Raw genomic sequence first — 70,654 nt, 5'->3', positions numbered from 1 at the left:
TTGGCATGGCGCATGCCCCTGTGGTCTCAGGTACAAGGAAGGTGAGCGGAGTCACCAGAGTACCTGAGTTCAGTGCTGCCCCAGACAACCCAGTGAGACACACAACAGAGCCATTCAAAAACCAGGCAAAATAAAAGGACAATTGTACTAAAAAGTGAAAGTTGGATCCGATTTAGTGATGCAGTTTAGATCCTGAGGGTTATATAGGAAAAGCCAAAATATTGTTCAGACCTCAAGTCAAGTACTGAGGAACCAGAGACAGCATGTGTCTCCCTCCCTCCGGACCGATGATCCTTCCTTTCCCTGTGGCTGACTGCTTGGGCTGCTGACAGTACTTACACTTTTGAACCCTGGCTCTGTCTTTTACTAACCGTATTGACTTTAGGTAACTATTTGAAATTTCTGTAGCTCTGCTTTCCCATTGGCAAAATAAGTTACTACTTTAGAAATTATACAGGGAGGGGGCATGGACACGTAGGAGAAAACGTGATCCTTTTCTTCCTCTCCCCACCCTACTCTCTGGTCCCCAGCCCCCAAACTCCCTTCTCCCTCATCGTGGTCCCTTCTACTCTCATGACCTGGGTAAGTGTATATGTAAGTTCAGACCGCACCTAGGAGAGAACACGTGCACCTGCACACAAATGGACACACACACACACACACACACACACACACACACACAAAACACACTTCAAAATACAAATGAGTCGTTTTAAGGAAATGACGTCACAAGGAGGACTCCTGTCATGCCAGAAAATCTCATAGGTGAAAGATCACTATCATAAACCAGAGTAAGACCACAAGAGTGTCCTTGTTTGTTTCTCAGAGTAATGACCTCCCTGAACACTGTTCATCAGCTTAAGGTTTTCATTGAGCGTTCATGGCACTAAACTACTCTTTTTTTTTTTTTTTTTTGTTTTTCGAGACAGGGTTTCTCTGTGTAGCTTTGTGTCTTTCCTGGAACTCACTTGGTAGCCCAGGCTGGCCTCGAACTCACAGAGATCCGCCTGCCTCTGCCTCCCAAGTGCTGGGATTAAAGGCGTGCGCCACCACCGCCTGGCTAAACTACTCTTAAAGACAGACAGGCATGATGCTGTAGCCCAGCCTGGCCTTGAACTCAAGTTCTGCCTGCTTCTATCTCCCAAATTCTTGGATTATAAACATGACCCAGTAGAACTGGTTTAAACTTCTGAGCTTTAGGGGCTGGAGAGATGATGCAGTGGGCATTGATTCTAATTCCCAGCACTCATATACAAAACAAAAACCCAGATGTAGTTATACATGCTGGGAACCTCATCCTAGGGAGGCAGAGACAGGGGATCATGGGAACTGGCTAGCCAGCTAGTATAGTCAAATAAGTGAGCTCCAGGTTCAGTAAAAGTCCCTGTCTCAAAAAATAAGACCTTTCATTTCCCCATGTGGCTGTGTGTGCATACACATAGACATACACACACACACACACACACACACACACACACACACACACACTAGACACATACACAGACATACACACAGAGACACACACACACACACACAAACACAAACTGCTCTTTCAGAGGACCAGAGTTTGATTCCCAGCATCCAAGCCAGGTGGTAACTACACTCAAATACACACACCCCACAATTAAAAATAATAAATCTTTAAGGAATAAAAACTGTAAAGGGTAATTAGAGAAAATTTTCATTTTCTTCTCCTAGTATGAATTGCTCTATTAGATATGGGAAGCAATTTATTCTCTCCCAAACATAGTGGATTTTACTGGTCATAGGATCAGAAATAATATACCCTGTACAAATCATATCTTATTTATTTATTTATTTTGAGACAGGGTCTCTCTCTGCATAGCCCTGGCTGTCCTGGAACTTGCTCTGTAGACCAGGCTGTTCTTGAACTCAGAGATCCTCCCGACTCTACCTTCCAAGTGCTGGGATCAAAGGCGTGAACCACCACCCAGCAATTTTTTTTTTTTTTTTTTTTTTTTGAGGCAGGGTTTCTCTGTGTAGCCCTGGCTGTCCTGGAGCTCACTTTGTAGACCAGGCTGGCCTTGAACTCAGAGATCCGCCTGCCTCTGCTTCCTGAGTGCTGAGATTAAAGGTGTATGCTACCATGACTGGCTACCTGGCAATTTTTTTAAAGTTAGTGTATTTATTAATTGTTTTCATTTTATATCTGCAACCCATGTCATTGGCAATTTAAAAAACTTCCTATCAAGTTAAGTTTCTGTTGTTTCCTTTATGAGATGGGAATCTCACTATGTAGTACTGGTGAGCCTAGAACTTTCTTTAAAAAAAAAATGTGTGTGTGTGTGTGTGTGTGTGTGTGTGTGTGTGTGTGTGTTTGCACACATGCCTTCATGAGTCAGGGTTTCTCTGTGTAGCCCTGGCTGTCCTGGAGCTCACTCTGTAGATCAGGCTGGCCTCAAACTCAGACATCCACCTGCCTTTGCCTCTCAAGTGCTGGGATAAAAGGCATCCACCGCTACCACCTGGCAAAAATATATTTTAAAAATTATATTTATGGGGACTGGAGAGATGGCTCAGGGGTTAAGAGCACTTGCTGTTCTAGCAGAGAACCCAGGTTCAGTTCCTAGAACCCACATTTTGTCTTGAACCATCTGTGATTCCAGTTCCAAAGAATCCATAACCCTTTCTGGCTTCCTTGGGCACCAGGCATATATGTGGTGCACATACGTACATTCAGGCAAAATACCTGTACACTTAAAAATTACATTTACTTTTTGATTTGGAGTGGGCGTGTGGTCAGTGGGTTTGGAAGCCAGAGAACAACTTATGGAAATCAGTTCTTTCTTCCAATTGTGGGTCCCAGGGATCAAACTCAGGTCAGTAAGCTTGGTAGTAGCATGCACCTTTACTCACTGAACCATCTCAGCAGCCTGGCCTGGAACTTTCTAGGTAGAGCAGGCTAGCCTCACACTTCCTGCAATCTTTGTGTCTCTGCATGGCCAGTGCTAAGATTACAGACATGAGCTCAGTGGGGCCCGGAAGTCCAAGCCACCGCTGAAATATGATTGTTGACATGGTAACGGGCCCTGATATTTGCAAAAGCAGGGCGCAACATATTCAGCGACAACAACAGAGTTATTTTTGACTAAAGCAATGTTGAGAGTGTCCAGATGACTTTCCTTCCCCTGGTGTCCAGTTGGCTTTTAGCAACCAAGAAATACAAACTAAGTGGGACCTTTGATCTCAGAAAACTAAAACATGATCTCAGTATAGGCACAGTGGCCTCACAACATCCGCAGGATAGGTTCTGGGGCACCCCTGGATACTCAAGCCCTTTAAATAAAGCTGATGCAATGTTAGCATACAAGCTATGCGAACACTCTCTACGTTTTAAGTAGGCTCTAGATTTCTTACATCGACGAATACAGGGTACAGCAGTTGTTATATTGAATTGTTTAGGAATGGCGGCAGGGGAAAACGTCTACGCATCCAGTAAAGACCAAACTTTTCCCAAATATTTTTTTTAGCAGAGGTTGGTTGAATTCAGAGATCCAGAATCTGTGTCCACTAAAGGCTGTCTGTCTGTACTGAATCTACACGGACTGAGCTTTGGGCCTTTTGGACTGATGGCAATATATCGCAGTGGCATACTGTGCTTCCTGAGTCATACGCCACTTTCTCCATTTGGAGTGCGGACCTCAAATAACTGTGGTGTGGCCTTTTATCCGACGTAAAGGTGCTGCTTCCCAAGCTCGGTCTACCGACACAACTGGTACAAATCCTGGAGAGGTCAACAGGAAAGAAAAGGAGCCGGCACGCGGGCGAGGCTGCTGACCTGGCTGACGCTCTGCCTCCTTTCGTACTGAACTGGGATGATGTAGCCTAGGATAGAGAGCTGGTCGATGATGTCCTCCATAACCGCGGAGACCCTCAGCACGTCCAGCAGGGACAGTAAATCTATGACTTCTGCGGGGGTCTCTTCTCCTCTTCATTTTCTGATTCTTCTTCTATAGCACCAGGGGGCTCTCCTGTCACTACTACGGTCATCTCAGGATGCAAAGCTTCTGAAGGGAAGTCCAAGGCTTCCAACTGGTCCCTAAGGCCACGAGAAGAGACAGATGAAGTCAGTGGTCAATGAGGAAATATGACTGACCCTCAAAAACACAGGCGGCATGTACACTGACCCTAAGTTCACTCTGTCAGAGAACATAACCTCTATAAAAAACAAAGGCAGCTGTTTGCAGGAGATTTTTCCAGAGACCCTTCAGTAGGACCAACCAAAGACAACGTATTGGCTGGCAAAGTCATACAGTCTATGCTGTTTTGCTAATGCAATTTGATTTGAATTTGAGCCACAATTAACTTTATTTGAAAGCACCATATATAGATGCTAATCAAAAGTGCCTTATGATTACTGAAAGACAGGATATGGTAGCCAGCCTCTAAGGTGGCCCAGATAACTCTTCCTGGTCCTTATGCCTGGGTGGGTGGTTTTCTGCACTGAGTAGGGGAAGCCGGGAGGGTCTGCAGAAAGAAAGAGTGTGATTTCCAGACAATTGGTAAATACCATGGCAGCTTGGCCCTCACTCCAAAGGTCACTCCCAGGGAAGCGGCGTGCCTTGTCTCTCACGGGGACACTTACGCTACCCCTGGTCAACTTCAACCTTCTGGTTAATACTGTCAACTTCACTGGATCTAGACTCACCAGATAAACCTCTGGACATGGCTGTGGAGGACTTTCTAGACTGGGATTCTTGAGATGGGAAGACTCACCTTAAACGGACTGAATCAAGAGGAGAATGGAGCTGGGCCTCAGCCTTCACGTCTCTCTCTGCCTCCCGACTGTGGGTGCCACATGACCAGTCCCTCTGCTCCTGATGCCAAGCCTTCCCTCCATAACAGACTCTCCCCCAAAGTGTGAGCCGTTCCCTTAAACGGCTTCTTCTCCGGTATTTTGTCCAGAAATGAGAGGGTTAACTAGCACAGACCCCAAACCAGAGCCTTTAGCCACGCTGGTCCCAAACTCCCGACCCACCGGAACTCTGAGATGGTAGATCTTTATATTTTAGGTCATTACGTTTGGGGGCAGTTTGTACCAGGCTTTTTCTTTGGGGCCACCAACCAGCTCCCAAATCATGACGTGGAAACTTATTATTAGTTATAAATGCTCGTCCTAGCTTAGGCTTGTTTCTGGCTAGCTCTCTTAACTTAAATTAAGTTGTTTCTCTTTACCTTTTGCCTCGGGGGCTTTTTGCTTTTCTTTCTGTTTCTGGTGTCTGGCTGGCTGGTGACTGCCTGGCTTCTGGTCCCTGGCATGTCCCTCTCCTTCTCCCTCATTCTCTGTTCTTCTCTCCTACTTAGTCTCTCCGCCTTCCATTCCCCACCTATCCTTTCTCTGCCTAGCTATTGGTCCTTCAGGTCTTTATTAGACCAATCAGGTGCCTTAGGCAGGCAAGGTGAAACAAATGCAACACATCTTTACATAATTAAACACACACCCTTACATCGTTAAACAAATGCAGCATGTAACACATCTTTGCCTAGTTAAAGTAATATTCCACAACAATAGTTTGTTACATAGCCACAGCTAATCCACAGAATTTAATTATTAGATACCATGTAATAATTACAGACAAACTGGGATTTTGAACATACCCTTCCATTCTTCCTGCGACAGTTCTCTTGCCCTCTGGGGTAGATCTATAATTTCACAAGAATGCAGTAACCTAAAATGGGGAAAAAAATGTTATTAGTTCAAAAGAATGCTGAATCCTGTTTTCTTTATTCCCATGTTCTTCCACTAGGAGAAAAAAAAATCACAGAATTAACAAGAGCTGTGGTTCTCCTCCTTCTCCTTGGTAGAGCAGGCACACGGGTCTGCAGGCTTATTCGGCGGTTGGTTTCATTATTGGTCCTCCAAGACAGAATGCAGCCTTTTGCCTCTTCTTAAGGTAATTTAAGGACAATTTTAGTATGTATCATTGTGTTCTGATTTTGAATTGGTAATCACTATAGAACAGATTTATTTTGTTATTACTTAATTTTTTCTATTATTCTCTCCTCTATATTGAAATAAATGAGTCTACCCTGTTCTGTCAGACAACAGAATTTACTGTACTGTGACTTAGAACAATTGAGATTACATTTGAAAAAACTGTTTTGTTTTAAAATAATTTTTATGTGCATTGGTGTTTTGCCTGCATGAATGTGTGAGAGTGCTGGATCCCCTGGAACCAGAGTTACAGACAAGTGTGAGCCGCCATGTAGATGCTGGGAATTGAACCTGGGTCCAGTGGGCCCAGAAGGGCAGCCAGTGCTCTAAATGGCTGAGCCATCTTTCCAGCCCCAGAAAAACTATGAATCCTGGAAATCAGTTTAATAAGTTATTATCCTTCAGAGCTGGGCACTGTGGCCAAAGTCTGTAATCCCAGTACTTGGAAAGTGGTGGTGTTGGGGTGCAGAATCAAGAGTTCAAGGCTTTCTTTGGCTTAATGTAGGGAGTTTGGGGCCAGACTAAGCTACATGAGACACTGTCTTTATTGTTATTATTATTTTTTACATATGTTTGTGTGCCTGTTTGTCCCTATATGCACCATGTACATACAAAAGACCAGAAGATTCCCTAGACCTGAAATTACAGGTAGTTGTGAGTTGTGTGATGTAGATGCTGAGAATCAAACCCTAGACCTCTTCAAAAGCAATATGTGCTCTTAACCATTGAGTCATATCTCCAGCCCAGTCCCTCTTTGGGGAAAAAAAAAAAAAAGCCTGCATGTGAATCCAGCTCCAGTGGATCTGAGGCTCTCTTCTGACCCCTGAAAGCACCCACATGCACGGGACATACACATGTATGCATAAACAAGTTTTTGGTTTTGTTTTTTCAAGACAGGGTTTCTCTGTGTAGCCCTGGTTGTCCTGGAACTGGCTCTATAGACCAGGATGGCCTTCAATTCAGAGATCCTCCTGCTTCTGCCTCTTAAGTGTTGGGATTAAAAGGCGTGTGCCACCACCACCCATCTTCATAAACAGGTTTTTTTGTGGTCGTTGGTTTTTTTAAGGAAGTTATCACCTTCTAACATGCCACATGTTTTATCTGCTTGTCATCCTGGGTTTTTTTGTTGGGGGCAGTGAGATGGGGAGGATATTACTCTGTAGCCCAGGATATCCTTGTACACATTATGTACCTCTGACTGGCCTGAAACATAAACTGATCTTCATACTTCAGCCTTCCAAGTGCAGGGATTACAGACACAAGAGCCAACATGCCCAGCTTGCTCCTCCATGTAGGCTGCAAGAGGGAGGAATTTTTGTTGGTTTACTGCAGCGCCCTCCAAGCCCACACCATTCTCGGTAGTGGTAGTCACACAAAAAATTGCTTGTTGAATAAATGAATGAATCCATCAGTCAGACCCAACTAATGCACAATAGTTATGAACTGTGAATCTGAGTCGACTACGTTCATCCTCACCCGACAAGTCAAGCAAAGGATGGAAGAACGAATATATATCTATACATCTGTCTCTCACTTTCCTCTTTCTGAAAGGGATCTCATATGCCTCGAGCTGACTGGCACTCCCTCTGTAGCAGGCGATGCTTGAGCATCCAGAATACCGGGATTACAAGCAAGCACCGCGACCCGTGGTTTACCTTGGACCTTGCTATCTAACTCAGCCTGGCCTCGAATTCGTGTCCGATCCTCCTACCTCAGCCTCCGGAACGAGTGCTGAGATTAACGGGCAAGGATCACCATGCCCTGTTTGTTTCTTGAACGACAAAGGTTTAGATGGGAGAAAATAAGAGAGCAAAGAGAAGGGAGCGTTTCCCCTGCCTTTGTGCTCCAGGTTTTTCAGTCCTCTATGGCAGGATCCCAATCTCCACTCTAGGAAGAGGAAAGAAACACTATACTTTCCCTCACCTTTCTACCAGCCCGGCAGGAAGCGGGACCCAAACTAAGGCGTAGCTATGGCAACGCGCAGGCGTCCCTCCCCCCCCTCCCCGTAGGACCTTTGCCTTTTTCTTAGTAGACTACAACTTTGCCTTTTTGTTTGTTGGCTTGTCTGTTTCGAAGCGAGACGTGTTGCCGCTTGCAGAGATGAAAGGACGGGAGAAGAAAGTAAAAGATCCTGAGCGTGGCTCGGCTTGAGTCGCGCCGCTCCCCGGGGACCCCGGCTTTCCGGCGCAGCGCGAGCCGCCTAAGCGCGGCGAGGGGCGGGGCGTGCGTCCCACAAGGCCGCGCGGCGGGGCCCGGGCCGCCCTCTTTCCGCCATCTTGGCGCCGGTGGAGGTGAGCGAGGGCCCGCCGCGGGACTTTGCGGGCAGATTTCCCGGGGTGGGTTTGTCGGCGTCGCCCCCGAGCCCCCCGGCGCCTCGGAAACCCCGGCCGCCATGGGTTTCTGCGGGTCCCGGGGAGAGGGGGCGCGGGATGGAGGAGATGAGGGGCCGATGGTGCCGAGGCCCCCGGTCCCGGGGAGGAAGGTTGGCGGCTGGTCCTCGGGCTCCGGAGGGGAGAATGGGTACAGCCGGGCCCGTCTCGCTCGCCCCGGCAGCGGGGGGTCCCTAGAAGTCAGAGCCGGGGCTTGCGCGTGGTGCCTGTGCACCCTACGCGGTGCTGACGGCTGGAGAGAGCCTGGGGTTGGCCTCCGGGTGCCCCACTTGAGCGGCTCTGCCCCGCATCTGCCCCACGTTTCCCAGTCGTTGGCTGTCAGTCATTCTCAGAAGTCCGAGCGGTTTCCCCGGGCTCTGCTTCCGGGGATGGTGCGACGAGCGTGGAGTTGCCAATCCTTGAAATGTTAACCGAATTCATCCAGCTCGCGTGGGGGGACGGGGACGTGCTGCTGCGTGGCTTTTAATCCGCGATCTTGTTTGTTTTCAGGCCTGCTGGGAACGGGACTTCTAAAAGGCAATCATGTCTGGGAGGTATGTGACTCCGTACGGTTGCTTTTTACGGGATTTTTAATCTTAAGATGTGATTCCCACGTTGGAAATAAGGCGGGAGGGGAGCGAGATCTTTGCGGGAGATGGCTTCAGGAGGAGTTGCTGCAAAACAAGTCGTGGCGGTTTTGCTAAAAGTTCAATGAAAAGTGGTGATAGTTTACTCATTTAATGTGTATCTTGTGTGTCTTAGGCTTTGGTGCAAGGCCATTTTTGCTGGCTATAAGCGAGGTCTCCGGAACCAAAGAGAGCACACGGCTCTTCTTAAAATTGAAGGTGTTTATGCTCGAGATGAAACTGAATTCTACTTGGGCAAGAGATGTGCTTATGTGTATAAAGCAAAAAAGTAAGTGTGTTTTGGTGCCTTTTAATTGCTAGTTGATTTCTCCCTCATTTTTCTGAAAAAAGTAGAGCTGTTAGTGAAAATTTGATGCTGTTGATTCTGGTTAGATGCCATGAAGAACTTTATTGGGAATTACAGAAGAATCCTTTTGTCGGTGGGATTGAATATCGGTAACATTGGCTCTTAGAAAAATTACAGTTGTAGAAAGGCCCTGGGTTCAGTCTCTTAACACGGTTAAAAAGGATTACAGCTGTTAATACCCCCCCCTCCCTCAAAAGGCCTTAGAGAATACTTTTCAAACCATCTTGATTCATTTCAATCCCTTAGGCTATTTTTGTGTCTTTTTTAAGCGTGTGCACTTTAAGATGGATACTGCGGTGGTTCTCTTGTCCCTCTTCCTCCTGGGAATTGAACATAAGGCCTTAGACACTGATAAGTCATGAGGATGTTTAAAACCCCAGTGATGCATGCCTTTAATCCTAGCATTTGGGAGGTAGAGTAAGGGGGGTGTCTCTGAGTCCAGGCCAGCCAGGACTCAGTGGTTCATTACATTCAGTTATCCTCTGGTGACTTATGCGGCCAAGTCTCCATTTTTTTTTCTTTTAGCCCAAGTGGGCTTCATCCCAGTGTCTTTAAAACTTTGTGTTTTTTAGAACACAACAGGTCCTTTCTGTCCTTAGTCATAATCCTGTAAAAATTGTTTGGCATGTATGAACTGCTGAATGAATATTCTATATATGTTTTTTCAATTTCTCGAGGGATTCTGTGGGGAAAACGAGGTGAAGAGCCTGGTCCTAGGATTGTGAATTGTGTCAGGTTATGTTGGTGTTGGCTCTGACGCTTGTGTCCTTTAAAAACCAGTAACACAGTGACACCTGGAGGCAAACCAAACAAAACCAGAGTGATCTGGGGAAAAGTAACCCGGGCCCATGGAAACAGTGGCATGGTTCGTGCCAAATTCCGAAGCAACCTTCCTGCAAAGGCCATTGGACACAGAATCCGTGTGGTGAGTACCAATAGCAAAATAAATGGCTAGATAAGTTCAAGGGTGAACTTACTGCCTGCGTCTAAAGATTTTTGTGAGTGTAAAACTGCAATAAACTAGTGACCTGAGGGAAAGGTGGTACAGAAGCTCCGAGTGTTGGCCGGGTGAAGCCCCGTGAAGGCAGGTGCTCGGGTGAATTGCATGAGTGTCAGGTTTTGCTCAGCTGGCTGACAGGAGAAGTATCTTGGACAGGTTTATGGTTGTGACTTTGGGACTGTAGCTTTGGTTGACCTGGGACTTGTTATGTAGGCAAGACTATTTTAAAACAAGGTCCCCCTGAGTTGTCCACTCTGGTCTTGAAACTCACCCTAGCCCAGGCAGGCCTTGAACTTTTAAAGATCCCCCTGCCTCAGCCTCCCAAACAGGCCAGTGCTACCAGGCTCTTCTTATGTTACACATGTTTTGGGGAGTGGAGGGGGCGCTACAGTATGTTTTGCCATGTCTTATCATGTCAATACTCCCAGAATATGTGGAAGCATGCTCATTCTAGGTCTCAGGACTTGGACCCTAGTCTTAGGTTTAAGAAGATGAGATTTAGCTGGGCATGGTGGTGCACAGTCAGGCCAGCCTGGTCTACAGAGCAAGTTTCAGGACAACCAGGGCAGTTACACAGAGAAACCCTGTCTCCAAAAACCAAGAAAAAAAAAGAGATGATGTTTTTGCCAATTGTTTTTTCTTTAGTTAGGGTCCAGAGGTACGCTATAATGGTGGTAATGTTAGACTCAGTGCCACCATACCTGGCTTTAATACTTATATTTTAGGGCTGCTATTTTACATTTATGTGTATGGGCACGTGTGTCACAGCAGGATGTAAAGGTCAAAGGACAATTTTGGGGGAGTCAGCTCTTCCATTATGGCAGGCACTTCTGAGAAATCTAACTCCATGTGGTCATACGCGGGTCAAGTGTCTGTACCCACTGAGTCATTTCACCGTCCCTTGCAAATTCTTGTTACGGTTTTGAATGCTGTTTGGGGGGCTAGGGATGATAGCTCAGCTTGGGGGCCTGATTAGAGTTAGAATTAATTATGCCTTGTGCTTTGGGGGCTGGGAAGATGGCCCAGGTGGTAAAAGCTTTCTGCACAAGAATGAAGTCCTAAGTTCTTTACCCAGAAGCCACATAAAAAAATTCAGGTACAGCATTGTGTCTGAAATCCCAGCACTGGGGAGACAGGGGGATCCTTTTTTTAAGATTTATTTATTTATTATGTATAGTGTTCAGCCTGCATATATCCCTGCGGGCCAGAAGAGGGCACCAGATCTCATTACAGATGGTTGTGAGCCACCATTTGGTTGCTGGGTATTGAACTCAGGACATTTAGAAGAGCAGTCAGTGCTCTTAACCTCTGAGCCATCTCACCAGCCCGATCCTTGGTGTTTATGGGACAGTCTGTAAACTCTAGGTTCATTCAGTGAGAGACCTTCCTATCTCAAAATGAGGTGGAAACTCTTTGGAAAAAAATGAATGAGCCATAAGTAGATGAGCATGTGTATATATAAAGTCTTAGTACTTAAGCCTGTTTCCTAAAGGCCAAATGCTGTACAAACTAAACTTCCTTACTATCCGGATATAAATCATCAGGTATACTCATCATTTTGGCATGAGTAATCGGGTAATGGGATATTTATCCTAATTGTATTCAGTGATTTATAAGTTTACTAACATTGACCTAATGTTTTTATGCTTTTCTTTTCCCCCAGATGCTGTACCCTTCCCGGATTTAAACTAATGAAAGTAAATAAATAAAAGTGGATTTGTGCTCTTGTATTTTTGTTTTCACCAGAACTTCCCTAAAAGTTGCCCTATGTTTAAGGTGGTGGGAGTTGTCCAGCATTTTCAGTCAAGGAAATTCTATGTAATGGTCAGTATTGGGCAGAGACATGTTTAGAAGATATGTTGTCACCAGGTGGTGGCAGTGCACACCTTTAGCCCCATTTGAGGAGCTAAAGGGAGGCAGAGGCAGGTGGGTCTCTAACAAGGCCAGCCTGGTCTACAGAGTGAGTTTCAGGACAGTCAAGGCTACACAGAGGAACCCTGTCTCAAAAAATAAAATTAAAAAAGTTGCTGGGTGGGGTGGGGTGGCGTGCACCTTTAGTGCCAGGACTGGTGAGAGCCTGTCTCAAAGTTAGGAACCTTACTGCTGGGTAGTGGCTGGGTCAGTAAGCTTTGGCAAAGTGTCAACCTCAGTGAAAGAAGCATTGAATCATCTTAGGCCTGAGGTGAAACACTTGGAGAGCTGGGCCTGGGTACTGCGGGTGTGGGGTGAGGTGCCGGGATGGACAGTGCATCCATGCTCAGTATAGATCAGGGAAGTTGAGTGCAAGGAGTCGGGAAGAATCTGAACTGGCCTTTTGTTATTTGCCCCATCCGCATAAGCTGGGACTGGTTGGGTGGGTCAAGCTGATGTCACAAGTTTTTATACTAAAGTGCAGTGCAGGGTTGATAGTAGCATATTTACAAGGGTAAGTAGGGTTCCAAAACGTGTAGTTTTGGGGATGTGCTAGAAATAAGAAGGCGTCTTCAGCTTGGGTGCCTAGCAAGCCCTTTTATTAACCAGTCTTTAGATTGCATTGTAAATGTCTCTCACTACCTGAGCTATTGCCATTAACACTGTGAAAAGCCTTGTGAATTCTCTTCCCACACTAAATTTTTCTTTGACATTGGGGCAAAAGACTGGTTAGCTCAAGCTGCAGTTAACATTCTGCAGGTCCTCGTTGGGAGTGTGGTCTCCAAAGGAGTGTCAAAAGAGGAGCTTGGGAGGCAGTGGGTCAGCTGTGACCTCCATCTGATCAGACATAGGCTAGCTCGTAGATCCCTACGGGAGTTCACATTGTAAAAATCTGGGTGTCAAGGGTAGGAAGTGTCAGTTTTGGGCTTATTCCAATGAAAATTGTTTTTCCAAAAAGCCAGCAAAGCAGCTTGTGTTTGTGGCTCAGTTACAATGTGGTCAGCAACCTCAGGAATAGAGAAATGAAGGATGGTGTAATGTGAAAAGGACATGGAGAACTAGGTGTCTCAGGACAAGGTCTTAGGAAACAAGGTGTAATCAGATCTTTTGAATTGCTTATGACTTTGTTAAAGGCAAAGTCACAAGAGGTCTTTGGTACTGTGCTGAGGATTTTCTTCCATCCTTCCTGGAAATTAGGTGGGAAAAGGTTAATACTGGATTATCTTGGCAGCCCTCTATAAACTGAAGTCAGGTGGGATTTGCGATTTTAAAAGTTTTGAAAACTGAAGTAGAGTGGGTTCTACAATGACTTGATTCTTTAAACTTAAGTTTACATTTTAAAGGCAATTGGTTAGGAAGGTTTCAATGATAAGTTTGGCTTTGATGGCTGAATAGATAATGTTTACAAGGTTGGGGAGCCAGTCATTTTAAATGAACGAGGGTTGGTGTGGCGCGCTGTGGCCAATGAACAGTCTGGACAGGGTAGTATGGAGAAATTGGTAAGAATTAAGCATTTGAGCCGGGCGGTGGTGGCGCACGCTTTAATCCAGCACTCGGGAGCAGAGCAGCGATCTCTGTGAGTTCGAGGCCACCCTGGGCTACCAAGTGAGTTCAGGGAAGGAGCAAAGCTACACAGAGAAACCCTGTCTCGAAAAAAAAAAAAAAAAAAAAAAAAAAAGAAGCATTTGAGCTAAGTAGAGAAAGGTTGAACCTCCTTTATAAGAGGTGGTTTATGTATGCCGTGGCAAGTGAGGCTTCAAATACGAGGTAGCCTGCATCTACCCAACTTTTCCTGGGCTAACACTGGAAGCTGCCCCACGATTACCGTAACCCTAGCTGGTTGTATAGGCAGCTTTGGCAGTTCGGCGATGGGGCTGCCACGGACTGCAAAGGATCTGGTTCACAGGACTACGCTAAGCTGTCGGTCCGCGCGTCCTGGCAGCTGGCGGGTACGGTTCTAGCGACCGGAGTAGGACCAGCTGCTTCCGACGCCGCCGCCCCCCACGCCCATCCGCCGCGCCCTCATCCCCGCTGGCCCCGGGTTCCCACAGCTCGGTTCACGTGGGCCGCCCGGCGGCGTTCATTGGCCAGCTCGACGCTCGCGCGGACGCCGCTGCCCGGGTCCCTCCGCCGGACCCGGCGTGATGCCGGCCAATGGCGAGGCGGCGGAGGGCCCGCCACCTGTCCGCGGCGAGGGCGGGCGGCGGCGGGGAGGCGTCGCACTCCATGGTAACGACGCCGGCCCGAAGATGGCGGCCGCTGGGGCTGGAGGCGCGGGCGGCCCGGGAGCAGGGCCGCGGGGCCGCTGGGCCGGCTGCCTGTGGGTACGAGGCGTCCTGCTCGTGCTGGGCGGGCTCCCGGCCGGCGCCGCGGCTGCTCCGGTCTCCCTGAGCACTTCGCCTCCCTGTCGGCATCACGTCCCTTCGGACACCGAGGTAGGGCGACGCGGGGCGCCAGCGGGCCGGGCGAGCGAGGGCTGGAGTACCGCGGAGGGTGTGGCGTCCGGGGCGCCGGGCTGCAGGTGCCCTGCGAGGAGCAAGCCAGCGCCCGATCCGCCGTCAGCCCCTCCGGGCAGAGCGGCTGAGTTAGGCGCTTGTCCCCCTCCCTTTCCGCTAAGCCCGTAGCCCTGCAAACTTGGGCGAGCACCAGAATTACCAAAACACTTATTAAAACAGATTGCTTCCCCCACTCCCTCACTTTCTGACTCAGGAGGTCTGGCATGCATCCCCGCAATTCAGATTCCTAGATACGGGTGCTGCTCACCCAAGCACCGCACCGGGAACCACTAATCTGAAGACTTGGGAAGCAGCTTAGGGGAGAACCGGACGGAGCCGTTGGAGGGCTACTGAGAGGTCTCCCGAGACAAAAGTTCAGCATTTGTTCTCTAGTTACTTATCGCTTTATCCCATCCCCCTAGCCCGGCATAGTCTGTTCCTCCTTCCACCGGTTTCTCTCCCAGTCTAAATTCCTTTAGTCTTAGTTCAGATCTCAACCTCAGATCTGCCTAAACAAACCAACCTAGTAGAATGTTCTTTCCATTTCCACAGAACGCCTTATCTGCCCTGTATTCTGGCGCTTACCCAGGTTCTACTCTGGTACACTTAGCTCTCAGACCTGCCGCTCAGTGTAATTCAGTCCTGAGGTTCCTTGAGATAACATTTGCTTTGTCCTTCTCTCGGAGGCAGCCCTACAGTTACTCCTGTTCTGGGAGTAAGCAAGGGACAGTCCTTAGACGGGACTGCACGGTGCGATTGGCGTTTAACTTTTACCAAGAAAGCTTTACCTAGAAAAAAAAAATCATTTCAGCCTAGAAACCTCAGCCTACTCACTTTGTGGTAATTTCCAAGAATGAAGAATGTACGTATGCTGTTTAACTACATGAGCCAGAGTGTTAAGTGGTTGTCTTATGATTTTTTGCTTTGCATGTTTCTTCTTTTTTTTTTTTTTTTTTTTTTTTTTTTTTTTTTTTTTTTTTTCTTCTTTTTTCCCTTCCTTCCTTTTTTTTTTTTTTGAGACAGGGTCTCATACAGCCCAGGCTAGCCATGAGTTGGAGGATGCTGGTGATCTCCTGATATGCCTTGCCCCTATCTCTGAGACACCGGTGTATCTACATGCAAGACTTTAGCTTTTATCATCACACTGTATTTCAGCTCGATTAGTTTGCTTATTTTATTGAGACAGGGTCTCTTTCTACAGACTAGCCTGGAACTCTATGTAGCCCAAGCTGGTTTATAAGTCGCATTTGATAACATCTCTAAATGCTATCTGATGTTCTTGTTTTCTTCGGACTTCTTTAAGACTGTAGTCCAGACTGGCCTTGAACTTGCAGCGTAGCTCAGGCTGGTCTTGAACTCCCAGATCCCCGTGCCTCAGTTTCCTGAGTGCTGGGGTTGTAGATGCGCAGCATCACTTCTGGCTCTGGTCTTTTATCCTCTCCGGTGAGCTTTTCATTTTAGGTGGTGTTCTTCTCAGCCATGTTCCCCTCTGTTTGGTTCTTTCTATTGCAGCCTGCTGGCTCCCTCACATCTTATTCCATGCTTGTTCCCCTTTAAGCCTCTGAGCATAGGAGAGCTTCATTAACGTGCTTGTTGCAGTTCAGGTCCCCAGGGTTAGTTTCTACTCGCTGCTGTTTTTCCTCCGCACGGGTCACATTCTCCTCTTCTTGTGACTGTTGAGTTTTCGCTGGGTACTGGACGCTGTGGGCTTCCCCTCTGGCAGTCTTTCAGACTTCTCGATACTGTAAGATCTGAACACTTGGGCCCACCAAGCTTGTAAGGCTCCACATTCCTGTGCAAAACCAGAATGGGAAGTGTTCTCAGGGGGAAAAATAAGTAGTCTTATAAATCAGAGGTACAGTTTCTCTATATACACACACATATATGTGTATATATTTAAGCATTTATTTATTCTATGTGCATTAGTGTTTTGCCTGCATGTATGTCTGTGTGAGGGTGTTGGATCCCCTGGAACTGGAGTTACAGACAGTTGTGAACTGCCATGTGGATGCTGGGAATTGAACCCTGGTCCTCTGGAAGAGCAGCCAGTGCTCTTAACCACTGAGATGTCTCTCCAGCCCATAAGCCTTTGTAGTTTTTATTTCTCCTGGGGGGGGACGGGGGAGGAGTCATGTAAATGAGAGCTAGGGAAAAGATAAATGAAGCACTCTCTTGTATGAAGTTTTTGCTCTTTTAAAAAGTAACTTAAGGTTCTTTCGGGCTGGGGTAATAGCTCATTTGGTGAAGTTCTTACCTTTCAAGCATGAGGACCTGAGTTTGGCGTCCTCAAACCCAGGTTAAAAAGGAAAATGGACCGTGAAGATCCTCCTCACAATCCTAGCCTTGGGAAGCAGAGCTGTGGATGGCTGAGGCTTACTGGCCAAACAGCCTAGCCTGCTTGGCACCTTCCAAGCCTTTGAGAGACCCCGTCTCAAAGTACAAGGTGGAGGGCATTTGCCTCCACATTTATGTGCACAAATGTGTATATGCATCTGTGCATGCATATGCACGCTGCGTGCGTGTGTGTGTGTGTGTGTGTGTGTGTGTGTGTGTGCGCACATTTTTAGTCTCTTGTCATTTCTTTCATTTTTTGAAACAAAGTCTCACTGTTCTCTCTGTAGCTTTGGCTGGACTTGAACTCACAGAGATTGCCTGCTCCTGCCTCCCCCGGGGCTGGGAATAATGGTGTGAGCCAAGATGCTCTGCCTCTTTTGTCATTTTCTGAAGACTTGGGTCAGTAAACTTAGCATCTGTATGACAGACTACAAATAATTAACAAAATCCAAGCCTTTTTGGCAGCTGCAGTTACTATAGTGATTTACTCATGTCACTCAAGTTCAAAATGCTTATCTCTGAGATGATAACGTTGGCTTGGAAAACATTGGGGTTCAGGCTTCTAGCATCATAGACTATAAGGTAAGGGACTTTTGGGGGAGTATTACACTTTAAATTTGGCTCATTAATTGTGTTTAGGTCTCAAGTGTGTAGTTCAATGAACACACATTATATTTAAATTCTACATATATAAAGAAAAAGGTCATATCGATCTTTTCAAAAGAGTTTTCAAACTATTCATTCTTCTAGGTCATAAACAAGGTTCATCTTAAGACAAGTCATGTCGTAAAGAGAGAGGCTGACGGGCATCTGCGAATCAAGACTGTCTATGATCAGAGTATCGAAGAGTAAGTCTGTTAGCTTCTGCCGTTCATTCATTGTTTGAGACATCGTGCCGTGCTGCCCAGGCCGGCCTCGAACCCGCTCAACATCTTCCTGCCGCAGCCCTGTCTTCTCTTTCTTTATTTATTTTTTTTTTCTTTCTGGTTTTTTGAGACAGGGTTTCTCTGTGTTGTTTTGGTGCCTGACCTGGATCTCACTCTGTAGACCAGGCTGGCCTTGAACTCACAGAGATCCGCCTGGCTTTGCCTCCCAAGAGCTGGGACTAAAGGCGTGCGCCACCACCACCCGGCATTTGTCATCTTTTTCTATTGTCAGTCTAAGTATTAAATATATTTTCATGGTTATCTAGCATAATATCCATAGGTAGAACTAGGAAAGGGCTGGCGTAACTCTTAAAATGAAACTGAGTTGAAATTGCCTTTTATTCTGAATAGACAGAGGTCATGGTATGTAATTAAAATCTGTTTATCATGAATAATTTAAAGAGAACAAATTTGACCTTACTTGACTGTGGCCGTAGCAGACGTGGAAGACACTTGTCAGTAAGTATTCAAAGAAAAAAATAAGAGGAGTTACAAATAAAAACATCAATAAGGAAGTTAACAGAATCATTCAGTAGGTAGATTATGTTGTCCGATTGGTATGTCGTCCAAGAGCGATCCTGACAGCCGGTGGACTACGAGTCTGAAGTACTTTATGGAGTGCTCCATCCAGAACGAAAGAGATAATGTGTAATCATGCTTAGCTCCATGCTGGGGCACAGGGTAATGTCTCACAGACCCATCGAGGTAAGCTGAGACTTTGGAAGACAAGCTCCCAAATCTGCAGCTGTGCGCTTCTGTACGGACCGTCCTAGGGCCCTTGAGATGCAGTCTGGAGAGACAGGATGTGCTGTGACTCAGGGTGGCCGCTCTTTTCTCGTGTGGTCATAGAGACTGAACCCAGGGCCTTGTACCCACAGGAAAGTTCCACAGCACTGAGCTACGCCACCAACCGTTAGGGCGGCACTTCTTATGTTTTTCTCCTTATTTCAGGCTGCTTCCTGAGAAAAGATACCTTGTAAAGGTATGTAATGTAATAATAAATACTCATCAAGTGGATACTTCAAACAGGTACACTTTACTATGCGCTGATTCTCCCATGAAAAAGAAACTACATACATAGCTGGTTTATGAATGAATAAGAGATTTTGGTAGTAAATGTATTTTTCATTTTAATAAAGGCATTTTGTATATGCTTAGCAAAAGTTTGTCGGACTCTGATATAAATTAGTCATTTTATAATTTGATATTAAATCAGTATTCTCTTTTTTTCTCCGTCTGTCAAGTTTTGGGGGATCAAAGCATGCTGAGGATAGGGTGCTAAGGACAATTTTTGCAGTACATTGAGAACACCATTCTCTGCATGAGAGTGTTCTTTATCCTAAGGATTAGCTGACGTGACAGTGTGACATGGCAGAGGCATTATTCTTATCATTATTACTGTGTATGTGTGTGATGTCTGAGTATGGGTGCACGTGCAGAGGTCAGAGGCTAACTTCAGAAGTGGTTCTCATTCCTTCATAGGTTCCCAAGATTGAACTGAGTTCATCAGGGGTCAAGCTTTATTGGCACATGCCCTTATGACTGAGCCATCTCGGGGTTGGGGATTTAGCTCAGTGGTAGAGCGCTTGCCTAGCAAGTGCAAGGTTTTGGTCCTCAGCTCAGGAAAAAAAACAAAACAAAACAAAAAATCTGAGCCATCTCACCAGCCTCTGAGGTTTTTTTAAATAGAGTTCATCTCGTCAAGGGGTGTGTGTGTGTGTGTGTACACACAAGTGTGTATATACACACAGGCACAGGTAGAGGTCAGAGGACGGCTCTCAAGGTTTGATCTGCCCTCCCACTCTGGGCTCCTGGGATGGAACTGGGGTCGTCAGTGTTACACACCAAATGCCTTGACCTGCCGAGCTGTGTCGCCAGCCCTCATCAGATTTTTAACCGTCCGTGGAGTCCCACAGTCCATATGAAGCCAGCTCTCTGTGGCCCACAGAACTCAATGAGCTCTTACATAAGAAGCCACCTTAATACTAGAATCTAAGTCGACCTCACATTTGAAACAATCACTAATAGTTGGAGTATACATCTTCATTAATGGTCTCAGTCATCAGTAGTTGAGATGATGTTTTCGGAGTGGGTAAGGTGGAGCTGGGATCTGCTTAGTGCCCTGCTTCCAGACTCCACTAGAAAAAACGAGCATCTCTCCCTCCTGGATTCGCTCTCTCTGCTGCCACACGACCTTGGTCCGGTGTCTGCATTCCCGAATCCTAGGAGTTTTCTTCCTCGGTCTTAGAACCGTTAATATTCCGTGCTTGTTTCCTTAAACACACTGTCTCCCACGACTGTGATTCTAACTCGATTTTTCTGTTTTATTTAGAACAAACTTTTCCCGCAAGCTATTTCTTACTTAGAGAAAACATTTCAGGTTCGTCGACCTGCCGGCAGGATCTTACTGAGCAGGTATGTGACGTCAGGCGGTGACCATTTCCTCTGTGAACTCCCCGTTCTGCCATATGGCAGTGTGTGAACTTTATAGTGGAATTTTGTTACATGTGTTTTTAGAAGCAAAACTACAAGATGCTTAAAAGGGTTGAAAAAGCACCTGCTGAATGACCCCCTTTCCCTGCCTTCCCATTAGAAGCTGTTCAGGTCTCCACCCCTCCTCCATGTGGTGGTGGTGTTTGCTTTGTGAGGTATTTGATAACCCAAGTCAAGAGGACTCCCTGTAAACCCGAAGTCTCTTGGGGAACTGTCTGCCTAGTTAAATAATAACCATTCTTAATGAAGTCATAGAGGGGTGTATTCGCTGCTTTTCTGTTGCTGTGATAAAACACCGTGACCAAGGCAGGGCTCATTTGGGGCCTGTGGTTCAGAGAGTTAGGGTCCGTGATGGGGGAGAAGTACTAGGTGGCTGCCAGCGTATGGCTGTGTGTTAACTGCTGTGAACTGTTCTCTTCCTTTGATGTATGAATAACCCAAAGGCAATGTGCGACAAACCAGTACCTGCGGAAGGAAAATGATCCACACAGATACTGTACTGGGGAGTGTGCGGTGCATACCAAGTGCGGCCCCGTTATAGTGCCCGAGGAGCATCTCCAGGTCAGTCACTCAGCAGGGCTTTCCATTCTGGAGTGTAAACGGGAGCTTCCCAGTCTCTCTGAGCAGGGAGTTTTCAGACAACAGTAAGAAGGTGCAGTAACTGTTTGTTCGTTTGTTTATGCTGCTCTGGAGTGAACTGGTGCCTCTGCATGCTAGGCCAGTACTCTCCCACCCCGAGACTCCGTTTTCTCCCAGCAGCTAGTCTGTTATGATTCTGGCTGTATTCCTTCCCTGCCTTGCAATCTCATTGGAGCTTTGCTTTGGTCCATCCTCATATGTGCCTGGGTTTGCTGCAGCAGCTTAGCTGAGAACTTGATCTTTGTTGTTGTTGTTTTGTTTTGTTTTTCAGGAACATTTCTTTTAGCATTTTAAAAGGGCACTTTAATGTCTCCTAAAATGTAAACTCTTAGCTTCAACCCAAGTTCAAACTTCAGTCCATAAATAATGCTAGCAGCTGCCCAGGTCCAGTGACATAAACCTCCAGATATACTGAAGTAAAAGGATCACTTGGGCTTATGAAGTCAAGACCGGCTGGAACAACATTGCAGGATTCTGTTTCAAAAAAGACATAATAGTAATTGTATAATATGTGTTCAGGAGTGTTCTTTATGAAACTATAAATAGCCCTATTTAGGTTATTAAATTATAGTGCAGCTATAAAATGGAACTGCTAAAAATGAAGTCAATTTCTGTACTGACTTGAAGAATATTTAAGCTCTTAACTGAAAGAAGAAAGATTGGACTCAGTAGGTCTAGTTAGCTTGTTTATCTGAAAAGTACCGGTGTACATTTGCAAAAACAAAACAAAAACCCTATACAGTGATCCAGGTGTGGTAATAATGTCTATAATCTCAGCACTTGGAGGGCAGAGGCAGGAGACTCCACTGTTGGGTTTCAGCCTGGGCTACATAGCAAGACTTATTTCAGAAAGCAAAAGAAATCAGAAAAAGGAGTATCTGGAGGAATATACACACTAAACAGTCGAGATAGAGTTCAAAATGCTAATTTTTTTCTTTTATTTATCTTTCTCATTTTGTGTGTATGGCTGATTTGCCTGCATGATTATCTGTGCACTGTGTGTGTGCAGTGCCTGGGGAGGCCAGAAGAGGGCATCAGATCCCCTGTAACTGAAGTTACAGACAGTTGTGAGCTGCTGTGTGGGTGCCAAGAATCAAGCCCAGGTCCTCTGGAAGAACAGCCAGTGTTCTTAACCTTTGAGCCATCTCTTCAGCCCTGGTTTTCTTTCTTTTTTAAAAACTTCTATTTTTAATTCATAATAAACATATATTTATGAGCCATGAGCATAGGTGCCCATGGAGGTCAGAGAAGTCAGATCCCCTGAACCTGGACTTTCAGGCAGATGGAAGCAGTCTAACAGGAGTGCTAAGAACTGGACTTGGGTCCTCTGCAAGAGCTGTCCATGATGCTCCTAACTGAGTCATCTCTCCTGCCTCTGATGGTTTCCATTACGAGTTGCATGGGATGGGGTTGGGGGAGGGGCTGGGGAGACGGCTCAGTGGTTAAGAACACTTTGCTGCCAGGTGGTGGTAGTGCACCCCTTTAATCCCAGCATTCGGGAGGCAGAGGCAGGCAGTTTGAGCCCAAATTTTCTTTATAATGGGAAATACTTTCCATTAGGTTGAAAGTTTTTATTAATTAGATTTGAAATAATCATATCCAAAAGAAGTTGCGAAAATTTTGTATATGACATAAGTCGGTGGTAGAGCGCTGCCTACCATGTGTTCCATTCCCAGTACAGCAAAATGCGGGTGTGGGTGTGTGTAGGAAAGCCCCTTCACTGAGTGTCGCTGTGACAAATACCTGACCAAAGTGACTCTGGGGAGAAAAAGGGTTCTTTCAGCCTACAGTTCCAGTTATAGGCCATCGTTAAGGGACGTCAAGGCAGGCACTTTAAAGACAGATTGGCTGGTGTTCTAGGAACCTCAGCAGGAACCGAGGATGCTGCTTGCTAGCTCTACTCAGCTTACTTATAGTTCAGGACCACCTGCTTAGGGATGACACCACCCGCAGTGGGCTGGGCCGCCACATCAGTTGACAATCAAGACAACCTCCTGCATACATGCCCATGGGCCAGCATGATCTAGGCTGCCTCTAATATGAAGCTCCCTTCTCATGTGATTCTAGGGTGTGGCAAGTTGACATTTAGAAGTAACCAGCACACTAGTTTCAGGGTTGTTTTTTGTTGGTTTGTTTGGTTTGGGTTTTTTGTTTGTTTTGTTTATTTGTTTTCAGAGATAAGGTCTCACTATGTAGCCATGGCTGTCCTGGAACTCCCTATGTAGAACAGGTTGTCCTCGAACTCACAGAGCTCTGCCTGCCTCTGCCTCCCAAGTGCTGTGACTAAAGGATTGCATCACTACGCCCAGCTTGGTTTCAGAATTTAAAAACCATTTCTGTTTCTTTTTTTTGTTTGTTTTTTTTGTTTGTTTGTTTGTTTTTGTTTTTCAGACAGGGTTTCTCTGTATAGCTTTGCACCTTTCCTGGATCTCACTCTGTAGACCAGGCTGGCCTCGAACTCACAGAGATCCACCTGGCTCTGCCTCCCGAGTGCTGGGATTAAAGGTGTGTGCTACTACTGCCTGGCTTTTTAAATTTTTTTTCCTTTTTTTTTTTTTTCCATTTCTGTTTCTTTTTCTCCGTATCCTAGTTTGCTGACCTTTATAAATGGCCGTCATTTGCTTTCTTTGAGTATACATTTATGATCAATTGAATCAAGTAAAAATTTTAGTGAAATAAATTCAGAAGAGGTAAGAATAGAACAGAGAAAAAGAGGTGGGATTTGCGGTCCTTATTTTGTTTTGTTTATGAGCTAAGAATCTTGCCTCGTTGTTTGGTATGGGTTCAAGGGCTCCTCCTGCCTCAGCCTCCCGAGTACAGGGACTGTAGGTCTGCAATGCATGCCTGCCCAGTTCCGGATTTGGGTGAGAGTTTGGGGGAATAAGTGAGAGTCAAGTAATGTGTATCTCCAGTCTGCAGTGGCCTGATGGTGTCGCTCGGCTGACTCAGTGTCTGCCTTCTGTCCACCTGTGCTCAGCAATGCAGGGTGTGCCGAGAGGGCCAGTGGCCCTGCGGAGCCGTGGGTGCTCTGGACCACGAGGGCGTGCAGGATGCAGACTTCGTCCTCTATGTCGGCGCGCTGGCCACTGAGAGATGCAGCCATGAAAACATCATCTCCTATGCAGCCTATTGTCAGCAGGAGGCGAAAATGGACAGGTAAGCTTCCCTCTGAGGCTGCTTCCCAGAATGCTTTAGTGCATCTGCTCAGTCGCTTCTAGGATTAAGAAATAAATTGTGAACCGGGGGGTGGTGGCGCATGCCTTTAATCCCAGACTTGGAGCAGAGCAGGTGGATCTTGTGAGTCAAGGCAGACTGGCTACAGAGCGAGATCCAGAAAGGCAAAGCTACACAGAGAAACTGTTCAAAAAAAAAAAAAAAAAAAAAAAAAAAAAGAAATAAGTTGTTAGAGGAAATAAAGTAAAACACTTCCTTTGACCTTTTCCTCTTTTCTTAAAAAAAAAATTATTATTCTTTGTTGGTATGTATGTGTACCTTAAGAGGTTTTGTGTGTGTGTGTATGTGTGTGTGTGTGTGTGTGTGTGGTGTGTGTGTGTGTGTGGCTTGAGGAAGATTCCTGAAATTGGAGTCACAGGCAGTTGTGAGTGCTGGGAATCAATCTTGGGTTCTCTGGAAGAGCAGTTATTGCTCTTAACTGCTGAACCATCTCTCAGACTCTCTTTGCCTTAAAAAAAAAAAAAAATGTTCCCCCAAAAACTCCAAGAAAAAAAAAATCTACTATCAAGAGAGAATTTCTCAGCTGGGCGGTGGTGGCGCACGCCTTTAATCCCAGCACTCGGGAGGCAGAGGCAGGCGGATCTCTGTGAGTTCGAGGCCAACCTGGGCTACCAAGTAAGTTCCAGGAAAGGCGCAAAGCCACACAGAGAAACCCTGTCTCGAAAAACTTAAAAAAAGAGAGAAAGAGAATTTTTCATTAAAAACACACACACACACACACACACACACACACAAAATGAGACTTTTATTTTCATTTAATTCCTCTCAAGGAAACAATTGGACTTTAAATTTTACCTTTAACATCTTATGCTGTAAGAATATAAGAATATTCGGGCTGGGGAGATGGCTCAGAGGTTAAGAGCACTGACTGCTCCTCCAAAGGTCCTGAGTTCAATTCCCAGCAACCATATAGTGGCTCATAACCACCTGTAATGAGATCTGGTGCCCTCTTCTGGACTGCAGTCATGCATTCTGGATACATAATAAATAAATAAATCTTAAAAAAAAAAAAAAAGAATATAAGAATATTCTAGTATTTTATTTGTATATTTGTGCAAAAGATTGCCTGTCACACACCAGAAAACTAGTTACAGGAAGTAGTAACTCTCACCGGACTTAGAGCAGTGATTCTCAGCCTGTGGGTCTCAACCCCTCTCGTAAACCTCCAGCTCCAAAAATATTTACAATTCATAACAGCAAAATTATAGTTATGAAGTAGCAATGAAAATAATTTTCTGGTTGGGGGCCACAGCAACATGAGGAACTGTATTAAAGGGTCACAGTGTTAGGGAGGTTGAGAGCCACAGACTTAAGAGTGTTACAGTGTGACATTCAGAAGTTACCGTGTTTGATTCATGTGCTATCCATGTACCTGTCAAGACTCAGTGACTTAAGAGGGTTGTTTATCTTTTCTTTCTTTCTTACATTTATGTATTCATTTATTTTTGAGCTGGGGTATTGCTAAGTAGCATGGGGTATTGCCTTAGCTTCCGGAGTGCTGGGATTACAGACGTGTGCTTCCAGGTTCCTGAGGGGCCTGAAGAAAGTGAGCATGTGTTGTGCAAAGCAGTGGGTCACTATGGTGTGACTGTTTCTTCTCACTGCTGTTACCGAGAACCCAGCAAACATAAGTTAAGGGGGCTGGAGATATGACTGGGTGGCGAGAGCATACGCTGCTTCCCCAAAGGGCTCCAGTTCCGTCTCCAGCACCAGCACCAGGCCAACTCACAGCAGCTGCCTGTGTGTGACCCTCTGGTTCCAAAGGGACCTGATGCCCTCTTCTGTCTGCCGGGAGTACTGCACTCAGGTGCACAAACCCACACTCAGACACATCTACATCTAATTAGAAAATATAGGGTCTGGAGCGATGCCTTGGTGATCAAGAGCTCTTGCTCTTGCAGAGGACACAGGTTCAGTTCCTAGCACCCACATGGTGGTTCACAACCATCCCTAACTCCAGTTCTACAAGATCAGATAACTTTAGACCTCCACAGACACCAGGCACACATGTGCACATATATACATGCAGGCAGAACACTCACACATAAAATAAAAAACAAAGAACTCTAAAAATAATAAAGGTAAATTTAGCCAGATGTTGGTGGTGCATGCCTATAATTCCTGGAACTTCAACTCCTGGATCTCACTCTGTAGCCCAGGCTGGCCTTCAACTCCCAGAGATCTACCTGCTTCTACCTCCCAAGTGCTATTATCAAAGGCATGTGCCACCACCTCCTGGCAGTGGACTATTTTTGAGAAATACACTTTGACTTGTTAGTGCTACAAAATCATAGTTCTTTCCCTCAATTTGAACTAAACTGTATCGATTGCATACACACAAAATCACACTTTTTATATAAAGCGTTGAAAGAACATTGCAAAAACAGTACCTATGTGTATTTGGATGTTCTAAGAAAAAAACTCAGAAAGACAGAATTTCCAGTCATCCCAGTTTGTTTAGGGTTGTCCTGGCTATAGCACTGAATGTCCCACGTTAGAGGAGACAGAGAAAACTGTTAAGTTTTGGGCAAACTAAGATGGCTTGAAAATAGAATACACCGGCAGGGCAGTGGTGGCTCACGCCTTTAGTCCCAGCACTCGGGAGGCAGAACCAGGCGGATCTCTGTGAGTTCGAGGCCAGCCTGGGCTACAGAGTGAGAGCCAGGACAGGCTCCAAAGCTACACAGAAAAACCCTGTCTCAGAAAAAAAAAAAAAAAAAAAAAAAAAAAAAAAAAAAAAAAAAGAAAAAAGAAAATAGCATACACAGTATTGTTGACAGTAGTAGTTGCCTCTGATGTTGGACATAAGAAGAGGCGGCCGGGCGGTGGTGGCGCACGCCTTTAATCCCAGCACTAAGGAGGCAGAGCCAGGCGGATCTCTGTGAGTTCGAGGCCAGCCTGGGCTACCAAGTGAGCTCCAGGAAAGGCACAAAACTACTCAGAGAAACCCTGTCTCGAAAAACCAAAAAAAAAAAAAAAGAAGAGGCGGGATGGGGGGTGGGGGAGGGGGTAACGAGGACATTTTCACTATCTTCTCTATGTATTTCTTTTCAGGAAAAGGTTTGTTTTTATTTTATGTATATGGTGTTTTGTTTGCATATATGTCTCGGCACCACTTTTTTGCTGTGTGGATGCAGAGTTAAGACAAGTTATGAGCCGCCATGTGGGTGTTGGGAATTGAACCAGGTTCCCTTGAAGAACAGCTCATGCTCTCAAGTGCTGAGCCATCTCTCCAGCCCTGTATAGACTTCTACATCCTTTGAGCATATTCTTTTTATACTGTGAGCTTTTAAAAACGTTTATAAAAGCTGTGTTAAACTTTGTAAGATCAAGGTGGCTTGCCTGGATGAGTGAGGGGAAGGATATAGAAATCCCAGGTTGACCGAATCTACATTGCTTATCTCGTTTTGTGTCTCATGATGCTGAAAGCATCTACTGGATCTGCTTGTCTTCTGCTGAGAGGATCAGGTGTAGGAGTCAGACAGATGAGTCCTGTAACTGAGAGGGGCCTTTCATTTTGTTACACTGCTCTTTATTTGTTGTGGCATTTTAATATTTGGTTCACATTTGGTATGGATGAATAGGCAAAAGAATAAATGGTCTTTGTACCAGTGACTGTGGAACTGATCACACCAGGGGAGGGTGTGGTTTCTTTTGAGAATGTTGATGTGGAACAAAGGGCAGCACCCTATCTGTAGTTCTGCCCCCACCCCAGGAGATACGGTCTCCTGTAGTCCAGCCTGGCCTGGAACTCATTCACTGTAGGGCTTGACCGAGGAAGACCTTGAATTTCTTATCCTCCTGCCCCTCACTCCCAAGTGCGGAGATTACAAAGGCATGTTCGCCACAGCCAAGCAGTTATTCCGAGTCTAGAGAACTCCGTATTGTGTGACTGCGTGCCCATGACTCTCTGATTATACTGCCAGCAAAGAAGGTAAACAAAACAGACCTGTGTGTTCGCCTCCTGCCGTTTACAGATTGTATAAGGAGACAAATAATGGCTAACTAGACCTACAAGGAAGCATGCTGTTTGAAAATGTGGTACATACTTCATTCAGGATCCTGTAGCATAGAAGAAAGGGAAAGAATTACAAGGAATATCATTTCACTTGATTTGGGAAGGAAGATCTACCTCTTTTGAAGAGGTAAAATTTTAGCTGCAGCCTGAGCAGTGATAGGCTTTAACTGAATAAGGAGGTAGGGGACCCTCTGCGGTGGAGAGAGGTGCATGCTTGCACTCTTGGCTGCTTGGAAGGCTGGTTCAGGCAAATTCAAAGTTTAAGGCTAGTTTGTTGTTGTTGTTGTTTGTTTGTTTTTGAAAGCATCTTGCTGTGTAGTCCTGGCTGCCATGAAACTCACCATGTAGATTCCAGGCTGGCCTTGAACTCAAAGTGATCCTCCTGCTTCTGCTTCCCAAGTGCTAGAAGTACAGGCATATACCACCATGCCTGGGTTAGCATAGGCAATTTCAGCAAGATCCTGTATCAAAATGGAAGAAAATAAATGGTGGGGATGTAGATTAGTGGCAGGGTGCTGGCTTAGCATGTGTGAGGCCTCCGTTCAGCCAGAAAACAAGGAAGAGAGAGAAGTGGAGGGGTTGGAAGTTCATGTTCGAGAAAAGCCCTGTGGATATGTTCCCGCCAGAGGCTCCTTTAAACAAGGCCTGCGGTTCCAGCTATTTATTTCAATAGGACACGTGTTTATTATAAACAGGCAGCTAGAACTTAGTGGATTTATGGTATTTCCACAGGAAACTGTTGAAGCGAGGGTAGAGGGAACAGTTTGGATTCCGTCACATTGTCTGTTTGCCACAGCTTGGAACGACAGCGGGGTTCATGGTGGTAATTACTCGGGGTGCTGAGCCCTGTGAAGCCCCCAGACCCTCCAAGAACAGCTGTTGCTTTTCCATGCCATTGGAAAGCAAAGGGTGTGTGTGGGTCCTGACAGTGGAAAGAGTTAGACTTAGCTATAAAATTGTACTTGATAGTACACAAATAATGTTCCTGGGCTGTCTTTCATAGAGAAGAGTAGGTTAGCAAATATTGTAAATACTACTCTGGAATACAGTGAGAAATGTCATGTTTGTTTTAACAGGCCAATAGCAGGATATGCTAACCTGTGTCCAAATATGATCTCCACCCAACCGCAAGAGTTCATTGGGATGCTGTCCACAGTGAAACATGAGATCATTCATGCCCTGGTAAATGCCATCAGCTTCTGTCCTTCGCTTCAGACCCTTGACTTGTTGGTTATTCTGTTGTCTTAATACATGTTTTAAATGATATGTGAATCCTTAGGTCCATGTTGGCAAAACCTGGTTAACTATGTTTCTGTCAATAAGAATGTGTAATGGTCAGGATGGTAGATTGAGTTTTGCTATCTGGTATAATTATAATTAAACAAACATTTCCACTGGGTAAGTAGGACTTTTGAAGAGATGTTTGACTTCTGAAGAGAAGCATCTTAGGGCCAGAGGTGGTGGCTGAGAACTGTAATTTCAACATTTGAGATACGAAGGCAGGAGGATTGCTGTAAGGTTGAGGCCATGATTACAAGCGTGTGCTACCGTACCCGGTGTATGCAGTGCCAGGACTTAAGTCCAGGGCTTCACGCACACTAGCCAGCCATTCCACCAACCGGCTACATGCCTAGCTGACTCACTCTCTCTCTCTCTCTCTCTCTCTCTCTCTCTCTCTCTCTCTACACACACACACACACACACACACAGATAAGTGGAGATAGTGCCAATTTGAGGCTTAGACGTTAATCTTTTATAGATGCTATTAGGAATATACTTAATCCCCAGCTCCTACACCATTCAGTATTGTTGATCGTTTTCAGTATAGTAGCTGCCATTTTGGCACTTAGTAGATTGGGGTGAAGAAGGTAGCCCAAAGATGTCCTTGTTATTATTGTCCATGGTGCCTTAGGTTGTGTTTAGTATAAAGTGGATAACAACTTTTTCTTATGTTTTCCTCTCTTTGATATTTATAAACAAAGGCCACTGATGTGGTAGGGGGTTGGTCCTGCAATTCACTGTGCCAGTTTTGGATTTTCAGCTTTTGTTCCACATTTGGAAATGAGACATGATAGGGTCTCCAACAAGGAAAAATACTAAAATATCCGTAAAACCACACAGATGAATTAAAAAGGATAATTCCCCGTGCTCTGTAGTATGTGCCTGGAGGTATCATGATAACATAGCATTTGTATGTATAGCCTGAATGCAAGTTTAAAATACGTAATGTACTTTAGAAAATCTTGTATGAAAGCATTTTCATCGGTGGGCTGGAGAGCTGACCCTAAGAATACATACTGCTCTTTCAGAAGAGCCAACTTCAGTTCCTAACACCCATGTGGGGCAGATTGCAACCACCCCTAACTCCAGCTCCACGGCATCTAGTGCCCTCTTCTGGCCCTGAGAGCACCCACACAGACATGGATATGTTCACAAAGACAGATGCACATGAGTGAAAATAAAAATAATCTTTATGATGTTTACAGCAAGTAGTTCAGTGTTTTAAACCGTAAATGCAGCTAGCTCTCTTACTCGCTGTTGAGTTGGGGTCTGCCGAGCCGCGTGGCACCCTTGTGGTTGATGTCATCACCTCCTTGATGGCGGATGCCACTGTCTGTGCTCGGACTTCACATTCTACTGTAGGACGCTTTGAATTCTTCTTCCAGGGCTTCTCTGCTGGGCTTTTTGCATTCTACCACGACCAAGATGGGACTCCCCTGACATCACGGTCTGCAGACGGCCTCCCGCCTTTCAACTATAGGTACTTGCTATTTTTATTCTTGTTCTTAGAGGATGCTAAGACTAGAACCTGGGAGTCACAGTGCTGTCCATGCCGTGAATGACAGTGACTTCGTGGCCAACCTAAAGGAAATGTAGATACTAAGACAAGGTGGGCTTTAAGAGATGGCTTGTCCAGAGGACCAGGACACCCCTCCCGCTCAGGGCTCTTCCCACCGTCCTATAACGCGTTTTACTTTACAGTAGAGTTAGGCTGTGGGGAAGCATGGAGTGGCTGTGTTTGGAGTTTTATTTATTTAGCTACTAAATTAGCAATGTTTTAAGAGGTTCAGGGCCTACAATAAGCAATGCTAAGAAATGCTGAAAACAGTTTATTAGTAGAAAATACCAGTCACAGAACAATAACCATCAATATATATGTATATAAAAATAAATACCTAAAATAAAGGCACATATCCATAATAACACATGAAAATATTCACGACAGTTTTATTATTAACAGCCACATAATATAAACCACCTCAAACTCTATCAATATTAGGTTAAATAAGTAGATTATAATATGTTCATAAAACTGAAAACTACATAATACTACAAAAAGAGCGCACTATTGGCTGGGGTGTAGGTCAGTAGTAGAACATGTGCACATGAGGTAATGGGTTCAGTCCCGTCACCAGCAAAAACCAAATTACGCCTTTCTGTATGCAGAAACGTGGATGAACCACTCAGGCATGAAGCCGAAGAGCTCCAGTAGTCCATTTGTATGGGAATCACATCCTGGCCATAGGAGAAGACAGTGCTTTACTTTAGGGAGTGGTCTGCTAGCTGTTGTCAAGGAGCTCCCGATTGGGCAGTGTCACAGGGACACCTTCCCGGGTGCTGACTGTTCCCACACCTTTCTCAGGGTCCTGACATGGGGTCCTCTGGGGCTGGCAGGATGGCTCAGCGGGAAGTGCTGGTGGTACAAGCCTAGCAAACACATCTGTAACACATAATACAAACACACATGCATACATATGGTGTATATACAGATACATTAATAATAATAATACACTTTAAATTTAAAAAATTAACACTTGGGGCTGGAGAGACGGCTCAGCAGTTAAGAACACTTACTGCTCTTCCAGAGGACCTGGGTTTTATTGAGCCCATACCATAACTGCTTGTAACTTGAGGTTCAGAGGATCTGACCCCTCTTCTGGTCTCTCTGGGTACCTGCACTAAGTAGCATACACGCATATAGACACACACAAGCACATAAATAAAAAACATAAAAAATGTAATTAATCCTTATATTATTTACTGTGTGTATATTTTGCTTTAATTACAAAGTTCTCCAGTAAAATAGTTCATACTATTTATTTAGTATGTATTTGTTTGTTTATTTCTAATTGTTTTTTTTTGTTCTTGTTGTTGTTTTTTTTTTTTTGTTGTTTTTTTTTTGAGACAGGATTTCTCTATGTAGCCCTGGCTGTCCTGAAACTCACTCTGTAGACCAGGCTGGCCTCAAGCTCATAGATCCACCTGCCTCTGCCTTCCAAGTGCTGATATTAAAGGCATAGGTTAATAAATAGGTTTATTTCTAATATTCTTATTTCTAGTATAAAATTCTAGGCAGTGGTAGTGGCCCATACCTGTAAACTAAGCACTTGGATGGTGGAGGCAAGAGGATCAGAAGTTCAAGGCTAGCCTCTGCAACATAATCAATTCTGGGTTACATGAGACCTCATTTCAAAGAACTAAAGAAACAAAATGTTAATGTATAAATGGATGTTTTTCCTAGACTGTGCTTTTTGTTTGGAAGTGTGGAAGAAGTCTGATCTTTGAAAAGAACGCTGGTCCTGATAGAAAATGTAAATGATGAGATTTGCATAATCTATGGAGTGGCAGAGTGATGTATGTCAGGACTCAAGGGAAGCTGATGCCTTGTAAAATCTTCCAGTATAAATGGAGATACTAGAGCAATAAATTCAGTTGTTAGGCATGAAGAACTGGGTTCGGCTCTAGCCTGTTTGGAGAAACCATTCCTGTGCTGGGGTTGGTGGTTTACACCTATGATCCCAGAATTTGGGTGGCTGGGGCAGTTGGATAAGAAGCTCAAAGCCAGCCTCTGCTACATAGCAAGTTCAAGGCCAGCCTCTGCTATATGAGACCCTGATTAAAAAAGCAGGCAAACAAACAAATAGGCAAAATCAAAGCCAAATGAAAGGGAATAAGGTTTGAGAGAAACTGTTATTCTAGAAGGGTGAATGGACAACAGAATGTTGGTTGATTAATGAACTAAAAACTGTTTATTTTCTTGTTGGCTTCGTTCACTGTGTTTAAACTGTGTTTAAACATTGTGTTCCAAAGATAAATAAAAATAAAGTGAATTAATGCAGCATGCCCCCACCCCCATAGGAATAAGGGTCCTGAACAGCGAGGTATTGAGTGGGAGGACCAGGGTTGAGAAATAAAGAGGAGGAAACATTAGCTGGGACCAGGAGGTCTCGCATAAACCGATGACTTATGCAAGGCAAGTTTATTAAGAACAATAGCATCATTTAGACAATTGTGGGAGGAAATGGCCAAGGTCAGCAGAGAGCTAAGACAGCGTTGACAGAGAACACAGGGTACCTCAGCAACAGCTGCCTCGGGACTGACGACCACTGCCTGTGAGGAGAGGCAGGTTCCCAGAAACGGCATCCTTGACTTCTGGGAGGCACTGGCTTTAGCCCTAGACTGGCCTTGCCTTGTCCACTCCTGAGCAAGGACACAGAACTAATATTCCCTTTGTCCTTTCATCGGGGCCTCTGATATAGCCTCGCGTTGGTCTTGCTCCCCACAGGGCAAATGCAAGGTGCCCAGCTGCCTCACACTCCTGTTACCATGACTTTCTCACCCAATGGACTGTATCCATTTTTATTTATTTATTTATTTATTTATTTATTTATTTATTTATTTATTTTCTAATTTATTATCTATACAGAAGAGGGTGCCAGATCTCATTACAGATGGTTGTGAGCCACCATGTGGTGCTGGAATTAACTCAGACCTCTGGAAGAGCAGTCAGTGCTCTTAACCTCTGAGCCATCTCTCCAGCCCCTCCATTTTTAAATCATAGTCCAAAATATAGTGTCTCTTCCAAAAAAAAAAAAAATCTTGAAATTGGAAGTAGATAAACAGGTATGTTTTGCAATAAATATAAAAGGAACTGGATTTTCCCCCCTGAGATGGGCCTAATCTGCCTGGCTAGCCTCCAACTTAGATGTAGCTAAAGATAAGCTTGAATTCCATGTTACAGGTGTGGGCCACCACAGCCGGTTTACCTGACACTGGGGACCAAACCCGGCTCAAGCTGAGTACCAGTCAAGCTGCATCCAGCTGCATCTGTAGCCTGGCATTTTGTCGTGATGGCTGTGTTTTCGGTTCCTTTAAAAGCCTCTCTATCGTTGTTGGATAGTCTTGTCTCCAACAGTGACTGTATTTCACATCTCTTTCCTCTGCTGTGACTGTAACCACTACAGTCCTCTTCAGAGTCAGTTCCATAGTGCATCCTTTAAATTGCTTCCATCTACTTGTGTCCTCGGAGCTAAACAGCATTTCTTGGGCTCGAGAAGTGAATCGTGCATTTTTAAAGTTCCGCTTTGCTACCACCGCCACGGTTATTGGTGTTCACAGTGGCCTTGAAATGGTAGACGGGGATGGGAACCCAGAGCTGGCAGTTCTTCACGAAGCTCATCCATCTTTCATGAATGAAGGCTTCTCAAATCGATGCAGCTCTTTGCTTATTGCCAGGACTCTGGGAAAGTTGACTTGGCCAAGTTCTTAGGGATTTCATGCCAGAGTTTCCAGAGACATTTACTCTGCCATTTTCCTGAGGACTTTCTACAATTTAATTTTGTAGAGACGTGAAATAATTTTTTTTCTTGGTGGATAAGCAGTTTCAGTGCACAATAATTAAGTCTTTTTTTCTCACTAATATGGCAACATTTTTTGTTGTTTCCTTATATTCTTGGGTCTGTCTCTGCTTTGGTTTCTTTATTTTCCTCTTCCTCCTCCTCTTCCCTCTCCTCCTCCCCTCCTCCTTGTCCTTCCCCTCCCCCTCCCTCCCTCCTGCTCCTCCTCCCTCCTCTTTCCCCTCTTCCTGCTCCTCTCCTTTTTTCCTTTCCTTTAAATGCAGTAGACTTGTCAGAAGAAGCCCCTGAGGCTGGGGTCTAGTCATGGCCGAGTGCTTGCCTAGCATCTTCACCATCCTGGGCTGGATCTCTAGCAAGTCAAAGGGGCAAACGATGTAGTTAATTCATTGCTGGCCCAGCTCAGTATTACTGTGTAAACTTGAACAAGTTATTTCATCTCCCTAAGCCTCTGCCTTTTTACCCACAAGAGAACGGTTAGAAAATCCTTATGAGTCTGGGTGTGGTGGTACAAGTCTGCAGCTGAAGCACTTGGGAGGCAAAGATGGGTGGATCTCTGTGAGGTCAGTGCTAGCCTGGTCTACACAGTGAGTGCCAGGCCAGCTAAGGCTACATAGTGAGATCCTGTCTCAAGAAAGAAAATAAAATACTTAGAAGTACATTACATGGATATGATACATGATAAACTCTCAAGTATTTCAATCTCATATTGTTATTTATGAGTATTTTTACATTTGCAGTTGTAGTAAATTGGCAAACGACTGTTTTTTATTCTGTAATTACAGTCTTGGATTGTATCAGTGGAGTGATAAAGTAGTTCGAAAAGTGGAGAGATTGTGGAATGTGCGAAATAATCAGCTAGTCCGCCACACTGTGTACCTCCTAGTGACACCTCGGGTTGTTGTGAGTATATTGAACTTCTTCGTGTCTCAGTTTTCCTCATGGTCCTTGCTTTCCTGATCATTCCTGTTTAAGAATGTGTGTTTCATTTTCAGTCCGTAATAGAAAATGTAGGAAGACAATTGAATAAAGCAACAAGCCAAGACAGAGGGGAGGAAACAGAAATGTGGCAGTGCATCTCCACGCAGCCCGCTGCTTTAAGGCAGGAGATGAGAAGCAGCATTATTCAACGTTATATGTGGGGCAGGGAGACGGCTCTGTCTGTAAAAGCTCCTGCCCCACAAACATGAGGACCTGAGTTCAGATCCCCAGCACCCCCGTGGTAAAAAACAAAAACAAACAAAAACAAGAACAGCTAGTGCTTGTCTGTGCCCCCAGAAGTTGGTGGAGGAGTAGAGATAGGCAGATCTCCAGAGTTCAGGTGATTGGCCAGCCAGCCGAGCACAATGGATTAGCGGGCACACTGACAGATAGATGTAATTTAAAAATAAGGTGGAGAATGTTTAAGGGATGTACCAGGTGCTGACTTCTGGCTCCCACATGCACAGGCACACACTGATCATGTACGTGTACCACACATGGTTATTTGAACAGAAAAAAAAAAAAAAAGAAGCAGCAGCCATGGCTAGGACTGAGGCAGTGGCTGATGGTTAAGAGCGCTTGCTATTCCTACAGAGGCCCCGGGTTTGAGTCTCAGCAGCCACATGGTGGCTCACAGCTGTCCACACCTCCAGTCCCAGAGCTCCAGACCCTTTCTGGCTTCTATGGACAGCAGGCATGCGCATGGTACACAGACGTGCAGACCGAACACTCATAAATAAAAATAAGAAGGAGGCGCATGGGGACTCTGGGTTCAGCTCACTCACATCTCCATTTGCCCTTCCGTGGACGCATACCTAAACACAGGGAAGAAAGAGGGCATGGCAGAGGATAGCTACGAGGCTTGCTCTGTTGGAGAGGGCTCTAAAGCCGTCCATCCCCTCAAGCCGAACGGCTCCTTCAGTGAGCTGGCGTTTCAAGACGGCCCAGAGAACGCACGCTGAGTAAGAGTTGCTCTCTGCTGCCAGCATCTGGTGTGGGAAAGAATTTGTCGTTTTCACTGTGTACGGTTTTGTGTGTGTGTTCTATCAAAGAATATGAGGTGGAGGTGACCAAGGGTCACCAGACATGATGACACAGGAGATATGGCCATTTGGAGGTTGTCAGTGTTCCAACAATCCGGGAGTGATGGATACAAATGCAGTCCGTGGTTCGATAGCAATGCCGTATAAGAAATCCCTTGTTATAATTATTGAAGACTAAAAATCAAGAAAACAACCATTGCTGTGATGTTTCTAAGTAATATCAGACAGGCATCATCAAAAGAACCATTAAGTTGTTTTAAAAAAAACATTAAAATGGAAAAGAACGAGCTGTACACTATTGGGATGCAGTTGGCGGGGTGGAGAGAGCCTGTGGGTTGGGACAAAGTGTTTGCAAATCATGTCTGCTAAGAAGTTACTGTAAAAATACATAAGAATATAACTGCAAGAAAACAAAAGCCTTAATTGCAAAATGCACAAGAAGACAGGTGTCGTGGTGTACGCCTGTAATCCTAGTACTCGGGATTCTGAGGCGAGGGGGAGTCTAGGCCAGCTTAGGTTACGTAGTGTGACTATGTCTCCCGAAAGAATAAACCAGCAACAGCAAATAATGGTTAAGGGACCTGAAAAGACTTGTTTTGTTTTTAATACTTTTGTTAATTTTATGTGCATTGGTATTTTGCTGTGGTTGTCAGGTCCCCTGGAACTGGAATTACAGACAGTTGTGAGCTGCCATGTGGGTGCTGGGAATTGAACCCAGGTCCTCTGGAAGAGCAGTCAGTGCTCTTAACCACTGAGCCATCTGTCAAACTCACAGAGATTTGCCTGCCTCTGCCTCCCAAGTACTAAGATTAAAGGCATTCTGACATGACATTAAAAAAAAAAAAAAAAAAAATCAACCTGCAAATGGCCAAAAGATAAAAACATGTTCTGCATTACTAACCATTGGGAAATAATTAAAACTCCAGTAAGGTATCTTATTCCTGTGGCTTTTGTCAGAAAGACAGAACATGAGCTGTGTTGGTCGGGAAACAGAAAACATACACTGTTGTTGGGAATCTGAATAAATACCTCCATTGAGGAAAACTTTTTCCTCAGTAAACTAAAACAGAAATGCCATAGGATCCAGTAATCCCACTTTTGGATGTTAAGTCATGAGGTTTGAAATCAGTTTGTCAGATGTCTCTGCTCGCATATTCATGCAGCACACGTCCCCACAGCCAAGTTACGGGATCTGCCTGAATGTCCATCAATACATAAATTATGACGGAGATGCTGGGTGTGTTCATAGCGAAACAACATCCAGCCTTACAGTGGAGGGAAACTGTCGTTTATGATGTCATGAAAGACAGTCAAAAACATTCTGCTGGATGGAAGAAGCTAAGCACAGAATGAGAAGCACTCGGTGTGCTCATGTGATAGCTGAAACAGCGCAGCTGGCAGAGTGCTTGCCTCGTGTACGTGAGCCCTGGGTTCAGTGCCCAGCACTACACAGGGCGGGCGTGTGGGCATCTGTGTGCCCAGTACTCAGAGGTGAAGGGAGGAACATCAAGGTCATCCACAGCTACATAACAGTTCAGAGACCAGCCTGGGCTACATAATAAGGCCCCGTCTACAATAAAATAATGGAACACACAGAAATGGCATGGGGTGGAGGTTACAGATGACTGGGCGGGCATGGAGGGAATGGCATAGGATTTCAAAGGAGAGGAAGGGCTTTTTTCTTTTTAAGAATCAGTTTTTATCAGACCTATAGTGAATAAATTAATGTTGTACGTTTAAACATTGCTAGGGGAATTGCAGAAATGATGCACTGGCTGTTCTTCCAGAGGACCTGGGTTCAATTCCCACCACCCACATGGCAGCTCACAACTGTCAGTAATTCCAGTGTCGAGGAATCTGATGTCTGGTTCTGGCCTCTGTGGGTACTGCATGCACAGACCTGTACTCAGGAACACAAAAATATACATAAAATAAATATTTTTAAACTGCTAGGAATAAATTTCAAATATTCTTTTTAAAGTTTTTATTAGTCTATGTTAATTATACATAATAATGGGCTTCATTATGATACTTCTGTACATGTATGTAATGTATTTTGATCATATTCCTACTCTCAAATATCGTAAATCTAAGTGTTTGAGATGATAAATATGTTAACTAGCTTGATTTAACTATTCCAGGATATTCATAAATCATGACATTACCCTATAACAATGTATAATTTTAATTACCAATTTATAATAGATAATACATTTAAAAATTATTAACATCAGAATTAAAAGTGGTAGTCATAATGGTCTTTTGTTTTGTTTTGTTTTTTCAAGACAGGGTTTCTCTGTGTAGCCCTGGCTGTCCTGGAACTCACTCTGTAGACCAGGCTGACCTCAAACTCACAGAGATCTTCCTGCCTCTGCCTTTCAAGTGCTGGGATTAAAGGCATGTACCACCACTGCCTGGCCTAATTTTTTTTTTTAATGTGACTTTTTTGTGTGTGTTTTTTGAGGTAGGGTCACATGTAGCCCAGGCTATACTCTCTGTAGGTAATGACGACCTGAACTCTTGATCTCTTGCCTCTAATAACAAGCGTGTGCCACCACCAAGATGATATATGTATACACACACACACACACACACACACACACACACACACATTATACACACACACACACATATGCTTCCTTGGGGCTGGAGAGATGGCTCAGTGGTTAAGAGCACTGGCTGCTCTTGCAGAGGACCTGGGTTCAATTCCCAGCACCCACATGGTGGCTCACTGCTGTCTGTAACTCCAGTTCCAGGGGATCTGATGCCCTCATACAGATATGCATGCAGTATAAATACCAATGTACATAAAATAAAATAAATAAATTAAGAAAATATATATGTCCTTCCTTAAAGTCAAAAAGTGAAGAGATAGCTTAGTGGTTAGGGGTGTGTACTGTGCAGCCAGGAGTATCAGAGTCCATCACCCATGTAGCAAGCTGGGAATCCTACAAATGCCTGTAACTCCAGCTTCAAGAGCTCTGACACCCTCTTGCCTGTGTACGTGTACAAAGATACGCACGCATAAATACAGTGTTTTTAAATAATCTTAAGAGAAACGATAGTTTTCTAGCCAAGAAGAATGTGACAGTGTCGAAATATTTAACTATATTAAAATCATATTTTAAAGAGGTTCTGTTTCAGAAACCGATTCTTTCGCACCACTTTGTCATACCACGTGATAAGGAGTGCGGCCGTCTTACTGTGCTCTTGTGGTGTTTTTGTCTCTGGTTCTCAGGAAGAAGCCCGGAAGCATTTTAACTGTCCAGTTCTAGAGGGGATGGAGCTTGAAAATCAAGGCGGCATGGGCACTGAGCTCAACCACTGGGAGAAGAGGCTGCTAGAGGTCTGTTCAGTTCTGCTCCGTGTTTGTTTTTACCAACGGAATTCAGGCACTTAATCCAATTTTATGTAATGTGTTTCTATATAAACACATCCGTTTATATAGAGAGAATCTGGAAGTAAAATGAATTTACTAAAGTAAATCAAGCTAAAGTAATTCTAAAATTACTTTAGAATAGAGATTATTCAAACAGGCTATGAAGTAAAGAGGTGAAACATACATTAGTAGCATAGACTACACACTTGGATCCCTTAATTTTTAAGGGCTGCACAATATTGTATTTTATAAATGAAACAAGCCTCTGTTAATGAACGTTATGTTTTAAACAATATATATATATATTTTAAGACATTGTAGTCCAGGGCTGGCCTTGAACTTACTGCAACCCTCTTGCCTCTGCCTCTTGACTTCTGAATGTTGGGATGGATTACAGATGAGTACACCATGCCAGACTAAAAAACTGTTGCTTTTGCTTTTCTGGAAGTTGAATCCACAGTCTTGTGCATACTTGGCAATTGTTTTATTTCTGAGATACATCCCTACTCCTAAATTTTCATATTAAAAAAAAAAAGTTGTAAGCTGGGCATGGGGGCCCACACTTTTAGTTCCAGCACTTAGGAGGCAGAGGCAGGTGGATCTCTGTGAGTTTGAGGCTACCCTGTTCCATGTAGTGAGTTCCAGGCCAGCTAGGGCAGTTCTGTAGAAGGACATTGGCACATACAGCATGCCAGCAGAGCGGGTTGGGGCATTTTTCTTATGTCACACCCAGCAGGCTGTCAGCAGTGCCTGGCTCCTCCAGCTGCAGTACAGGACACAAAACTCTCCCTCAGATGGATGTAAGATATGGGTTGGCTTAAGAGTACTATGACCCAAACAGGAGCTGTAACCTTTCAGACTCCATAAGGGACACACCCATAGTCACTTTACACAGTGACATCCCAAACTGTGGCTTCCTAATGGGTATCCGTGTTCATTTATAGTAGTACCCAGCCCAGAGGTCCATCAGCAGGCCTTTTTGCCTTACACACTGTTGCCAGGTAACGGCCTATCTTTATTAGGTTTCTGGGGAATAGAGCCAGAAAGTTAATCCCAGGTCACATTGGTTTATATAGGAAGAATCTGGAGGTGGAATTAACACTGAAGTGAAAGCCTTGGGTAGAAGAATGTATCTCTAGTTCTTAGAGATCTGTTTAGGTAGTTTCAGCAAAACAGCTCGTGACTGAAGGTCAGACACTTAGCAAGAACGTTTGCTTGTGCTCAGCTGCTGTGATCTAGGTCACCAGAGAGTAACAATGGTGAACATTTATGAAAGCGAATACCCTCATTCTTCCCGTGGGAATTTCTGTTTTTGTGGTTTCCTTAAGGAGTTTTCTTAAGTGATTTCCTTGGAAGCTATAGACTGGCCAGAAGTGAAATTTTATGTAGCAGACCTGAGAATATCAATTTTATTAGTTTCTTTGTTTCTCTTAAATAAGCATTGTGTCCCTGGACTGTTGTAGTAAAGGTTGATGTTAAGGTATGGGGAAAGAACACCCAGTGTCTTGTAGAGACTCACAGGACGGCTAGAGTGGCCCAGCCGTGAGGATTGCTGCCCGTGGGGCCTGGAGCCCTCACCAGGGTGTGGCTTCCAGGTCGGACTCAGAGGATGGAAATTAAACTACTGGACGACTGGGTATTTTGTCCTAATCCTTTGATCCCCTGGTTCTGCCATGCTTGTTAGGAAAGCTTTTTCTTTGCAGATCCAGGTAAACATTCAACCACTGACTCACTCGGCTTGCTTAGGGAGTATACACTTTACAGTCGTGTTCCTCAGTCCATCCGTGTCGTCACTGCTGGTTGTCTGTCCCTGTGGGGACATCAGACTGTTGGAGACCTGAGGCAGAGTAGATTCTACCACCTCACCCTAGAGACTCAGAAAGCGTTTGTATTTGACCATTTCCTAGTAAACATTTAACCACATGAAACATTTAAATATGCGTAGGGGTCCGAGAGTCATCGTCTAACAGCGTCTGTTGATGATTTTCAGAATGAAGCCATGACCGGTTCTCACACCCAGAACCGAGTGCTCTCTCGAATCACTCTGGCGTTAATGGAGGACACTGGGTAAGATGGCTGTGAGAAAATGGTGTTTACAAAATGAAACAAGTATTCAAAATGGAGCTTAAGAAAATGCTGCTATTCCAGAGCAAAGTGTACTTACCGATTCTTTGACTTTTGTGTAGTTTGTTCTTAATATAACAAAATCTAAGATATTATGAAGCCATGCTAATATGAAGGGGAAACTAACCTAGATAGTTTTAAATTATTTAATCAAATGAATGATGTGTAAATTCCTAGGATTTTTGTTGTTGTTTTGTTTTATTTGGTGTTTTGAGACAGGGTCTCACTGTGTAGTTCTGGCCTGGGACTTGGTGTGTAGACCATCGTGATCTCAAAATCACTGAAATCCACCTGCCTCTGCCTCCCACCCCTCCGGGGTTAATGTGAGTGCCACCATTCCCGACAGATTCCTGGTTTTTAAATGAATGGATCTCTCTGGTAGAACAGTGAAAAATTATATTTAAATAGAACACCTTATATAACTCATACTTAACAAAATCATTGTAATTTTAGTGGGAGCATTATTGCTTCTTGCTTTTTCTAAAACAGCCTACAAGAAATTTGAAAATAGAATCAAATTTGAAAACCAATGATAGTATTATTAAAACCCTGAAAATAATCTGACATAGAAATACTGCCTGTCACCCTAATCCTAGTACTCCAGAGGATGATTGTGGGTGATTGTGAGGTCCAGTCGAGACTGCATAATAAGATTTTGCCTCAGAAATTAAAAAAAAAAAAAAGAAAGAAAGAAAGAAAGAAAGAAAAAAGAAAAAATCAAGAACAAAACATCCACCATGAAAATAATTGATATTGCCTTAACTTTTGAAGGATCAACAAAGTATAAAGATTTAGGGCCTGGAGAAATTGGTCAGCAGTTAAGAGCACCGGCTGCTCTTCCAGAGGAACCAAGTTTAATCCCCAGCCCATGGCAGCTCACAACTGTCTGTGATTCGAGTTCAGGAGGATCTGGTACCCTCTTCTGTCCTGAATGAGGCACTAGACACACATATAGTGCACAGATATACATTCAGGCAAAGCACCCATACATATAAAATAACAATAAATAAAATTTCAAAAAATTAAGACTAGATTTAAAATTGAAAACAGTAAGTTGTCTTAGTTACTTTTCTACCACTGTGATCAAACCCCATAACCAAGGTGACTTATAGAAGAAAGTGTTTATTCTGGCTTACGGGTTCAGAGGGATAGAGTATGTGGTGGTGGAGCGAAGGAGCAGCTGAGCGCTCACATCTTGATCCACAGCTGTGAGGCAGAGAGAGAATGCACTGGAAATCACAGCCCCCACCCCTGAGCGTCATACCTCCAACAAGACCACACCTAATTCCTCCCAAATAGTTTCGCCCACTGGGGACCAATGATTCAAATATATGAACCTGCGGGGGCCATTCTCATTCAAACCACCACAGAAGTATAAAGATTTTAAAATACAGAGGTCATGACAAAACATAGAGGTCATAGCTGACCCTGAGAAGAGTTTCAGTAAAATTGAGGAGAGGAGTGGGGTGCAGTAGTTTAACGGTGGAGTGCTTGCCCAGTGTGTGCGAGGTTCCCTCGCTCCCGTTACATAATGATACTGGTAACAGTAACGAGACTAAGAGTTTCTCTTTTCTGTTTAATGAGAGCCAAAGATCCAGGTCAGAACGGATCTGATTGAGACAGCTTTTTCCTAACAGTGTGAAATAATCTAGGAAACCAGGGGGGAATTAGCTTAAGGAGAGAAAGAAATCAGCTCAGGCAGGACTTAGCTTCCTGCCTATTAATTCGGGGAGGGTGGGAGGGGAGGTGCAGGTAAAGCAGGATGTTGAAGAAAGCCATACGTGGTGGTCTCCATGGCACTGTCATTCAGGCGTAAATTCAACCCCAAGGGGAGAAAGGCAGAGGTTGTGTGTATGTAGTTTAAATGATTCATGGGCATTGTTTTATGACAATCTACACAAATCTATTTTTTGTTTTCTTTGTGGGACTTCGTTATTGTAATATTTGTGGGAGGAGGGCTTTGAACTCCTGCTCTTCCTACCTCTGTCTTCCCAGTGCTGGGATTACAGGTGTGTACCACATGCAGCTCACCTTTTTTCTAATCTCCTTTACCCACTGGAAGAACACTAAGGAAAAAACAGCATTCTTATACCCTTCAGGGGTAGCTGGTACTACTCTGAAAGTCATTATTAGCATGTAAAATTTGAAATAAAAAAGGTACATTCTGCTGGGTGGTGGTGGCGGCGGCACATGCACGCCTTTAATTCCAGCACTCGGGAGGCAGAGCCAGGTGGATCTCTGTGAGTTCAAGGCCAGCCTGGTCTACAGAATAAGATCCAGGACAAGCATCAAAACTACACAGAGAAACCCTCTCTAGAAAAACAAAACAAACAAAAAAACAAAACAAACAAAAACACACACACACACACATATACAAACCAGGCACCAGGATCTTCAACAGGGAAAGAACACTTTATCAAACAGTGCCGGGACCAGGTCAGACCTGAATAAGCCCTAACTTAATAGCTGAAACCATAAAGCACTTGAAATAAAGCAGATGTGAGTCTTTATGATACTGGATTAGGAAATGATTCTTAGATCAAACACCAGCAACCAAAGAAGAAACTAGAACATTTGGACTTCATCAAAAAAATTTAAAAATTGTGCTTCAAAGAAAATTATCAAAACAAACAAAAAACAAAGAACTCACAGAATGAGAAAAGATGTCTGCAGATCAATTCTCGAGTGACTGTGCAGTATCCAGAGTATGTGGAGGAGGAGTTAAGGGCACCATACAGAAAAGGCCATCATTTAAAAAGAGATGAAAAATCAAAAGAGTATTTTTGTAATCCCAGTACTGGGAAGACAGAGGTAGGAAGTACAGAGGCAAATGAGCATGTGCAAAGATGCATGACATCATGTGTCATTAGCAGACTACCAGTGAAAACTCTGAGATGTGACTACATACACAGCACTCAATACCACCAGATCCCAGCAAGGACGCGGAGTGATCCAGCCATGTTGGAGGGAGGACTGGAAACTGCTTATGAAACCGAAGCTGTTCTTCCCAGCCAGCCAGCTCTGCTCCTTGATATTTACCAGATGAGTTGAACAGAGGCCGTACACAGGTGCTCACGTGGCTGATAAACAGCTGTGGTAGATCAGATAAGGAAGGATTGATTAACACTAAAACCAGAGGAGCTACAGGCCCTGAAAAGACATGGGTACTAAGTGGAAGAAGCCAATCTGCGAAGGCTTCACACTGTACAAGTCCAGCTATATGAGGAAGGGTAAAACTGTAGAGACAAGGTAACGAGGGGTGGTCTCCAGGGTTGGCGCAGGAAGTTGAAATGACTATGTAGAAGACCCGGTGGGCACTAAACCACGCTTCGAGGCACCATATTGGCAGACGCCTTCCCTCCCACCCTCCATTTCTCACTTCCTTTCTTGTAGTGCTGGAGATCAAACTTAGGGATTTTATGCATGCATGCGAGGCAGAACATGCATACCCTAAAAGAGTATGGAATACCAAGAGTGACCCTAATGTGAACTATGGATTTTGGTAGTGAGGGCCTTCTGTGTAGATTCACTGGTGTAACCAAAATGTGACTTGGGTGAGCGACACTGTGAGTCTGTAGAGGCAGGGGGATCTAGGAACTCTGTACTCTCTGCTCAATGTTGCTAGTACTTTAAAATTGTCTCCCCATACTAAAGTCTGGAAAAAAGAGATTCTGCTGTACACCACAACATGTGTGAGCCTTGAAAACATTAAGTGGAAGAACAGGACTAACAGTGGTTTAGTGTTTAACATGGTTTATTTGGGGGTGATAGAAGTGTCCTGAAATTAGATAGTAATGATAGTGTGTGTATACTAGAAATTAGATAGTAATGATAGTGTGTGTATACTAGAAGCATATGTGCCCATTATAAAGATTAATTTCATGGTATGTGGGTTAGATCTCACTTTTTAAAGCACACAGAGGCATTGAAACCAAAGCTGTAAATCCAGGCACTGTCAGTGAACAGGTGTGTGCCTTTGTCTGAGTTTCCTCCCTTGTAAACGCAGAGGTAACAGGGGTATGTAGCCCATCGAGGTTTCTGGGGCTCACGCAAGCTACTGTAAGGAAAGCCCTATCAACCAAGTGTTGGAATTTTATACAAGACCTGAACCAGAGTCTCCTGAGAAAGGATTCACTTTTACTGCCCACAGTACCGTCCTCCGTTGCTTGTGAAAGAAAGGAGGACTCATCGTGCCCACTAAATGATCTTGTAGCTCAGGAAAGCCCTGGATACCCTGTTCCCAGTGCATCCTCATAAAAGCCTCGGGGGCCCACACCAGCGTAAGTTTTGCTGGTGATACACTTCTGTTAGCACTTTCCAATTGTCTTTTGTAAAACTCGTCATTTAGAATATTTTGGTTTATCTGTCCTCCTCACTAGATTAGAATTTTTAAATTCTTATTTGTTTGAGATTTTGTTTGTTTATTTGAGACAGGGTCTCATTGTGTAGCCCTGGCTGTCCTGATACTCACTCTGTAGACCAGGCTGGCCTCAAACTCACAGAGATCTGCCTGCCTCTGCCTCCCCAGTGCTGGGATGCAAGGGTGCACCACACGCCCAGTTTATTTTGTGTGTGTATGTCTGTGCTGCATATATGTATCATTACTCACAGCAGGCAGAAGAAGGCTTAGGATCCCCTGGAGCTGGAGTCTTTGCTGGCTTGACCGCCTTTGATTTAAAAGCTTCCTCGGCATCCTGGGCGGCAGCCCTCCTGCAGCCAGTTTACACATGCGCACTCTGGCCGCGGCCGCCATGGCTCCACACGGTGCGGAGATCCGTAGTAGGCGCTGGCGTTGGTAAAAGGCGCTTCTCTGCATTGTTTCCACAGCTGGTACAAAGCGAATTACAGCATGGCTGAGAAACTGGACTGGGGCCGCGGGATGGGCTGCGAATTTGCCAGGAAGAGCTGCAAGTTCTGGATTGACCAGCAGAGGCAGAAGTAAGTGTGTTTCCGCGTACCTCCTGGTGCAGCTCATTTCTGACTGTGTTCCTTGTCTTGGGCACCAAACACCAGCTGCTGTGTGTAGAGAGTGTTCTAGGAGTTCTTCGGGATAGTTGTTTTGAATCGCAAACTAGAAGAACCCATACATGACTATACAAGCAAATGCTGATTTAGTATCCGGAAACTGGACTAAGGATGTAGTTTAGTGGCAGAGCGCTTGCCTGGCAGGTGCAAGGCCCTGGGTTCAAACCCAGCCCTGAAAATTAAATAATTACTCTCTAGATTGGGGTTCTGAAACTGGATGCTTATGGTAATCACCTCCCTCTCTCCCTGTCCCTTTCCTCTTTTCTTTTCTTCCTTCCTTTCTTCTTTCTTTTGTACAATGTTTACCTTGTGTATCTTAAAATGCACTAAGACGCTCGCCCGTGTCTTCTGCTTTCTGGGAGAGATCGTACAGAATTGGACCCTCCTTCCCCTGCTGCTTCTCATCTTATTTTTTTTAAGATTCATTTTCTTTTTACATGTATGTGCATGTATCCATTTTGGTGGGTTCCCAAGGAGGCCAGAAGAGGGCATCAGCTCCCCTAGAGCGGTTGTTAGAGGAAGCTGTGAGCTGTCCGGTGTGGCTCTGGGGACCGAACTAGGGTCCTGTGCCAGAGCGGTGTGAGCTCTTCACCACTGAGCGCCTCTCCAGACCTTCCTTCCCATCCCGCTGCCCCTGACAGTTTTGCTCCGTGGCCCAGGCCAGCTTCAAACTCCTGATCTTCCTGCCTCAACCTCCCCTTTGTATTTGCCTGCACCGCCAGAGCAAGCTTTCTGAAGTGTGAGGTAGACTTCTCCAGTGACGCGGTCTAGACCTGGACTTTGAAGAGTTCTGACATTGTGAACTAAGCTTCCTTACAGCTCACGAGGCTGTTCACGTTGTCTGGCTCACATTGAATACATTATGGCACTTTATGGGGTTTTGTTGTTGTTGTTGTCTGAATTATCAAATTTAGGTGTCTAAGGTTGGCTTTCCTGTCCCCTTGGTATTTTTTAGTAATCGGTGCCTTTAAAAATTAATTTTTAAAAGTTAATCTTGGAAAAATCATCGGTCTATATTATTGTGTGTGTCTATACTGTGTGTAGGGAAAAGTGTGCATGCCATGGCACGTGTGTGGTTGTCAGAGGACAGCTTTGTGGAGTTGGGTCTCTACCTCCACTTTTGTGTGGGTTCTAGGGATTGCACTCCGACTGCGGACTAGCCTTCACCCACTGAGCCGTCTGGCTGGTCTCTTCTACGGTCCTTGAGAACGTTCCCACGGCCCTGGGTTTCTCACCCTGAGGTCCCTTTGAGTCTGCCTCTCCTCTCTGCCTTTCCCTGTCTTTCATTCTGTCAGTTTTAGCAGCGAGGGAGTTCAGTTATGCTTTGAATGAAGAAGAGAGAAAAATGCATCTATCTGTTCCACCCTCCAGGGGGTAGAAATAAGCCTTTTTATATTTTAAAATTTTCCCCTCAGTGATTAAGCTAATTCAGACTGTAGACCTACAGAACCAGATTTTACTGGCGAAGGTGTAGAAAAAGGTTAATGGGATTTTCTGTAATAAGGTATAATAGTGCTCTTGGCATCTAGATGAATCCTCCACGTCTATGCTCAGTGTCCCCTCTACTCTGGGGACAATCCTGATAACCTGATTAGAAATTTACTGTGAACCATTAAACTCTGAACCGACAGTCTCTATAATGGACTTGTAATGTTTTCTTTCTAATTTGATGCCAAGATGCACAGACCTCCATTCAGCAGGCCCTTGACGTGGAAAATGACCTGACACCAGCTTGCCTTCCTTCCTGTGTGCAGGAGGCGGGTGCCCAGTCCATACTGCGACACGCTCCGGAGTAACCCACTCCAGTTGACGTGCAGACAGGACCAGAGAGCCGTGGCTGTGTGTAACCTGCAGAGGTTCCCCAACCCTCTACCTCCAGAGTACCAGGTAACACTTGTCCCGGAACAGCTTTAAGAGTCAGCTTCTTCAAAACTAGTCGCTGTTTTAATTAAGAGAGTAAATATCTTACATTTTTATTGTGTGATTTTCTGTGTTTTCTGTTAGAAAAGGAAAGAAAAGCCTGCAGATCCCTGATCTCTTCAAGACTGACATGCTGCATAGTAGTCACATAGCTGTGCCTTGAGACAATGGCCAGGCAAGCCCCAGGGTCCTGTCCCCTCTCCCCAGCAGTGGGGTGACGGGGCTGCCCCATGCCCAGCTGTTCACCCAGATGCTGCGGCTCAAACGCAGGTCCTCCCACATGCACAGAGAGTGGTTTAGCCACTGAGTCACCCCCAGCTCCCCTTTGCCCCTTTTCTTTCTAATGTTGCCAACATCTCCTTCCCTCAATTTCTCTAATTTCTCCAGAAAACAAAAATCTTGAGAGAAAATAATTTAGTTACTGTAACCCAGCTAACTAGAAGACGTGCAAGTTCTGCTTTAAAAATAATTGGATTTGTGAGATCTAAAAGATGAACAGGGGGCTGGAGAGATGGCTCAGTGGTTAAGAACACAGGCCGCTCTTGTTGAGGGCCTGGGTCCCATTCTCCATGTCTTGTTAGCTCACTACTCTCTGTAGCTCAAGAGCCAGAGCGTCCAGCAGACTTTTCTGGCCTCTGTGGGCATTGAGCACACACATAGCACACTTACACACATGCAGAGAAAAACACTTTAACACATAAAAAAATTTGAAATAAATAAAGCTTTTCTGAAATTAAAAGGTAAATAAAATGGCTGCCCATGTCCAGCCTGAGTCTAACTGATCTTAACTTCCTCTTCTGGATCAGGTGTGGCGCTGACTTGCTCAAGACCCTGTCATAAACAGCAGCAACCCAAGTTCCTATTCTTAGTCTTTAAAGTCCCTCAGCTCCATCTGCCACTCACAAAGGGACCTGTTGTCCCACGTGTCTCGGAAGCTAAGGACAATGAGATCTGCTCAGTTGTGACATTCCAACATGGAGTCAACCTCACTGAGTACACCAAACGCCATCAGATGGCAAAGGAGTTTGTGGGGATGGTGTCACAGTATGTTAGTATAAAGTGTGATTTTTTTTCCCCCAAACGGGGTGCCGTGTATCCCTGGCTGACCTCTAACTCAGTTCTCCTGCCTCAGTCTCCCAGATGCTGGGATTTGCAGGCATGTGCCACTAGCTGGCACAGTGTGAAACCTTACAACGTACTTGATCCTTGCTAATTTGGTATTCAAACTATTTTATACGGATATTTTCAAGATCTTTTGTTCCTAAAATTACTTAGACACTTCCTATGTGTATTATTTTTGCTGTATTGTTTGGATGACCCCAAACTGCTGGACCCCAGCAGCCCTGATGTCTCAGCCTCCCCGAAAGGGGCTGGAGCTTACAGCACAGTCCATTGTGCCTAATATTTTATATTAAAAATGTCTTCATTCTATGCATTAGTTTTATGTTATATCAGCCCTCTTTTTCTTCCTGGTTTTTGGGGTGTTTATGAGTCAAGGTCTCACTATGTAGTTCTGACTGGCCTGGGATCACTTACTTAGACCACAGATCCATTTGCCCCTGCCTCCCAAGTGCTGGGATTAAAGGAGTAACCACCATGTCTGGCTCTGTTTCATTGTCTTTGGGGGTATTTTTTGTTTGTTTGGTTTTGCTGTGCATACACTATTAGCATTTTTTAAAAACAAAAGCAAATATGCATACTAATGAGATAGATTGTTAGTTTATTTTTACATAAATAGTTAAATTAATAATTCACTGCAATAATAATAAATAATAATAAAAATAATAAAATAATAAAAAATAATTCACTGCAAGATGTAGAACATTTTCAGTGTTTTCCAGCATGATCAGTATTTTGACTTTATAAATACAATTTTACATAAATATCCAGTACAAAATAGCAGAAGTATGTTTACGGTCATTTCCAAAATTGTTGGAAATTCCTAGCCAATCCCAAACCAAAATTCCTTTAATTTTTTTTTTTTTTAATAAAATTCAAGTCAGCAATTCATACAACAAATACCTATTTTGTTTTTCAAGGCAAGGTCTCTCTACATAGCCCTGGCTGTCCTGGAACTCACTCTGCAGACCAGGCTGGCCTCGAGCACACAGAGATCCACCTGCCTCTGCCTCCCGAGTGCTGGGATTAAAGGCGTGTGCCACCATGCCCAGCCCAGACAGCAGATTTAGAGATCAAACATTCTAATACAATACGACCTAAAGATACACTAATTTGATACTCATATGCTAAGGAATGGAAATATTAAGTGTTCGTTTTCCTTTGCTTAGTCTTATTCACTTTGTCCTTTTAAAACATGAATCAAATTCATCATCTCTTTAATTTTTTTTTATTTTATAACTTAATTTAATTTTACATATCAGCCATGGATTCCCCTGTCCTCCCCCCTCCCTCAAATTCATCATCTTACAGATAACTTACCACTTGTTTCTAGAACTGTAGGGCCCTGAAGATGCCCTGTATGGCGCAGCATCATCGTAGATGGCCTACGTCATCTTATTGTACAGTGTCCGGAGAAAACCGCACCACTGTTCTAGGGTAGGAGGCAGGTTGCAGTAATGGCCTGTGGTCTTGTTCTGGTTTTACAGAATGACTCTTACTCTTCTCCCTTCCTGTGATTTGTTCACAGTACTTCGATGAGCTCAGTGGAATATCCACAGAGGATTTGCCCTACTATGGTGGGTCAGTAGAAATCGCCGACTATTGCCCTTTCAGTCAGGAATTCAGCTGGCATTTAAGTGGTGAATACCAGCGCAGCTCCGACTGTAGAATACTGGAAAATCAACCAGGTTAGTAGTCTGGTGAAATGAAGGGTTAAGTACATCCTACAGTTTTATGTTACCTAGAAAAAAGAGTTGCTAAGGGAACAGTTCTTGTAGCCAGATGACCTTGAGTTTGTATTCAACTCCTCTGTTGTCTGTCTATATATAATTACTCAACTTTGGTGTTACTTGCTTTCTCTGCCCATATATTCCTTGCCTCATAAGTTATTACAAAAATTAAATGGAAGCTGGAGAGATGACTCAGTAGTTAAGACCACCTGCTGCTTTTGCAGAGGACACGAGTTCGGTTCCCAGCACTCAGGTCAGGCAGCTCACAGCTGCTTGTAACTCTGTCTTCAGGGAGTCTTATACCCGCTTCTGGACTCCACAGGCCCCTGTACCAACATGCATACAACCACACACAGACATATGTGCACACATAACTTTAAAATAATAAAAATAAATCTTTAAAAACAGCAGGAAGAAAAGAATAGTGAGTGCTTCAAAGTCTGACACTTGGAGAGGATTGCTGACTGCCAGGTACACACACATGTACACACGTACACACGTGCACACCTTACATCTGCCTTGCAGCAAGCACTTTATTTCCTGCTGTTTGATTTCTCTGAAATCCCTATGGGAGACATAAGGAAGACGTCTTGTTTTCCTGATGCATGAACGGACCCAGGGTGATACAGTCGACTGATAGCAAAATCCTATCAGCCTCCTCCTCGTTTCTTGGAGTGCTTTAGGGAACCTGCTTTTCCCTGTGATCTCTGCATATCTTGAGATAATAAATACTGCTGTCCCACAGCCAAAAAGAGATAGTGCCATATTATCTGTTTCCTTTAAATACATAAAAACAAGACGGCAAATCAATAAACAGTATAATCATTATAGTTCATACTTAACCAAGTTTCTAAACAAATATTCTCAAATCTGATGTTTAATTAAAAGCAGTAATTAGCCATGCATGGTGGCTCATACTTAGAATCCTAGTACTTGGAAGGCCGAGGTATAATGAGAAATCCACGGAGTCTGTTTAAAGGGCAAAGAATTTATTAAGGGGAAAAACTGACTGTACAGAACAGAATTGACACAGGTTCTGGAACGCTGTTCCAGCCGCCCAAATCAGTTCTGCATCCAAGTCCCACGAGGGAGGAGAGAGGGAGAGGGAGAGGGAGAGGGAGAGGGAGAGGGAGAGAGAGAGAGAGAGAGAGAGAGAGAGAGAGAGAGAGAGAGAGAGAGAGAGGCGCAATGCCTGCATGCATCTTGGATCTTAAAGGTCAAGAGAGACCACGCCCCAGGGGCATGTACTTCAAGGTCATAGGCAGGTGGAGTAGTTACCTGCTGCCTCTCTAGGGTGCTTCAAGGTCATAGACAGAACAGCTGCCCACTACACTGAGGTGAAAAGATTAGAGTTTAAGGCCACCATGGCTGCAGAGTGAGACCCTGTCTCAAAAAGCAAGGGCAGGCATGGCTCAGTGGTTAAGAGCCCTGGCTGCTCTTCCACAGAGCCTGGGTTCAATACCCTGCACCCACATCAAAGCTCACAACTTTCTGAAATTTCAGTTCCAGGGGATCAGACACCCATTTTGGCCTCTTAGGTACCAGGCAGGCTTGCAGCCAAAACACCCATACGCATAAAAGAATAAAATACATATATTTTTTAAAAGCAAAGGGGAAAATGACAGTTATTTTTTACAAAAATTTTAACTTGGTCATCTCCTCTTTCCATCTTGTTCCTACTTTATTACAGATTAGATATTTAAACCATAAACGTGTATGATTTTTTTTTTAAACCATTTATTCTTTTTCTTTCTTGAACACACAGGGCAGTGGGCTTGGCAATCACTAGAATGCAGCCCAGAGCTGCCACTTATGCCTCAGCCTGGCACACTTAACTGAGTCTCTGGCCATTTTCGCTCCCACACACCTATCGCAGACACATCCCAAACACTAATGGTGGACCTACTCGGCAGAGCCTCCTGAAGAGAAAGAGCAGTCCATGAGGATTTGCTGGAAAGATCACAGTATTGTTTCAGGGACAGGCTCAACACCGCTCTTTAAAGATACAAATATCTCAGGCTGTGCACCTGTGCTTTGCCTTCAACAGTGTGAAAGGTTACAGGGAATACGGAACGAACAGGGTCTCGAGTTTAGCTTGAGGGTTGTAGCTGGCTGAAAACTATGCTTTGTACACTATTCAGTATTCTTTTCAAGGACTTGAAATTCATAGATAAGAACTGCATAGGATTTGGTTTTGCTATTTTATATTTTCTTTTGTAGCTCATAAAATTAAGACCATAAGTCCTGAATCTACAAGCAAGCCTGAACTACATAGCAAGACACTGTCTTCAAAACCCACACAACACAATATTACAACGCCTGCCCCGAGTCACATGAAAGGACACCTTACTTGTAGGCCGTCACACAAAGTGGTTCTTGCTTTGGTATCTAATTCTGTGATTTTCAGTGCCAAATCCTCCATATAATTAACCCCGATACTTAGGGCCCACTTAATCTCATTTCCGGTTTAGAAATCCTCAGATGGGCTCCTTTCTGAAAACTCTGAGTTTGGAGTCTTATTTATCTTTTTTTAACTTGAAATTTTCCATTCAGCAAATTTGTTACATGTTTTTGGTTTTGGAGACAGTTTTCCTCCGAGACCTGGCTTCTAACTCACAACAGTCCTGCTTTGCCTTCCAAGACCTGAGATTACAGATGTGAACCGGGGCCTGCCTCAGCGTGCTAGGTTTTTAAACCCTCTTTTATGCAGCTGTTGTTAAAACACAAGCTCCGTAGCCCAGGCTGGCCTCGGGTTTGCTATCCTCCTGTCTTTTCGTCCCCGGCACAACTTTTAATCGTCAACATGGAATGCCTCCTTTCTTAGTCTTTGCACTAACAGTCAGTGTGTAAGAAGACTCTTGGCTTTGTTTCAGAAATGTTCAAGAACTACGGTGCAGAAAAGTATGGCCCTCACTCGGTCTGTCTGCTTCAGAAGTCAGCCTTTGTCATGGAGCAGTGTGAGAGGAAGCTCAGTTACCCAGACTGGGGGAGCGGATGCTACCAGGTAAGCCACGAGTTCAGCCACTACTCCAAATGCACACTTTCATATCTTAGATTATCACTGATAGATGATTTACTGATCATTTCTTTCATTTGTGTGGGTTTTGTAATTATTAGTTTGAGTGTTGTGGTTCGTGAAAATACTGTCATTTCTCTGATAGAAATTGCTTTTAACCATCTGTTTGGAATATATATAACCTGGTCTAGGCAGGCATGGTTGTGCACATTTTCAATCCCAACACTTGGGAGAGAGAGGCAGGCTGATTTCTGTGAGTTCAAGGCCAGCCTGGTCTACAGAGCGAGATCCAGGACAGGCAGGACTGGATAGTGAGACCCTTCCTTAAAATAAACAAATAAAAGTTAATTATTATAAATTAATGGGTTCTGTGATTTTTACTTCTGAGCATAAATCCTAAGGAAATGATGGCAAATATGTACTTTTGTTCTTGAACAAGAGTTACTTTGTAAGGCAATAATGTACAGTTTTGTGTCAAAAAGTCTATGGAGGGAGCTGGGGACATGGCTCAGTGGGAGAGGGTCTGCCTTGATCTCCGTGACAGGGAGATTTCAGCAGATACACATGCTGATGGCAAAGTCACTTTATTAAGAACTGATCCAGATGCAGGAATTCTGTGAAGGTGAGGGGGCACCCAGCTAGTGAATACCCCACTCACAGGTGCCAGGCAGGTGTCTTAGTCAGGGTTTCTATTGCTGTGATAAAACACCATGACAAAAAGCAACTTGGGGAGGGTGGGGTCTGTTTCAGCTGACTACTCAGGTCTTTCTCTGTCACTGAGAGAAGGCAGGGCAGGAACCCTGCAGAACAGAAGCAGAAGCAATGGAGGACACTGACTACTGGCTTTCTCCTCACAGCTGGCTCAGCCTGGTTTCTTACGCAATTCCTCCTCATCTGCCTAGGGGGTGGCACCACCCACAGTGAGCTTGTCCCTCCCGCATCATTCAGTCATCTGGAAAATGCCAGGCTGGCCTCACACTTACTCTGTAGTGGAGGGTTATGATGACGGTGATTGTGTGTGTGTGTGTGTGTGTGTGTGTGTGTGTGTGCGCGCGCCTGCACTTACCATAGTTCACATGTGGGTCTCCAGTTTACTGGTCCTTAATGGGTTTTTTGTTGTTGTTGTTGTTGTTTTGGTTTTTTTGTTTGTTTGTTTTGTTTTTTGATTTTTCGAGACAGGGTTTCTCTGTGTAGCTTTGCGCCTTTCCTGGAACTCACTCTGTAGCCCAGGCTGGCCTCGAACTCACAGAGATCCGCCTGGCTCTGCCTCCCGAGTGCTGGGACTACAGGCGTGCGCCACCACCGCCCAGCCTGTTTTGTTTTTTTTAACAAAGTCTCTGTGTAACCCTGACTGTCCTGGAACTTGCTATGTAAACCAGACTGGTCTAACAATGACCTTGAACTCCTAATCCTCCTGCTTTAAGTGCTGGATTTCAGGTGTATGTCACCACACCTGGCTCTTAAAATTACATACAACTCAGTTGAGTAGCACTTGTCTTCTTCCAAAACTACAGCACCACATTCTGCTTCTCTATCAAACACACAACATAAGCGTAAAGAACAACTGAACAGCTAAGAATCCCATGTGATCCCTCTGGGAAGGCACCAGCACTGCCAGAGGTGAGACCTCTGCGTCCTCCCACTGGTGATTTGGACAGATAGGTTTTTAGTGTTTACATGACCATGACGCCGTAACTAAGGCACCGTCTGGTACACAGTGATGGCTCAGAGTCCTGGACCAATCCTGCTCCTCTCTTACTGGAGCTCCCTGGGGAGTTTGTGTCAAACTGTTTCTAGGGTTTTCCTGTCAGGTTGGTAAATTGTATTTCTAGTGGACTTACGGGATCGAGTGCACAGAAGAACTCTGCGACCCCCACATCTGCCTCTATAGCTAAGAACAACAATTTCTTTAGTTAATTAACTAATTTATTTATTTTTTAAAGGATTTCATGCAACCCAGGTAGCTTCAAACTCAATATGTAGCTGAGGCTGGGCTTGAACCCCGACCTCCTGCCTCTGCCTCCTGAGTGCTGCAGATAAACGTGCTTGCCCTCATGCCCACCTGTACTAGTTGATTGTTTTTAGGACAATAAAAATACCTTTATCCCACTCTCGTTTCCTCAGTTAAAGCTCCTAGGGGGTCTGAGAGGAGTTGGGAGAGGGGTGATAAGATCAAAGGACACTGTATGGAATTCTCAGAGACTTAATGAAATGTTAGTTTTTGGAAGCTGCTAGAGGACAGAGCCTGTGTTGTAGACCTCAGCCAAGCACAAAGACCATGGTTACTTAAGAGTGAGTCAGGGCACTGGGGAGGTAGCTTGGTTTTAGAGGCCTTTAGGCCCCGGGTTTGGTCCTCAGCAAAGAAGTTTAACCAAGGAGAAAAAAAAAAACCACGATCACAGCTGGTGCATTAGGTACTTTGCTTGTCATTGCTGCCAAACACCTGACAGGAAGCAACGGCGTGGAGGAGAGGTTTAACTGAGTTCACAGTTTGAGGGGACCTGGTAGTCCGTGGGAGGTTGGGATGGGTGCTGTTTGAGGGGACATGGTCCTTCGTGGCGGGGTAGCAGAGCGGGAGCTTGGGATGGGCGCTGCTTGCTCACTTCTTGGCAGACAGGGAAGCAGAGCCAGCACAGGGGGCCGGTCTAAGCCATACACTCAGGGCCCACACATCCTCCAGCTAGTCCCCCACCTCCCAGAGGTTCCACACTGCCCCCAAACAGCGCCACCTGCTGGGGACCAGGTGTTAAAACACGAGAGCCTGTTGGGGGCATTTTACCTCCAAACCAGAGGTTCTTTTTTTTTTTTTTAATTTATTTTATTTTATTTTATTTTATTTTTTTTATTTTTATTTATTTATTTATTTTTTTTGGTTTTTCGAGACAGGGTTTCTCCGTGTAGCTTTGCGCCTTTCCTGGAACTCACTTGGTAGCCCAGGCTGGCCTCGAACTCACAGAGATCCGCCTGTCTCTGCCTCCCGAGTGCTGGGATTAAAGGCGTGCGCCACCACCGCCCGGCAATTTATTTTATTTTATGTGCACTGGTGTTTGCCTGCATGTATGTCTGTGTGAGGGTGTCAGATCCCCTGGAACTGGAGTTACAGACAGTTGTGAGCTGCCATGTGGGTGCTGGGAATTGACCCTGGATCCTCTTAACCACTGAGCCATCTTTCCAGCCCCAGACCAGTGGTTCTTAACCTGTGAGTCGTAACCCCTGGCAAACCTCTGCCTCCAGAAATACTTACATTGTGATTCATAACAGTAGCAAAATCACAGCTATGAAGTGGCAACAAAAAAAATTTTATGGTTGGTGGTCACCTGAACTCAAATAATTCATAAAATATGACTAGTGGAATTTGGTGATTTGTGGAGAGTGACGTGCCTCAGCCCTGTGTGACAGAGATTGAAGCTAACGTGTTGAAGGGTGCTGGAGTCTGTGGATCTTTAAAATTCGGCTTCCGGGGTCACTGACTTCAGTTGGCTCGCCAGAGTTTGAGAGCAACAACCACGGCGGGGAGATGGCCCAGAGTTACGAGAGCTTTCTGCTCTTCCAGAGACTGTTGAGTTCCCAGCACCCATGGCAAGTGGCTCACAGCTGCCTGTGCCTCCAGTTCTACAGGACCCAGTGCCTTCCTGTGGCCCCTGAGGGCAGGCACCCACACACGTGAGGCATACACACACACACACACACACACACACACACACACACACACACACACAAATAAATCTTACAGGAAAAACAAAAAACAAAACCTGTTATCACCAAGTGGAATTCTTTTAGAACATCCCCAAATGTGTTTATTATGAAACAGTTGTAGTCATTTTTGGTATGTGTTTGTGTGTGTGTGTGTGTGTGTGTGTGTGTGTGTTCCTGTGCGTGCACCCATGTATTTGAGGGGAAAGGGTGCCTGTGTATGAGGGCCCAGGGATGACTTAGGTGTCGTTCCTCAATGGCTGCTTCACCTGTTTTTGAGATAGGGTCATTGAACCTGAAGTTTGCTCGTCTCGGCTAATCTTGCTGGACTGCCAGCCAGCCCCGTGGCTTAACCTGTGTCTGCCTCCACAAGCCTGGCATTACAGACCTGCAGCACACCAGCTTCACATGTGGTTGCTAGGGATCTGCTCTCTGTGCTTAACAACGCCAAGTTCCCTTACTGAGTGATCTCTGTTCCCAGCCCCCGTTTTTTGTCAACGTTAGCATTCACCCAAGACTCTTAGTGACTTCATTTTCATCCCCTATTTGCAGGTTTCCTGTTCTCCTCAAGGTCTGAAGGTTTGGGTTCAGGACACTTCCTATCTGTGTAGCCGGGCTGGGCAGGTCCTCCCTGTCCGCATTCAGATGAACGGCTGGATTCACAATGGAAACCTGCTCTGCCCCTCCTGCGGGGACTTCTGTGAGCAGTGTCCACCGGAAACCGACCCTCCAGCCACTAACCTGACCCGAGCCCTTCCTCTGGGTGAGTACTCCCCACGGTTGGAGGGATGGGGACTAAAGAGCTGTGCCTACAGAATATTGACGGAGCCTCTGGAGCAGGCCAAGCTCCTTTTCCCCTGATTGAGGATCTCTAGGAAAACCCTGCTACCTGCTGTTAGTAGAAGCTTGAAACTGGTAAACGCTTCTGTGGTACAGCATGGCCAAGGCAAGGCTCTGTGTGAAGAACGTGGCAGCCCGCTCAAGGCCATGGCAGTGGATATTACACTTTCTCTCTTGGAAACTAAGAGTGAACAAAACTCTACTCGTCAAATACAAAAAGGAATGAAATATATTTTAGTTATGTCATAATCAGGTGAGGTACTCAAAAAGGGGTCTAGAAGATGGGTCCATGAGTAGAAAACACTTTCTTTGAAAGCATGAGGGCCCGAGTTCAAATCCCCAGCACCTACATAAAAAGCTAGGCCTGGTCGTGCTTGCCTATAATCCCAGATCTCTGCGGTGTAGTCAGGAAGCTCCTGGGAGCCTGCTGGTCAGCCGACCTAGCCCATCGGAGCTTCCGGTTCTCCGAGAGACCAAGTCTCAGAGGTACAGAGAGGAAAGAGGACGCCACTCATGTCAGCTTGTGCCTTCTGTGTGCACCTTTGAAGACGTGCACACAGGAGCATGTCCACACACATAAGCCACTCCAGAAGGGGTCGATACCTACACAGAAGAGTGCCTGAGACACAAAGGCCTGAACACAGTGAGAAAGCATGGGCTTCCTCCAGGGTCCAAGTGGGAACGACTATGTTTCTAAGACCAGCAGCTGCAGCTCCCTTCTCCTGAGGTTTATAGCTGAGACAGCTCACCCACAGAGACTTCCTGCCCACACTCGGTACCCCCCCACCCCCGGACTGTAATGATAAAGACACTGAGGTCCCAGGATGTATCAACAGTTGTTCAACCCCATCAGAGTGTGCACAGCCCACCTGACCCCAGCTTTTCAGCGCGCCTCCGCTGTGTCTGCTGCTGCTTGAGTGGATGTCTCTTCTTCATTCCCTCACTGCCCAGTCAGGTCAGATCCCACTGGACTGGACTCAGCGTCTCTGCATATGTCCATTGCCTCTCTGAGACTGTATGTTGGATTGTCATTTCTGTGAGGAAGCATGTGCGAATCACTGTAGCCCTTAGTTACCTTCCAACCTCCACTGCATTGATTTGAGAGTGGTACAGAATACAACAGGAACAGGAAGATCCTGGGCATCGCCTTTCAGCTTTGTACGCAACACTGCTGAACCGCTGAAATGCCTTGACTGCCTGCATTTGTGAAGAGAGCCCACAAAGAGTTTGAACTGACTACCTGTGCAACTGTGCCAGGAATTCTCACGTGTGCTTGATCGGTGTGGGGTGGGTGGGTGTGGGTGTCTGTGTGTGTCTGTCTCTGGTGTGTGTGTGTGTGTGTGTGTGTGTGTGTGTGTGTGTGTATCTGTGTGTGTGTGTGTGTATCTGTGTGTGTGTGTGTGTGTATTTGTGTGTGTGTGTATCTGTGTATGTGTGTGTGTGTGTATCTGTGTATTTGTGTGTGTGTATCTGTGTATGTGTGTGTGTGTGTGTGTGTCTGTGTATTTATGTGTGTGTGTGTGTATCTGTGTATGTATGTGTGTGTCTCCCCCCTCTGTTTTTGAGACAGTCTCATGTAGCTCATGCAGGCCCCCAACAACAACTCCATCGGAGGCTGAGGGTGCCTTTGAACTCCCTCCTGCCTTCACCTTCGAGTGCTGGGATTATGGACCTGTGTCCCCATTGCCGTGCCTGCTTTATGCTGTGCTGGTGACTGAACCCAGGGCCTCACACAAGCCTGGCAAGGCCTCTACCGACGGAGCTGCGTCCCCAGACTGGGTGTTTCTCTTTGAAGCAGTTGCTATCTGCCGAATTTTAAAATGTGGTATTTCAGTGCCCTTGCAGGAGACGTAGTTAACCACAGCCACGCCCGTTTAACGGGGCATCACCCCTGGTGTGCCGTCTTGTGAACGAGACTATTTCAGTACCACACGGCTAACATGAAAGCCAATACTTTAACAGCTCAGGGTGCACACACCTGCAGTTCAGCCCTCGGGAGATGGAGGCAGAAGGATCAAGAGTTCGAGTTCAATCACACGGAGAGTTGGAGGCTCACCTGGGCTGCATGAGACCCTGTTTTTAAAAACAAACAAATGGACTAACAAAAACCTGCTAATATTCTGAAATAGAGAGTGAATTTCATCTCCATTAATTCTTCTCCTTTTTATTGTTCCCATTTGGTTTGTTCATCTAATCTTACAGAAGTAATATATTTCAGAATACTAAAACTCACTTTTTTGTATGTTTTGTTTTGTTTTGTTTTGTTTTTCGAGACAGGGTTTCTCTGTGTAGCTTTGCACCTTTCCTGGGACTCACTTGGTAGCCCAGGCTGGCCTCGAACTCACAGAGATCTGCCTGGCTCTACCTCCCGAGTGCTGGGATTAAAGGCGTGCACCACCACCGCCCGGCCTTGTATGGTTTTTTTAATTCATTTTTTTTTCTATTATCAGCTTGATACAGTATAAATTCTTATCCTAATAGTGAAATGTTTCACTGAGTGATTGAGTAAAACCAAAACTTATTATAAACCACCGTCATCCTAGGGTCCCCCCTGCTATATAGCCTCCCTGGTTCTGTGGGTTGCAGTCTGATTGTTCTTTGCCTAAAACTCACTTTTCAAAATTTGTTTTCAGACAGGGTCTCTGTCACCCAGGATGGCCTAGAACTTTCTGTGTAGACCAGATTGCCCTTAAACTCATAAGGATGCTCTCACCTCTGCCTGTCTCCAGAGTGCTTGGATTACAGGAGTGCACACCATGCCCTGTTTATAGAGGATGGGGGGATTGAACTCATGGCCTCAGGCATGCAGGGCAAGCGCTCTACCACTGAGCTATAGCTCTACACACTCTCTGCTCCACTTTCTAAAGGTGGTCCTTGCTCACCTTCTCATAATCTGCTCACCTCTCACTGTTTACCTGGGATGATCGAATCACAAACATGTGCCTATTTTGTTTTGTTCTCTACCCTAGACCTCTGCTCCTGTTCTTCTAGCCTGGTGGTCACGCTCTGGCTCCTCCTAGGCAATCTGTTTCCTCTGCTGGCTGGATTTCTTCTGTGTGTGTGGCACTAGGGATGGAGAACTGAATTCTCGAGATGACAGCTTTGGCATGTTCCCATGAGCAAAGCACAAAGCCTGGGGGAGTGCCAGCCCATGCCAGCGACGCAGACGGCAGAGCTGGCGTCCCTGACTCTGGCTTGGAAGCGCTGGCCGCAGAAGGACTGAAGCGTAGCTCCACAGCGGTCCCTCATCAGCCACACAGCCGCCTCCGAGCTTGAAGAGGAATTGCGTGTGCCCAAGGCTCCTTAGTGTGTGGATATGCAGTCTCCTGACAGCGAGTTCTCCTTTGGATTCAGGGCAGATGGTGGGATTTGCCATGATTACATACCTCAGCATTTGCGTTAACCGAGAAAGTTCGTGCGCATCGAGGTCACTCACAGAGCAGCTGACTGACCACTCCAGAGTTTAAGTGGAGGATCCCATCCTCCAAAGTACAAAAATGGTCATTGGGATTCCGGATTTCCTGTCACCATTGCACATGCTCTAGATGAAACCTGGACACGACGATCCACTCCGATCATCATGCTTCTTGACGGTTCCGTTTTGCTAACGCTCCTGACTTGACCATGTTTGCCTTTCCTGCCAGCTGTGTGGCCCGTTCACGACAGACAGCTGTTGCCTGTGTGTCGTCGGCCCTCAGCCATCTTCATCTGAGCGCAGCGTCCGCTTCATCTCTCGTTAACTTCAAAGCAAGCTGAAAGACCGTGGGGGAGCATGAAGTACAATGCACAGTGCGCACGTTGAAATCGCGCAAACAGAAGGCAGCGTGATTGTGGGTGCTTCGGGTAATGTTTAGAACAACTGTAATCCACCAAAGCCCAGCTGATCCTTTCTGGCCTATGTAAAATTTCAAAGTTCAGACGTGGACAGGCATGCGGTTACTTCCAAGTGGACTGAGCCGTTGCAGAAGAACTGCTAGTACCTGGAAGTTATTTCATGGCCAAGAAGAAAAACTCAAGTCAAAACAAGGGGATCTGAATTGCTTCCTAAGAGCCAAGTGTCGGTTTGGCATCCAGGCTGCCCACAGGGGCCCATCTGAGTCCTTTACAGAAGTTGGAAGATTACCTTTGCTTTCAATGTCCATTTCCTCCCATGGTCGACACTGCTGGACCACATGGATCTATGAAGCAACCCTGCTCTGGTACCAGAGCTTAACCAACCCTCTAGGACCCCAACTTTGAATTTTTATTTATTTATTTATTTTTCCGAGACAGGGTTTCTCTGTGCAGTTTTGGTGCCCGGCCTGGTTCTCGCTCTGTAGACCAGGCTAGCCTCGAACTCACCGAGATCCACCTGTCTCTGCCTCCTGGGTGCTGGGATTAAAGGCGTGTGCCACCACCGCCCAGCCAACTTTGAAATTCTTTAATGAGGAATGATGTCCTGTTTTTCTCCCTAAAGATAATCAATTCTGTAGCCTTTGGGAACAGCAAGGTGGCTCAGTGGTAAAGGCACTTGCCACCAAGCCTGATCTCCTGAGTCTGAGTCCTGGAGACCACACTGAAAGTTGTCCTCTGATCCACACGTGCACACGCATGTACATGCAAGTAAATGTAAAACAGTTTTTAAAATGACGTTTAGACACATTCCTCTCCCGCCCTACCTGTTCCACTCAGCATATAGTTATTGAGTGCTCTATTCAAGAAACTGCAAGTAAAGCCGAGCATGGGGACCTGTAACCCCAGCACTTGGGAGGTAGAGGCAGGAGGATCATGAGTTCAAGGTCATCCTCAGCTACATAGAGAACTTGAATGTAAAGTCAGTATTGGCTGCATGAAACACTGTCTTGGGAGTAGAGAAAAGAAAGAAATAGTGTAAGCGAGCAAAACATCCTGGTACTAAGTAGAAACTCCAGGGACTGTGGCTCTGCAGCAGGACAGTGAGCCTCAGAATATAGGGAACCTCACCCTTTTTTTTTAAAGGCAGAAATTTAAAATGTGTACATGCATGCAGTACAAGCTGGAGATATTCATCATTGTGAAAAGCCGAGGACCCCAAAGTCAGTCAGCTTCAGTTAAAGAGAAGTCGTGGTCTGGAGACCAGCACTCTGTTTTGCCAGTGTTCTGCACTCTTTAAATTGTACAAAATCAGAAAAGTGAGTGTGTTGTTAAAGAACTATACAGTAGGCCAGGCATGGTGGCACCCGCTTTGAATCCCAGCACTTGGGAGGCAGAGGCAGGTGGATATCTGAGTATAAGGCCAGCCTGGTCTATAAAGCAAGGTCCATTCCAGCTAGGGCTGCATAGTGAGATGAAGCTGTCCATAGCGGGAGGGGGAAGAAATATACATTAAACTTTCATACCTATGATGATTATAAATCATCCTACAAAATGTATAAAGAATTTCACCAAAAATACCAGTGGAGTATATTGAGAGTCGGTGGTAGGTTTGACTCCATTTTGACTGTTTTGCAGTAATGCCATTTAGGTAGTCTTGTTTCCAAGCATGGTGCTTTTTATACTTGAAATATATTTTTGCTTTATTTTTTAATTAATATAATTATATTTGCACTAATGACTTTCTGGAGAAAATGTTACAGACGACGTTTTTTGTATATATATTTATTAAGCTTGGAATGTGATGTCCCAGTGTTTTCTCTGCACAAACACGAAACTTAATGCAGCCCATGTCAACAAGCACTGTCCCTTCCTCTTCAGTGAGGCTAGAGCACGGTCACTCATCACTGATCCCACCTAGGGTCCTTAGCAAGACGTAGACGGTCTCTCAGCCCGTAAGACAGTTTAAGAGGCTCGTGGGCACTTTGAATATAGCACCTAAGAAGAGGCTTCTACAGTCTGCGGTTCCAATGCAGAATTAGCTCTAGAGTTCGACCGTGAACTGAAGAGTTGGAAAGAGCCTCGTGCTGCTGTTCTCTGGCAGATCAGCCCTTTCGCATCACAAGGATGTGATCCAAGGAGAGACCAAGCAGGGTGCCCCGTGGTGGAAGTGAGGTGGGACCGAAAGGACAGGGGACAGCTGATCAGGGGACCAGGACCGTAGACTGGAGTCCCTTCCTGCCTCAGAAGGGCAAGTGTTTATAAAAACTGACTACCTCGGTGTTCAGTTCAAGCAGGTCACTGTAAGTATTTTAAGGCCCTAGGTGTCAAACATACCAAGTGAGTTGTCTCAGGTTTTCTCAGAACTTACCGGAAGGAAGGAAGCAAAGCCATGTGAGGAGCCTTGAGCCGGGCAGGAAAGGCGCTGGACAGCATTTGATAGTCTGTGTGTCGACTCCTTTGATAGTCTGCAGAACATCCTTCCAGTAATCCTTACATTTTTCCTATAAGATTCTTATATTCCTAAGACCAAATGAGCGTTCTAAAAACGTTATAAATTATGCTTAGCATTAGTTTTCAGCCTAAGTTGGCCTAGAGTTTATTGAGAGTTGAAGATATAATATAACTGTATGGGTTGTAAATAGTTTTAGGAAGATACATAAGTATATCAGAGTATTCCATGAAATGTTATTAACGTTTCTTCAATATTAGACTTACAGATTGAGCCGGGCACGGTGGTCATGCCTATAATCCCAGCACTGGGGAGATAGAGGCAGGAGGATTATGATTTTAAGACCAGCTGGGCTACAGAGAGAGAGAGAGACAGAGAGAGAGAGACTGTCTTACCCCAACTGCCCCAGAAAAAAGAAAGTTTCTCAATTTCAGCTATGTATAAAGCAGTTAGATGATCGGTCCGAATCTTTAGCTCCAAAGCCTCATGACTAACACTCGACAAGGTCACTGCCGGCCCTGCTCGGCCTCCTGGGGTCTCCAGCCAGACGCCGTGTTCCATGCCTTGCCCAGCTGTGAACTTAGAAGCCGGATAACAGAGAAGAGCCAGTCTCCGAGGACAGCTGAGTGGTCCCGGCAGGAGGAGATGGACGTCACTCATAGCCTCACAGCCAGGCACTAGATCTCCCTGCTGTGACCTTTGCCCCCAGCCCAGGAGGACTACGGGCTCTGCTAAAGTCTGTGCTGCTCATTCTGAAGAAAGGGCTGAGCTGGAGAGAAGACGGTTTGTTTGTTTTTTTTTGTTTGTTTTTGTTTTTGTTTTTCCTTTTTTAAATTAGGTTGGGACTGGGGAGGGAATCCTTTTATGTTTACATTTTTAATAAGTAAAATAGATTTTAAAATTAGTCCTTATTTATGGTGGTGAATTTAAGTGTAATATATTCCATAGAAAAACACATTTAATAAAAATGGAAATAACTTGCAGCTTGTCTTTACCTAAAATCATTAACTTTTTTGTTGTCGTTTTATTTATTTGTTTTTTTTTTTTTCTGATGCTGTTGTTGTTCATTTGTTTTTTTTTTTTTTTGTTTTTTTTTGTTTTGTTTTGTTTTTAGAGACAGGGTTTCTCTGTGTAGTTTTGCTGCCAGTTCTGGATCTCGCTCTATAGACCAGGCTGGCCTCGAACTCACAGCGATCCGCCTGGCTCTGCACCCCACCCCACCCCCAGTACTGGGATTAAAGGCAGGTGCCACAATGCCCAGCAACCCTTAACTTTAAAGAAAGTTTTTTTTTTTTTTTTTAAAGATTTATTTATTTATTATGTATACAGAAGAGGGCACCAGATCTCATTATAGATGGTTGTGAGCCACCATGTGGTGCTGGGAATTGAACTCAGGACCTCTGGAAGAGCAGTCAGTGCTCTTAACCTCTGAGCCATCTCTCCAGCCCCAACCCTTAACTTTAAAACATGGATAAGAAAAACAAACATGGTCATGAACTCTTTGGGGGAAGGATGAGGAAGTTACTACTGTGAAGTAAACTTCAGTTTTACTTAAGTGTAAGTAAGTAGCCCTGCATCCAGAACGGGGACAGGTCTGAAGAGTTAGGCTGGAGAGAGCAGCAGGCTGACTGTCCCCAGAACAGGTGATCACAGAGGCTGCCCAGGCGCTCTGCTCCAGGACCAGCCTGCTATGTGTAGTCTTGGAGCGTGACTTCCCGATCACATGAGTGCAAGCGAACATCCTTCCCAGTGTGCACTGGGAGCCATTCTGCTGGGACGTGAGCCACTGAGCCGATTATAGTTACTGAATAGACATCTTTATGGGGATTTCCTAGTCATCGTCAGATTCTTTGTAAAGCTTTAAATACTTTATTTTATTAATTTTTTTTAAAGATTTTATTTACTTATCATGTATGCAGTGAGTGTTCAGCCTGCAGGCCCGAAGAGGGCACCAGATCTCATTGCAGATGGTTGTGAGCTACCATGTGATTGCTGGGAATTGAACTCAGGACCTCTGGAAGAACAGCCAGTGCTCTTAACCTCTGAGCCATCGCTCCAGCCCCTAAATACTTTATATGAGTACCTAAAACTACAAACAATAAGTTGAAGTATTTAAATAAATATAGTAGTATTCGCTCAGCATGCTAAGATAAGTTTCATAGTGTCTCGTCTATGTCTCCTTTTGGTATTATCACAGACTAGCTCACGTAGGGAGCCCTGTTACAGATATTAGTCTTTTTTTCACAGCCTTTCTCAGGGATTTTGCTTCATTTTGACCAGGTCTCATGTGGTTCAAGCTGGACTTGAACTCTGATCCTCCTGTCTCTGCTCTTTTTTTTTTTTTTTTTTTTTTAAGAGGTATTTATTGGCTGGGCGGTGGTGGTGGTGGTGGCGGCGGCGGCGGCGGCGGCGGCGGGGCGGCGGCGGCGGCGCACGCCTTTAATCCCAGCACTCGGGAGGCAGAGCCAGGCGGATCTTTGTGAGTTCAAGGCCAGCCTGGGCTACAAAGCGAGTTCCAGGAAAGGCACAAAGCTACACAGAGAAACCCTGTCTCGTAAAACCAAAAAAAAAAAAAGAGGTATTTATTTATTATGTATACAGTGTTCTGCTTACCTGTATGTCTACAGGCTAGAAGAGGACACCAGATCTTATTATAAATGGTTGTGAGCCACCATGTGGTTGCTGGGAATTGAACTCAGAACCTTTAAAAGAGCAGCCAATGTTCTTAACCACTGAGTCATCTCTCCAGCCCCTGTCTTCAGGTCTTAAGTACTGGGATTATAGACATGCATCACCATGCCCAGCTCAGTGATTTTTTTTTTTTTCTTTTAATGAAGGAGTTTAAGTCCATTTTCATGGTTTCACTGAAGGGTCAGGTTTAAAATTTTCAGAATAAAGGACCAGGGAGATGACTCATTTGGTACAGTACTCACCATACCAGCATGTATCCAGCACCCCAATAAAATATCAGGCATGGAGTCACAAACCTGTAACCCCAGTGTTGGGAAGGCAGGGACGAGGATCTCAGGGACTCGGTGGCCAGCTACTCTAGCCAGTTGGGAGACTCAAAAGTCCAAAGCCCTCTCTAGTCTCTGAAGGCACCTGCACTCACATGATGCATGTATATTAAGCACACACACACACACACACACACACACACACACACACACACACACACAAAAAGTGAGGAGAAATACAGGAAGATACTGGCCTCCAAATGCATATGCACAGACGGACACATACACTCATGTACCCCATACACAAATGTTCAGTCAGGTGGCTCAAAACCTGTCAACCCAGTGCTTGGAAGGCCATGTTTTCGGCGCCACAGATTCAAGGCAGTCCTGAGGTACAAAGTAAAACCTTATCTCCAAAAGTAAAAAGTGGCAAAATAAGCAGGCTCTGGTGGTGCACACCTTTAATCTCAGAACTCAAGAGGCAGAGGCAGGCAGAGCTCTGTGAGTTTGAGGCCAGCTGAAGATACAGAGCGAGTTCCAGGACAGCCAGAGCTACACAAACCCTAGCTTGAAAAACAACCCCCAAAATGCAGAATAAATCGAGTGTTTTAAAGTACGTGATCTGGGGCCATCAAGATGGTTCAGTGGTTTGCTGCCAAGCCTGACAACCTGTGTTCAAGTCCCAAGACCCATGTGGCAGAAGGGGGACCAACTCCTGTGAGTTTTCCTCCGACCTCCACATAAACGCTATGGCATGTCCCCCTCCCCACATAAACAAAACATTTAAAAACATTAAATGTGTGATCTGCTGTTCTGTAGATGACCAGTAACCTCATTTTACATGTGTAGAATTATTTTCTGTCTTTATATTATTATTTTTTATGTGTATATGCACATGTTTGTGGTACCCTTGCAGGCAAGGAGAGGTTGGATCCCTTAAAAGTAAAGTTCCAAGTTGTTGTGAACCACTTGACCTGTGATCTGGGACAAACTCTGGTCCCCTGAAAAAAAACAGGAAGCACTCTTAACCACTGAGCCATCTCTCCAGCCCCCCTTTCTGCCTTTATATCTCAAGGTTATACTTTATATCTTAGCGTCAATATATGTTAGCACTCAGTGCCACCAAAACACATTCTTTTTCAGTTTCAACAGACATTAAAGATTGAAGCGCTTTCTGACGTTGCCTTACTTGAAACTATCCAATTCATAGTATCCGAACAGTTCATCATTCCCCCACCTAATTAGGTCTCTCCTGGCATTTCACAGTGCCACAGGCTGAGGACAGAAGAGCATAAGCATGTAAAAATGATCCAGGAGGCCGGGCACTCAAGAGGCAGAGGCAAGCAGATCTCTGTGAGTTTGAGGCCAGCCAGGTCTACAAAGAAAGATCTAGGACAGGCACCAAAACTACACAGAGAAACCCTGTCTTGAAAAAATAAAAACAAACAAACAAACAAAAAAAGGTCCAGGAATTTGGCTCACATATTTCATCATGTATTTTCAGTGTCCTAATACATGAAGATGTGTTGAGATGCGACTAA

At 45.0% G+C, this 70,654-nt stretch overlaps 3 protein-coding genes across 4 annotated transcripts in view; 2 read left to right on the top strand and 1 right to left on the bottom strand.

Annotated features, from left to right (window-relative positions):
* Nucleotides 1-8,144, bottom strand: part of Iqcg (IQ motif containing G) — a 40,628-nt gene extending 32,484 nt beyond the window's left edge. Inside the window, 4 exon segments of the mRNA XM_028863216.2 lie at nt 3,800-3,948; nt 3,951-4,060; nt 5,620-5,690; nt 7,880-8,144. Of these exon segments, the coding sequence (XP_028719049.1) occupies nt 3,800-3,948; nt 3,951-4,060; nt 5,620-5,627 (267 nt within the window). The 5' untranslated portion in view covers nt 5,628-5,690; nt 7,880-8,144.
* Nucleotides 8,145-8,181: 37 nt separating this feature from the next.
* LOC114688674 (60S ribosomal protein L35a) lies at nt 8,182-12,048 on the top strand. 2 transcript variants are annotated; one of them, XM_028863215.2, is made up of 5 exons: nt 8,182-8,247; nt 8,836-8,879; nt 9,088-9,240; nt 10,099-10,243; nt 11,982-12,048. In XM_028863215.2, the coding sequence occupies exons 2-5, from the start codon at nt 8,869-8,871 to the stop codon at nt 12,003-12,005; spliced, it is 333 nt and encodes a 110-aa protein (XP_028719048.1). In that variant the 5' UTR covers nt 8,182-8,247; nt 8,836-8,868; the 3' UTR covers nt 12,006-12,048. The 2 variants fall into 2 exon arrangements, with proteins under 2 accessions (XP_028719048.1, XP_037065684.1); XM_037209789.1 differs by having other exon boundaries at nt 8,234-8,292.
* A 2,305-nt stretch (nt 12,049-14,353) lies between these two features.
* Lmln (leishmanolysin like peptidase) lies at nt 14,354-64,167 on the top strand. Its single transcript, XM_028863214.2, has 17 exons — nt 14,354-14,664; nt 17,809-17,906; nt 18,936-18,966; nt 20,317-20,399; nt 20,921-21,038; nt 24,094-24,272; nt 29,445-29,550; nt 31,035-31,129; nt 35,789-35,906; nt 40,266-40,373; nt 42,397-42,473; nt 47,358-47,468; nt 49,310-49,442; nt 52,123-52,282; nt 55,198-55,328; nt 59,586-59,796; nt 62,843-64,167. Exons 1-17 carry the CDS (start codon nt 14,374-14,376, stop codon nt 62,941-62,943), a joined length of 2,151 nt encoding a protein of 716 aa, XP_028719047.1. The 5' UTR covers nt 14,354-14,373; the 3' UTR covers nt 62,944-64,167.
* Nucleotides 64,168-70,654: the final 6,487 nt, after the last annotated feature.

This window comes from Peromyscus leucopus, chromosome 12 (assembly GCF_004664715.2).
Source record: "Peromyscus leucopus breed LL Stock chromosome 12, UCI_PerLeu_2.1, whole genome shotgun sequence".
In the NCBI taxonomy this organism is placed as follows: Eukaryota; Metazoa; Chordata; class Mammalia; order Rodentia; family Cricetidae; genus Peromyscus; species Peromyscus leucopus.
Note: the sequence above shows the minus strand (reverse complement) of the source record. Positions and strands in the feature narration are given on the sequence as shown.

Coding starts and splice junctions, on each gene's coding strand:
- LOC114688674 (XM_028863215.2), top strand. Junction 9,241..10,098: donor TATGTGTATAAAGCAAAAAA/GTAAGTGTGTTT, acceptor TTTAAAAACCAG/TAACACAGTGACACCTGGAG. Junction 10,244..11,981: donor TTGGACACAGAATCCGTGTG/GTGAGTACCAAT, acceptor CTTTTCCCCCAG/ATGCTGTACCCTTCCCGGAT.
- Lmln (XM_028863214.2), top strand. CDS start 14,374: ATGCCGGCCAATGGCGAGGCGGCGGAGGGCCCGCCACCTGTCCGCGGC. Junction 40,374..42,396: donor GGGAGAAGAGGCTGCTAGAG/GTCTGTTCAGTT, acceptor GATGATTTTCAG/AATGAAGCCATGACCGGTTC. Junction 42,474..47,357: donor GCGTTAATGGAGGACACTGG/GTAAGATGGCTG, acceptor TTGTTTCCACAG/CTGGTACAAAGCGAATTACA.